At 36.0% G+C, this 72,089-nt stretch overlaps 2 protein-coding genes across 10 annotated transcripts; both read right to left on the bottom strand.

The window, feature by feature from the left end:
• Window positions 1-31,567: 31,567 nt before the first annotated feature.
• On the bottom strand, window positions 31,568-63,769 carry LOC131077208 (uncharacterized). 9 transcript variants are annotated; one of them, XM_058014647.2, is made up of 5 exons: window positions 63,512-63,530; window positions 63,287-63,325; window positions 61,458-62,340; window positions 60,586-60,738; window positions 31,568-31,999 (listed from the first exon to the last, which is right to left on the bottom strand). In XM_058014647.2, exons 3-5 carry the CDS (start codon window positions 61,988-61,990, stop codon window positions 31,765-31,767), a joined length of 921 nt encoding a protein of 306 aa, XP_057870630.1. In that variant the 5' UTR covers window positions 61,991-62,340; window positions 63,287-63,325; window positions 63,512-63,530; the 3' UTR covers window positions 31,568-31,764. The 9 variants fall into 9 exon arrangements, with proteins under 9 accessions (XP_057870630.1, XP_057870628.1, XP_057870629.1 ...); XM_058014652.2 differs by lacking the exons at window positions 63,287-63,325; window positions 63,512-63,530 and adding exons at window positions 59,097-59,178; window positions 63,619-63,769 and having other exon boundaries at window positions 31,865-31,999; XM_058014645.2 differs by lacking the exons at window positions 63,287-63,325; window positions 63,512-63,530 and adding an exon at window positions 63,619-63,769.
• Window positions 37,280-41,047, bottom strand: LOC131077207 (uncharacterized). Its single transcript, XM_058014643.2, has 3 exons — window positions 38,276-41,047; window positions 37,948-38,163; window positions 37,280-37,845 (listed from the first exon to the last, which is right to left on the bottom strand). The coding sequence occupies exons 1-3, from the start codon at window positions 39,987-39,989 to the stop codon at window positions 37,601-37,603; spliced, it is 2,175 nt and encodes a 724-aa protein (XP_057870626.1). The 5' UTR covers window positions 39,990-41,047; the 3' UTR covers window positions 37,280-37,600.
• Window positions 63,770-72,089: the final 8,320 nt, after the last annotated feature.

The raw sequence follows: 72,089 nt of genomic DNA, 5'->3' as shown, positions 1-72,089 counted from the left end.
AGTTCTTCAACACGAGATTTAGTGAAGAATCTCACATCCTCAACCAATAACACTATCCGGGATGAGTGAAAATGTGGTTTTGTCATCCGGATCAAATGCAACTTTGGGAGTCAAAGAGTATTTTAGTGAGGGTTTTTCAACATTCTTGACAACAATGGGATCTTGGATCTTAGGTTCCATTTGTAGATTTCAAATAAAAACTAACAAAAGATCCTTAGGGTTTCAAGATTTTCAAACGGCAAACTCTTCACACTTAGCAGATAATAGCAACTTGATAAGATCGGTAAACCAGCTTAACAATGCGTTGAGATTGATGTAAATACCTTGAATTTTCTTTGTAGGAGGTTTGATCACCTTGGATTCTCTTTTCTCTGCTCTCTCAAAAACTTGGTAAGTAAAAATGACCGCGAAAATGCTTTAAGTACTCAAAATACCTTATCGGGCTTCATGTGGGTTAGGTCAAAAACATTAAATGCACTTGGTTCTATTAAACTTTCTTTCCTTTTTTTTCGCTTTAACCAAGTAACCAAACTTCCTTCATTTACCAACTTGACAAGTTTCCTGTATTAACCGACTTGACAGGTTTCCTGTAAAGTGCTCCAAAAGACTTTGATAGAATTTCAAACTTACTAATACATCTTTAACTATGCAGATTTTGAATTAAGTACATAATAAAGTAGGAACTGTTAAGATTTAACCTTGAGAGAATGCAATCCCTTCATACCTTTACCGATTAATTTGGAATAGGTGCACCTAACTCGGTAGGTAAGGTGCTTTCTTCATTTGACACAATTTCCTTCTTTTTCCAAATCATCTGTAATTTTTCTTTTATTTCCTCAGTGTCTTTTCTAGGTTGATCTCTACAATCTCCAACCAAGTGTCCAACTTTGTGACAATGAAAACATGTCATACTAGGATTTCTCCATGATCTTCGGTTGTTCATCCCAAACCTTATAAAGCAGTTGGAACTTATATGTCCATATCTTCCACAACATTCACACCATATCCTTGTATTGTAATCCCATGGTACTGTAGAATACTGTCGGTAAGGATCTGTGTGAGTTTGGTAACCTCTAGCATTTGCTCAGTGTGCAGACCACATATAGTTCTTTTGCTTAAACCAAAACTTCTCAGTATTATGTCCATATCTATTGTAGTTTTTACAAAACCCTTTGAATTTTGCCTTCTGATAATTGTTAACAGACTTTGTCCTACATTGATTAGATGGGTGACCATATCTATTGCAGTTGTAACAATAATCATTGTACTTAGTGACATTCGGTTGCTTTCCTTTTCTGATTTGGTTCATGTTGGCAGTGTGACCTTGATTTCTACAGTAGTTGCAAATCAGCTTCTTTCTTTTGATGTTCTTCTTGATTCTAGCTTTGTTTGATGATTCTCCTCTCTCGGTAGTATGGATTCCCTTCTCGGTAGAGTCTTTTCCTTTGTAACTGATTCCTGCATCTTTGTTGGGTCGTCTTGTGTTTAGTTGCTCATCCAACATCTTTGATGCTTCATAACTCTTCTTCAGTGTTTCTTTGGATTTCTTCTCTATTTCAAGTTCATTGGTCAACCTTGATACTTCAAGTTTTAATGCTTGATTCTCATCATCTTTCAGATTTGCTTCATGATGTGCATAACCTAGTTGATCTGACAAGTTTTGTTGAATTCCAATCATCCTTGTGATTTCATCATTCTTATCAGATACTAAGACTTCAAGTTGTTGTTTCTCTCTTTCTAGATCTCTTACTTTATCCTCGGCTGTTCTCAATGCATCGATATTTTCAGTCATCTGTGTGTTGAAATGTTCATGTTCTCTTTTCATTGCTTTTAGTTGATCAGCCAGTGCTTTGTTCTTTTCTTTCAATACTCCAATCAATTCTTTAGTCTCTTCAGATATACTGTTCTCAGATGATGTCTCAATTTGTTCCACTAACTCTTGAGTCTCCTGCAAATCATCAGATAGTCTTCTTCTGACTTTCAGAGATTTTTGCATTTGCCTTTGCATGTCTACAATCACTTGATTAGCATGATCTAGCTCTTCTTGCAGATACACAATCCTCCGAGATTGTTTATATCCTTCCATTGATAAGATCTTTCTCTTTAGGCAGTTAAACCCTTTTCCAAGATTGAAGCTCTGATACCAATTGTTAGGCCCAATATGGAAAGCTAATGTACTGAGAGGGGAGGGGTGAATCAGTAATTCAAAACTTTTCTTCAACAATAACTTTACTGTTATATATAAACCGAATAGTGCAGTAACATAATATAAAGCTAAGACAAATAGATAACAATCATACATGATTCAATCCATAACACATATTTTTTGGTTACGCAGAAACTCTTGGTTAGAGAGAAAAATTGTGGTGGGGATGGCACCCACAACTTCACTACTGCAATAATAAAGGTTGCTCTATTAGAGCTATATGTTTAGCTATTTCTGATAGCTTACCCTGTTAGGAGTATCAAGATCTGTTAGATCTACCTTGCTAAAGGATTTTACAACACTTAAACTAAATGTTGCACCTGGTTAGAGTCTTTACAATTTATAGACTTGATTAGAGTCTTTTACCCTGTTAAAGGTTTCTCTTACAACTTCAAAATATTACAATAAAATCATTACAAATATCTGCAACTTTACATCTGAAATGTTATAGCAGATTCTATGTGCTCAGAATAAGATTACCTTGCTTATAGCATACCTTGGTAACCCATATAGTAACTCGGTAAACCCTTTTGTTTACTCTGTTCTTTGACTGTTCTCTGAAATCCTTCTCGGTGACCTTTGTGTCTCTGTAATAGTCATAACACTTAGTGCTTTCACATGTCTTGCTTCATGTATTTCTATATCTTCCTTTCTATCATGCTACATGTATATTTCTGATCTTAACCCATGTTGTATAAATAGATCTCTTATATCGTTGATCCATTCATTGCTTCGATCTTACAAACATGTTTTATCGGATGAATAACCATGCAAAATATTTCATTGGTTAGATGACCTCAAAATCATACACAATCTTTAAGTGCAATTTCCAATGTGATAACGGTTAGATGTTCCTCGATCTTGTAACATGTTTTCATATGTATGTCTAGGTTTAATGAATCTGGTACCACATTTCACTCGATGTATATCAACTCTGTGTGTCATCTTTGTTGCTCGGTAGACATGAAATGATACTCGGTAGACAGCTCGGTGTATACTACGCTCTAAGACTACTTTCTTCTATAACCAACTAGACTATGCATACCGACTGAATATCTCGGTAGAGGTAACCGACTAGAGTATATAGAATAACTTTGAACATAAAACTAATGGCAACTTGATAAGTAGTAACAAGAGTTGCATCCTTTGGCAGGATCATGGCTATTTTCTCAATGGGGTCTAGACTTGGTAGGAAAGATTCGCTTGTTATAAGTTAGGGTTGTTGTTGCACCAAAAGATCGACCTATCAATGCCCAATATAACCACTAGACTTATAAAATCTACAAGAGGTTGTTAAACCATGTTGTGAATCCTCGTGAGGGATACTAGCCCATTGCCAACAATCCCCCTCCTAGCGTCACTCATCACGGCCTGTGTGATTCGAACCTATGACCAAGATCTGATACCACTTGTTACATGCTAGCATTGTCGTTGCACAAAAATATCGACCTATCGATGCCCAATACAACCACTAGTCGTACAGAATCCATGAGAGGTTGTTAAACCATGTTGTGAATCCTCGTGAGGGATGCTGGCCCACTACCAACATCACCCTTCATCTTCAAATGCACACAATTTTATTTTGACTACTACATAGTACTTTACTAAATGGATTGAGTTTGTTCCTCTAACAATAGTGACAGGAAAGCAAATAGCTTCTTTTATATCAAATATATCATCTATCACTACGACATTCCCATCTCCATTATCACTGATAATGGAAGACCTTTTAAGAATCAACATGTGCAAGAACTATGTGAGCGATTCTAAATCCAACATAGATTCTCAACACCCTACTATCCTCAAGGGAATGGTCAAGTTGGGGCATCCAACAAGACAATCCTGAAAATTTTGAAGAACACAATCAATGAAGCTGGTAGGGACTGGCACATTCAGTTGAATCTCGCTCTGTGGGCTTATCACACTAGCATCCATACACCCACTGGGGCACCTCCATATTGCCTTGTATATGGGTCAGAAGCAATCATGCCAATTGAAGTAGAGATACCTTCTCTACGGGTGTCATTAAAGGGACTGAATCCATATGAGGAGCAGAGAGTATCCAAGTTACAAGAACTAGAGTTGCTACAAGAGCATCGCCAAAATTCTTCTGATCACTTAAAAGCATATCAGCAAAGGATGGTGAGAAGTTGAAATCACCAGGTCAAGCAAAGAGTATTTCAATTGGGAGATCTTGTCTTAAGAGAAAATCCACGCAACCAGCAAGATAGAGACAAAAAGCGAAAGTTTGAACTAAACTGGTTAGGTCCTTTTGTTGTGGTTGTTGCATATGGATTTGAAGCCTACAAATTGTCAATGCTAGAAGGCGAGTGGTTTGATGAACCCATTAACACTATGCATCTAAAAAAAAATTATGTCTGAAAAGAGAAAAAATAAAAAATAAAACTGAAAAAGAGAAAAAAATCCAAAAAAAATCCAAAAAAAATTGAAAATGAGAAAAAATCCAAAAAAAAGTGAAAAAGCAAAAAATACAAAAACAATGAAAAATCAAATATGGGAAATAGTGTAATAAAAAAAAACAAATGGCGAAAACTTGCCAATAGGCGCTATCTATCAGTTGGCTCTTCCATCTAGGAGTTCATTTTTTCTTCTACATTCATCCATCACATTTGTATATATCCATCATAAAGCCTTTTTGTACATAATCAAGCACTATCATCTTATCATGGCTTGGATCATCATATATATCCATAACAAACTATGTTTCTAGACTGGGGCAAAATCTTGAACCTAGCTAGTGGCAAAATACACATTTGAGCTTAAACAAAATAGGCAACAAAAACAATATTAAGACAACACTTGCATAGTGAAAAATGAGACACGTCCAACATTGAACACAAGATCATAAACTAACAACATCAACCATCAAACCCAACATTCAAACACATATCAATGGATGATATCTTCTGAATAATTGTTTAAATACTTTAGCATGATTGTTCAACTGAGGTATTTTTTATTTTCACTATCATGTTTTCGGAGTGACTCAAGGATGTTTTGGACTAGAGGCACGAGGAAGGAACATGATATTTTATTTGTCTGTTGTTTGTGAATTAATCATTAATACTGTGTAAACTTGTCTCGGGACATGATTCACAAAGTATCATCGAGGACATTTCGGATTTGCAAATGAAAATGGTTAATTCTTGTCTATTTTACACAAGCAACACGCAATTCATCTTGGTTCAATTATACCTTGATGCTTGTGCTAACTTGCAATATCAAAACCTAGGGAACTAGTGCTCAGGTCATCATGGTTCAATTATACCATCAATGTTTGCACTCTCTTGCCACATTTTAAAGGCTCAATGATGATAAAAAGCAATGACCAAAGTGACAAATCCGATCACATGATTACATTACATTAGCATTTGCATATTTAGAATAGCTTGCATTTCATATTGCATTATGCATAAACATGCTAGACATCCACTTTTCCAAGGCTGAAGACTTCTAAATGGTGTTATCTCTCTTATAACGCGATTGTGTGCATGTGTACATCAACATAATCAAAGCCTATAATTCTATGCAGCACTATCCCCAGAGGTTGTAGGCCTCACTGAACCTTTCGCTACTCCTCCTAGATTAATCAATAAATCTTGCAACATGGTATCAATAAATCTTGCAACATGGTATCAACAAAATGGAAATTCTATATCCAATCAATTGCTTTGATCAATCAATCTTCTATCCTATTCGCTCACATGAGATTTCCATCACTCTCTTTGTGTATCCATCGGTGATGCTCATTCATCATGAGGACATCCATCTAGTCTATCCCATCTTGAGTTTACATCATTGACGCTCATCAATCATGAAGTCAATCAGATCATCAAAGCTTCAAGTTTATATCATTGACCCTCATCGATCATGAAGTCAATCAAACTCTATCAATCATAAATTCAAGTAAATTAAATAATTTTATTCGGAAATCAATTTAGCAAAAATCCAAACAATCCAATCGTCAATTCTCTCAATTGATCTCCTGAGGGGGCATCCTCATATCAGCATTCATCAATCAACGTCTAGGGCATCATATCGAAATAAAATCTGCATCAAATCAAAAAAAATCTTTGAATCAATGCATTGTCACACATCGCTTCAAAGAGGGGCAAAATGTATACACCAAAAAATGGTCTGGAGATAATTGATTAAATGCGCAGTTATTTAATTGATAACCCTTCCCTAGTTGATTAAATATGCAAGTGATTTAATTAATTCCCCTTTTCGTCTACTTGTAAATAAATCTAAATGATTTATTTATATAGTTCATTTCATATCCCCCTTGATTAATTAATCTAAATAATTAATTTCCCCCATCAAATTTGATTCTTCTAAGATCCCATAATTAATAAAACAAATTAAATCAATTTGTTGAAGTCAATTATCATATTCCATTTTATTTGAATTTATAAATTCAAATTGGGCACATGTGTCCTAACTTCTAACCACCTAGCCTAACCACCTTCTAACCTAACCCATTCGTTGTAATCCTAGGTCTAACTAACCCTATCCCTTCTTGCACATCCTAACCTCCTGTGAGTTGGATATTCCCTCTTGGAGACACGTGGCACCTTTGACACAGGTCTTCTCCCCTTGGACACTTTCCCTCTCATGAGCAAGATTCCTTGACACTTGTCACCACAGAGATGACATGTGTCCCTTCCTCCAACCTCTTCTCCAACTTCCCCAATCTCAACCCTTGATATCTCGAGATCAAATCTTGACCATCGATGCCACCTCAGCCTGGGCCTAGGAATTCCTATAAATATCCCTCATTTTGTAGCAATAACATCCCTTGCATTATATTTTTTTGCATAGTTATTAAAAGCAATTACATATCTTGAGCATTGTTAGCATAGTTGATAAATAAAGAAATTCTAGCATGTTTAGCATATTTCATAATCATGATAATCGAGCATTTCTTTCAAGCATTTAGCATACTCATCTTAGTTTAATCTTGTATCAAATCATCCTAGTCTTGAGAATTTGCATAATCATGATCACATAGTTAGTCCACATTTGATTTGACACTTTGGAGGTCTTTGCTTGCTGAGAGCCACCCACATACGACCTTCAAGGTCCTCAAAAATAGAGGAGGATGGGACATCTTAAAGGAAGCCTTGGTTTGCATTTATTTAGTTTTCCATTTTCTTCCTAATTTCATTTGTTGTCTCATTTATGTGTTTGTTTTATTGACACTATTTTAGATGCAAAATATGAAAACTGTTAATTTTTACTTAGGGACCATTACATTAAAAGAGGTGTGAATCCAATAGATTTAGCCACAAACAAACAAGGATAAGGGATAAGAATTATATTGGATTTATTGGATTTGATTTGATTGCCCTCTTTTAAATTTAATTGTGAAAATGTTGAGATTAGGGTAAATGTGTTGGAATTGATGTAAAAACGCATGAATAGAAAGCTACAGTTATTGGATCAACCCACAAACCTAGATCTAAAGAATGTAAATGTATTTGGGTCTGATCCTAGGAGCTCCTGATTTGTTGAGATCGAGATGGTGGTCACTCTAGTCCTCTGCACTTTTCACTCTCCAATGGGTGATCGATTCATCAATGTAAGTAAAGCTAATTTTGAATATCACAGCTCTATACCTATTCCTACGTACAGTAGAGAAGGAAAATAGGTTGGGAATAGGGGTTCACCTGAGGTCAAACTCCGGTTTTGATATTAACCATGAAATATGATTGAATTGCAGTAATAGAAATGTTCTCCTTTTGAGGGAGATGATGAATAATGATTGAAACACTAATAAAGTAACTTGGTATGGAGTTTTATTTGTCTACACATGAAATTAGGGTTTCATTGAGTCTTCAAAAACATACAACATGAATGTCAACTCCAATGCTTGAAAGAAGACCGATTGCAAGCAAGATATCGTTGAAAAGCTAGTTTTACCAGCAATCTAGATCTACAAGTGGTTTTGTTAGATTTCTCTCCATTTTTTTATACTAGGCCTCCAAATTTAGTCTTTAGTTTTATTATTTCAAGGTCGTATATCACACATCTAGAATCCATTTTTCAAAAACCAGATATAGTCAAAAAGTTATCAGAATCCTTTATTTAGATATCAGATCTATTTTTCTAGATTTTTTCCTAGGTATATTTTATTCAGAGTTTTAGGATTTCACCATCTCGTTAATTACTTGGATGTTTTGGCACTTGAGATGGATCTATTTTTTAGCGAGGGTTGTATTTCATGTGCTCAACATGTTTTGATATTTTTGGGATCTAATTATTTCTTTGAAGGAGGGATCAAGGGTTTTTTTTGTTCTCCCTTCAATTGTCCACCTAGCAAAGGGAAATTATGAGTCTTGGCATCCTAACATCTTGACACATCTCAGATGGCTAGATATGTTGTCTTACTTTTAAGGACTCATACCTAAACCAATGACTCCGAGAGGTAAATCAGCTTGGAGTAGTATCATAGACCATGTTGTAGGTGTGTTTTGTTCTAATGTTGATTATGACACTATCTACGCTATATTGAATCTTGAGTGTTCTTGCACACTTAAGACTCAACTTTGGAAGATGCATGGAGACCCTCATATTTCTCCATTCCTAGAGGATCTTGTAGTAGATTGTCTTCTTCCCCTTGCACATATAGATTTTATAATCTTTCATAATGATACTTTAGAGGAGCTTGAGTAGATCGTATGTCTTGCATGTTTAGATGGAACAAAGATCTATCTTCATGTTCTTACTCCTCTCATTGAGATCTTATCTCAATCATCTTCATCTTATGTTGTTCCCAATTATATTTGCATTGGCTTATGCATAGGCCCCATTGATTCAATGTGACAAAGCATTGTTCTTCCAAACATAACTACTTGGGATTCATATTTTACAAAAATATTATGAGATTTTGCCAAGATCAAGGGCACAATGAAAAGTATAAAAGAGAGACAAAAGAATGACAAGAACAAACTGTATTCTCATCAATATGCAAATGATCAACTGGATTAACCAATACAATGAATATAGGTCTGCTTTTATAGGCAAGGCCATATGGATGTACGAGCACACAATCGTGACATGTGGCTCAATGAGAAACAAGGGTAGGTAAGAAATACTAGGGGTAGGAAGGAGAAATAATATAATATTCCACAAGAGGTGGATGACCCACCGAATGTGGAGTGTAATAGCAAAATAAGACCACAAAAGGTGGAATTTCTCCTACAAGCTATATCCCTATGTGTACTCTACCCTAAGTGTCTCAAATCCAAACTACGAAGAGATGCATTATCCCAAATTAACTTAAGTAAAGTGTAATAATATCCATAATGAATATTTATTTACACCAACACCCCCCCTTAAGTGCAACTTAGGGGAATGAAGACTCAAGTCAACAATGCAAGATGGGTCCCAACTACTAGGCCATGATAGGTACCCATGTACAAAATACAAATGCAAGAAAAACTATGCAATGCAATCTCTCACAAATGGAGAAAGGGAGAAAACCCAGTGGATGAATGTACAAAAGACTCTCAAAGAAGAAGGAAAAAACCTCAAAGAGGAAAAAGTCCCCCCCATAAGAGAGGAAGGAGAAGTCATCTGACCCCCCCAATGAGACATCCCACACCCCCAAGAGAGCTTGCAACTGCTGGAACTTACTCTCGGTGAAAGGTTTGGCTTAGACTTAGAGTGCTTCTTCTTCTTGTTGGAATCTTTGCCTTGACTTCCTTGATTTGCTACCAAAGCCTTGGACTTTGAAGACTTGAGAAACCCCATGTTCAACAACTTAGTTTGTTCCAATATCGACATTTCTATGAAAGCATCAAATGAAGGCATAACATAAGAACTCCCCACTGTCAAACGATGAGTTTGGAAGCTAGACACAAATGCTGCATATTCTGGTGCAAGCTTATCCAACAAGTTGAATATTAATTGAGCATCCTTTTTGTCAATTCCACAATCCTTAAGCTTTGCTCGTAGCTCATTTTTTTTGGTGACATAATCTTGGATTGTATCAAAACTCTTGGGATCTAAGTTGGTGAGCTCATTGTCAATCTTGTAACCTCTTATTTCATCAACTTGACCATACAATTTCTGAAACATATCCCAAGCCTCTTTGATTTTAGTTTACTTCTCACTATGAAAAATGAGGTCATCTGATACATACTTACACAAAGTTCCAAGAGCCATGCAATTCTTAGTGAGTCATTCTAACTGAGCATTAGGATCAACTTTAGGATCAAGTGGTGTTGCTATTGTTCCAGCTATGTAATGTGTGAGACCTTTTTCCATTAATTTGCTCCATACTTTAATTTTCCATGATGCATAATTATATGGAGTTAAAGGTTGAAATTATGAGGATTCATTGCAACAAAAATTAAGGAGCACAAATAAAGAGAGGCACAATCACACAAGACACCCCCCCAAATTCACTCAATCAAAGAATCCCCCCAAAAGTGATGATTTGGCACTTTATACTTAGTGTGTGTACAATGGGCCACTTGCAAAAAATGGCAAAGTGGAATTCTGATTTCAACTTTACAACTACCTCAATAAGGCCAAAGGAGACTCAAACTAATAATTCAAGAGATCTAAACTAAGATCCAAGAAAATTACAAGTACCAATTAGGCCAAATAAGACCAATATTTGAAAGTACAATGTCCACTCAAAATCTCTGAAAATTGATCATAGATTATGAAAGTAGACGAAAAAACATGCACTTTCAAAAAAACAGCACCTGAAAAGGAGGTCGTATGAGCTCAAACAAAGCCTTTGAAGTTGCAAAATTGAGAATTGGACAAGTACAGCTGAGAGAATCCGAAAATTTCAAAAAAAAACTATGTACCAAAATCAGAAAATAACCACACCACTGCGAAGAGCACGAAAAAGTATCCCAAATCAAAAAAAATTGCACCCAAAAAGGAGCAAAATTGAGCAAGTTATGGGCCTCCAAAGTTGACCCAAAAGTACAAACTGCTCAACGAAGAGGGGTCTAAAAAAAATTTCCAAAAAATGTTGACTGGGTGCTGACTATGCAAAAAAAAGGTCAGGTGGCGCTGACTGGGTTGATCTGCTGACTAGGTTGATCTGTTGACTGGGCAGGCATCTAGGCTGCCTATGTGGCACGCGGAGGTGGGCCTGGTGCTGACTGGGTGGGCGGGTTCGGTTGTTGGGTGACATGGCCTGTCGATGGCGAGCCGAGCTGGCGGGTCAGACGAAGGGCTAAGCCGGCGTGCAGGGCGGCAGTGCTGGGTCAGGCGGCAGTGCTGGGCCAAGCGGCAGTGCTGGGTCGAGCGGCGGTGCAAGGTCGGCGAGTCAGGTGGCGGTTGGGGCAATAGCAGGGGTTGCGGTGGCTAGCAGGACCACTACAAACCAAAAGGCAGGCAGAGCACGGAGGGGTTGCGCCAGCAACAGAGGCACCTGGGCAGCAGATGATGGGGAGGTGCATGGGCGAGGAGCTGTGGAGGTCGTCGGAAGGCAATGTAGGGGCCCGCCAAGAAGCTATCGGAGTGGCGGGACCGAGGTCAGAGTGGCGGGGCTGACTGCTAGGTGACGCCAGAGGACTATCGTGGACTACAGTGCAGGTACGGCGCCTGCACACGACAGACAAAGCAATACGACAGGACAGAGGGGGGTCTACTGACCCCCAAAAATATCTTCTTTTTTTTTAAATAAAACCCCTTTCTCAAAAAAAAAATTATTTCTAAATTTTATTTTTTTCAAAGTTGGAAAAGGAAAAAAAAATCAGAAATTTTTTTTTTTTTAGATCTGAAATTTCCGTACCATACCCCTCGAATTGGGCAAAAAATTCCTCCAACACCTAAAATTTGATTTTCACCAAAATAGGTTGAGTTTATACCCGATTTTTATGGAAATGGCCTCCCGGATGCAATGGTGAGGTCGAAAATGCTCTAAGATGCCTCCAAAAAGCATTTTTCCTCAAATTCGAAAATAGAATCCTTCCAAAATGTCTCCCAAAAACCAATCAATGAAGCCCCAATGGCTCTGATACCATGTGAGATTTTGTCAGGATCAAGGGCACAATGAAAAGTATAAAAGAGAGACAAAAGAATGACAAGAACAAATTGTATTCTCATCAATATGCAAATGATCAACTGGATTAACCAATACAATGAATATAGGTCTGCTTATATAGGCAAGGCCATATGGATGTACGAGCACACAAGCATGACATGTGGCTCAATGAGAAACAAGGGTAGGTAGAAGAAATAATATAATATTCTACAAGAGGTGGATGACCCACCGAATGTGGAGTGTAACACCAAAATAAGACCACAAAAGGTGGAATTTCTCCTACAAGCTATATCCCTATGTGCACACTTCCCTAAGTGTCTCAAATCCAAATTACGAAAAGATGCATTATCCTAAGTTAACTTAAGTAAAGTGTAATAATATCCATAATGAATATTTATTTACACCAACAAATATCGTCCTTGTTTGTCTAGAGTCTCATATTGCAAATTTGGAGTATTATTTTGAGTATATGCATCTCCTCCTTACTAATAGCCACATCAGTATTTTCAATGCATCTTCATCACAAATGGAGCTTTTTCTTCATCATTTTTTGTAGAGTCCTAATTTGTCACCTCCTACATTGATTAGGAATGTACCTAATGGATTTGTGGCCTCATCATCTATCATGGACACAACAACATTTGAGCAATTTCCAAAGGCACACGTACAATTTGGATTTGGATTCTTAGATCTTCTTATTTATGAGAGTGGCTTTTCATATCTTCACTAGATTTTTTTCATATCTCCACTAGAGGAGCTACTTCTTCATTGGGGGGATTCCTATCCTCATTGTATCTCTCTTATGGGGGTATATTCATTGTACTATTGTGACAAAAATAGTACTTGGGGTTTCACACTGAGTCCTCCTTTCCTTCTTTCTCTAGTACAACTATTGTATTTTCTCTATTTTAGAGAGGGTTTTTTTCTCACATTTTTTTTCCTTTTCTTCGTATATGAGAGTTGCATTGGCTAGTAAATGAGTACCTAATTAAGCCTACTTGTCGAGACTCATTCATGTATGCATTTTGCATTCATATTAGCTTTTTAGTTTATCCTTAAGTTAATCTTAAAGGGGGCTGATGGAATAATTAGGACATTTATCTAATTATTTATTTATTAGGTCCATTAATTACTTTTTTCAAGCCAACTTAGGTTCTTCTTGTTATCTAAAATTGCTTTTTAAGCTTTAGTTCAAGTTGTAGTTGAGTTTAATTTAGCTCCTCATTTCTTTCTTTAGTTCTCCTAAGTTTAGGATTAGGGCATCTCTTGCTTTCCATAAAAGCAAGTCATTCATTCATTGTAATTGTATTTCCAATTAATTGTGTGTAATAATACAAAAACCTCTGGTTGTTATTGAGCATATTATCTTTGTTGATCTTTTTTGTGTGGTAGGTATTTTACTTACAGATTATTCTTATCTCATGTGGTTATATCATCTATTTGTGAGTGAAAATTAACATGACGATTAGATCAAGAAGCAACCATAAAACTTGAAATCTAACTAACAAATTCAATCGTAATTCAATAGAGGAATACAAATGAAAGATCATTCAACACTAAACATCAATGAAATATGCAAACTCGTGGTTGATCTCCAATGCACTTGGCCTCTATTGATCTTCTTCTTATTGTGGGAAAATGGCTCTCAGCATTGCACTCCTAAAATACTTGCAAGATGTAAGCACGAGAATTACGAAGATAGTTGTTATTGAAAAGGGAGGATTGATGGTCAATTTATAGATTTCAAAAGATTTGATTTGATGGGTAAGATTGATTTGAAGGCAAAAATGATCAATGGTTGAGATTCAATGAGGCGGGTTGGTGAGAGACAATTAGTCATTCTAATTGAGAGAATGACAAACTTGACTAACTACTAAGAGACATGATTGAGAGTGGAGTTGAATTGACTGAGTAGTTAAAAAGTTGGTTTAAAAAAAGAGAGAAATAACTGACTAGTTAGAAAAAGTGGTTATTGAATCACTAGTTTGAATTGGGTGTCAATCTTAGTTAGAAATTTCCACATATGATATAAGAAATTTAGGATGAAATGTCATTTAGATTGCATTGGGTTTTTTAAAATGTTATTTGAAATTAGTAGGAAATGAATTCAATTTGAATTAAATTTGGAGGGGTTGAAATGAATTAAATGACATTAAATAAATTTAAGAATTTATTTAATAAGAAGACATTACAAAATTATCAAATAATTTAAAGAAATTGTAATTATGAAAATATAAAAAATTTAATTTAATTAAATAATAAACATCATTTAATTAGATACAATTATATAATAACAAGTTCATTTAATTAATTTAAAGGAAGAAAGGTCAATTGATATCAACATTATTATAAATAATCATAATTAACAATTATGTAAATTAATATATACAAAATTTGGACAAACATATTAAGATTGCTCAAAAGTATGAAATAGAATGAGAGTCTCGTTCTCTCCCCATCCACTACCACACGCCAAATATTTGAATGCATCAGCCATTTTACTAAACGTTTTTCAAATGATATTAGGGAATTTACTATAATATTGAGTGATTTGTCATCTTATTGCAGTCTCATGACAAACAAATTATGACGGAAACTCAGACGATTCAAACACAAAATAAATGAAATTCATTGGAAATATGTGTAAAACCTTTGCTAGATGAAAAAATTTGTGAGCAGAAGTAAAAAATCGTTAGAAGCAATGACTCAACCTTCAAATACACATAATTTTACTGTATTTTTTTACAGTAAAGGCAGAGTCGAGATAAGATTTTATATTAATTATAGATAATTACAATATTACCACGGCTGTTTAGTTAAGGATCAAAAACTTATTGAATGCTTCTGACCATTCTCAGCACTTAGAAAAAAGGTTTCAGGACAAACAGAAAACCATTTATGTGATTGGAGATATTAAAAACTATAGAAAGTTTGTATAGCAGATTTTCAACTGTCAATTAACAGAGATTTTAATCATGAATATGTAGTCAAAAAATTAACTATTTTCAGTGTCTAATAGGAAGCAACCAAAAATTTTGAAAATAGAATCAAATTATAAAACCTAAAATTTTGAAAACAGAACCAAATTATAAAACCTAGCTTTCAATTTCATCCAAGGACTCAAATGGAGAAGAAGAATTTCTGACTCTCCCACGACCTCTGCCCCGAAAGCGGCCACGTCCAGACCCCGTCGGCCCCTTCTGGCACCGCCCCGACACACAATTCTACTGTTATTATTGTGATTTTTTCATGATTATTTGGGAAAAGTTTGGTTAAAGAATGTTGAGTGATTTATTCAAAAAAATTACGAAACTCGGATCAAGATTTTTCACAATTTTCCTTCAAAACCTCTATAATCTAATAAATCGTTGACAAATCACATATCCGTAAAATACATCTGTATTTTTGTAAAACTAAATCACCCTGTTTCCCTCTGAGTTTCCCACCTCTCAAACCGTCCATTATTATTCAAGTCAATCAAGATAGCCAAACGTATCATACTAAAATAGATAAATCACTAAAGAACTCAAAAAATTACCTTGCGCCATTTAATATAATAAGCTACTATCTTAAATTAATTTACTAAATTAAATAACATGTCATGCATTCATGAAATCAAATAATGTAATGAGGCATACACCTACAACTATAACTGCAGCTTCTACAATGGCAATTATTGCATGCAGTTGATTTAGGTCTTTTACAAATTGTGTCCCAAGAGAAGCCCTTAATTCTGCATTTCTCACAAAGAATCCCTTACCAAATGTGCCCATTATTACCAAATGGGTTCAGTACAAGAACACCATTTCAAATCGTCGATGGACACGAAATAAGAAATATTTTAGGGTTTATGAAATCAACACAAAATAAATGAAATTCATTGGAAATATGTGTAAAACCTTTGCATATTAAAAGATTTTGAATATCAACCATATTCAATATTTCAAATTTACATAATTGTTATGAGGGATTGTTGAAGAAGTTGATAAAAAAGTATATTAATTGTTAGATATTTTATAAATTTAATTTGAAGACAATAGAAGAAATTTTGAATAAATGGCAAGGAGATAATAAGGAATAAAGATTATGAAAAATCTAGTGAAATGGAAAGGTAAATGGAAAGGTAAATTGATTGTAATGCTACATGAATGTCAGTAGCTAAGGAGATGGATGATTATGATTTTCCTTCAGCTAAAAGAGAGACTAAGTTTACAATTACCTGAGGTGACAAAGGACATATCTTATATCAATTAAAAATATATATTTAGTGTGTTATCTTTCTTAATATTATGTTATGTAAGATCTAAATTGTTAGAGTATTTGGGTATTTACTTGATTAATATTTGTTTAATTATTTAAGTTCCCTTTATCTCTTTTACACTTAAGCTAACTTTAGGTGCATATAATTAATTATTTTAATTAATTATTATGTGCAAACCTAGGTTTTCTCTTTTAGGGTTTCTTGATCTATTAAAGGTTAAGTTCTTTCTTTTCATTGTATGAAGAAGGATTATTATTGACAATACATTTTGGAGATTATTGAGCTCTCATCTTTTGGAGCATATTTTTCCTGTGTATTATTTCCTTCTGTGATTTGCTTCATTGCTTCTCCTTGTAACAGGTTTTTCAGCTTGCAAAGATTATTTGGGCTCCTGTGGTGTTGTATTTCTCAACTGCTATATGGGTTGGTGGGTACCGCAGGGTACCGGACTGACAGGCCTGTCAGACCTGTCAGTCCAGCCTCTGTGGCCCCCGTCGGCAGCCACTTGCCCCCGGCCCCCTTGCCAGCGTCATTTTCCGACCTCCTTCCAGCGCGGCCACCTCCGACGACCCTGCTACGGCCCCTCGCTCCCCGGCTGCCACCTCCCGGCCCCCTGCGGCCCCCCACTCCACGGTTGCCACCTCCCGGTCCCCGCCGGCCCCATGGCCGCCACTTGCGACCCCCGCCACCCGGCCCTCCCCAGCCTCCTCCACCGTCCGACCGCCCAACCGACTCCACCGCCCACTGGAAACTGCCACCAAGCCCGGGCGCCGCCCGGACTCATCCGCCCAGCCACCAGGGAGCCACCAAGCCGCCACCGGAGTGCCACTCCCTAGCCACCGGACCACCCACTAGCCACCAGACTCCCTTTTTTGGCTTTTTCAAGGGGGGTTTGGTGTTTTGGCCCTATCTTGGGCATACGGAGTCATTTTTTTGAAAACAAATAGGCGTCGAAAAGCTGGTTCTGAGGCCGACCTCATGGTATTGGTATTTTTTTCCAATTTTTCTATTTGACTGTTTTTTTTTTACAGTCAAAGTGAGGTCTAGTTTTTGCACTCCAGGAGATGTAGAATGAGCATCCGAACTCCGTTTTTCAAAAACTTTATATTTTCGGAAATATTGTGCTATGTACTTTCCAGAAATATGAGTTTTATTTCCAGATTCTGCTCCACGCATATTTTATTCAATTTTTTTCTTTTCAGCACTCTGGTGGATGTCGTGGTTGTTTCAGGTCCTGGGATCTCTTTTCTGAGTAGGGTGTCTCTGTTTTGATTCTCGTTTATTTTTCCAGTCTTCTTATCATTGTAGCTTGTATTCATGCAAACACACTTAGATAAAGTGCCATCATGCATTGTTTACTTGGAATCTTGCATATCTTGTGTCTTGTTGTACATGCACTATTGATTAAGTGCCATGTGGGGGTTGATGTTTGCCTTTTGTTTGCCATCTTCCTTTGTCCAGTGAATGTTCCTTCCACGACATTTGCCTCATGATGATGTGTCTCAGCACCTTTGATGTTCTTGGTTCTTCGTCATGCAGTTATTTTTGGCTGTCCTTTTCAGTGTTCCTATCCCTCTCCCACTTTCGCATTATGGGGAGGTTTATCCTGTTGGTTCTACTACTTCCGTGGTTTGATTGATCAGCTCTTCAGGCTTTGGTTTCTCATGCCATCTGTATCTTCGATTTCAGTTGTTTTTGCCTTGTTTGCCTCCTGATTTGAGTAGTGTCATTTGAGGGCACTCATGCAGATTATAGTCTTCCCTACCTGGTCATGTTCTAGTTCAGTGGAGGTTCTTCAGATCAACAGTTATTTTTCGACAGAGTTTGCAGGTTCTTCATGCTTCAGTGATATTCTTTTTCATCTCTTCTTGGAGTAGAGTTTTGTTCCCATGTGGTTTCTTCTATTTCTCCAGTTCATAGAGATTTCATTGTATTTGGGTATCCGATCAAGCCTTGTTGTCGGGACCCATCTTTCATGCTTTCAGTAGTTGTTCTAGGTTTTAGCTTCTCCCTAAGTCTAGCTTAAGGGGGGGTGTTAGAGTATTCGGGTATTTACTTGATTAATTAAACATTATTTGTTCAATTATTTAAGTTCCCTTTATCTCTTTTACACTTAAGGTAACTTTAGGTGCATATAATTAATTATTTTAATTAATTATTATGTGAAAACTTAGGTTTTCCCTTTTAGGGTTTCTTGACCTATTAAAGGTTAAGTTCTTTCTTTTCATTGTATGAAGAAGGATTATTATTGACAATACATTTTGGAGATTATTGAGCTCTCATCTTTTGGAGCATATTTTTCCTGTGTATTCTTTCCTTCTGTGATTTGCTTCATTGCTTCTCCTTGTAACAGATTGTTCAGCTTGCAGAGATTATTTGGGCTCCTATGGTGTTGTATTTCTCAACTCCTATATAAACTTCCCATTAAATATAAGATCACCTATTTTATTATTGATATTTAAATCTCATGTCTCACCATACATCAGAAGGTGGTCACTTACATATTTCAAGGTGATACCTAGGATAGAATTAAAGCAAAAATCATTTAGTAATAGACACAATATACTTACCACATGTGCCTGACATAAATTACTATATTTACTTTAATATTGTCTCACTACGTCAACCTTTTCTTAAAAAGGTGGCTATATCTTGTACATTTTCATTCAAATCATTTTTTGTTTTCACTTTGTTTGTTGTGCTATCACTACACCATGGATAGATATTTTTTCATTAAACTTTTTCTTCACAACTATGTCAAGTATTCAAGCTTGAGACAAGCATTGAGTGATGGTTCTAATAGCTCTATTGTTGTTAAAGTTAACATTCATTATTTCTAGTAAAAAAGGTTATACCTTGTAGAGTGTTGTTAACACTTTGATGAACTTAATTAGTACTAACATTTTTTCTTAGAATAGTAAATCTATGGATATAGCTTAATAATCAATCTATCTATGCAAGCATGCAAAGTGTATGCCAAAAATGCAGTATCGGCCTGCAAGAGAGGAAAACATCTCAAACACACCAATGAAACATTATGTTAAAGGATTCAAATGAGAAAAACATATTAATCAACAAAAAACTCTAAAAGTGTCTCATTGTTCTCTATCTCCAAGGATCCTTCAAATCAAGGTGGCTCTCAGCTTGGAAGAGCACTTGATCTCTAGGGTGACTACCTAAAGAACAAGAGATATGTGTGATTCTAAGATCTAAATGGAATGCAACTAAGATCTTAATGATATTCTAAATGGATATGAAACCAGATATGTTACCAAAATGAGAAGATTAGTATGAGATTAAGCTAGCATGAGAATGTTATGAAGATGAGATTGATCTAGCATGGAAAAGAAACTGGCATGATATACTAAAACATGATGAAATTTATGTTATAATGCAACTAAGATGATATAAAAATGCTAAGAGAAGACAACGGAGCTCCTTAGTAACCTACACAAAACAATTTAGCTATAGATTGGATGCAAATGAAGATGGATGATTGATGGAAGAAATGGGCTCTATTTATAGACAAAATAGAGAAATGGGTGCCCAATATTAAGTAATCTTAACAAGGGCTAGGATTGAAAGTTATCAATCCATGGGAGGAATTCGATCCAATCTCAAGTTGACAAATGTCACCTTGAGATGGCTTGAGAGGATGCTAAGCAAGCATTAGATGCTAAGTGAGCATTAGGGATAACCTCAAAGGGGTGACATCTTTGGATAATACCATTATCCAAGGAAGCATGCTATTGTCCAAGAGTTAAACTCTTGTGCAAAGTTGAGGGATGACCAAAGGGACAACCACAATGGGCTAGGAAGGTGTCTTGTAAGAGGCATTAAATGCGCTTTGGAGGTCAACTTGTTGAAAGTTAGATAACCTTATAGTTTGGAAGAGTCAACAAGTTAACTTGTTGAAGAAGGTAGAGTCTTCAATGCATTTAGAAGACTTTCTTCCAAAGTTGGAGAAGTGACTCCCCCAAATTTAAGGATGTGACATGATTAGAAGACTTAGGCTTATTAATGAGGGGTTAGAGAGGTTCTAGATTAATATTAGGATGCAAGTGGGAGATGTAGGAGAATGCAAGTGGGTGAGGGAAAATTAGATTTTTAGTTAAATTAAAATGATTTAATTTAGCCAAAAGGGATGCAACTTGCATTTGTAGGATTTTGCAAGTGGGGGGATTTACAAATAAATTTGATTTATTTAAATACAAAAGGGAATTAAAATGGGAAAGGGGATAAATGGAGATTTTTAATTAAATGTGAATTTAATTAAATGGCTTAGATAGAAGAAGGGGGATATTAATCAAATCATTAATTTGATTAATGGTTAAAATAGAAGAAAAGAGTATATTAATTAAATGTAGATTTAATTAATAGGCGAATTAGTTCATTTAATCTATTGTGCAAGTTTTAGGTGTCCACACAAAGTATTGAAAATGGGGGGAATTGTTGGATATGTTTTATGTTTTGCATGTACTACAGTGTATTCTTCCTAGTGTGCCTTTGCTGACAAATACAAGTGATTGTGTGGTATTTCAGGCACTTTGTATGAAAATATGAAAAGCTATTATAGGTGAATTTTGGCCCGTAGTTTGTACCCATAATATTGTAATACCCCTTAACAATCATCTATAGCAATATGCCTATAAATATACACACATAGATTAGGCTTAACAATAAGTGATGAATGGATAAACACTCTTGTTTCTAAATTATTAACAAATGCTAGTGCCCTAGTGTACTAGTATTCCTTTCCAACACTATCTTGGAAAAAAATGGCTCTCCCGCTTCTCCCCAACAGCTCTCCCACCTCTCTCAATTTGAACGGTACTATTAGTACCTCTGGTTCAACGATGGTTTCTGCTCCTACGACTTTTTTTACTACGGATGTCTGTGGCATTCCCTCGTCTTCGAACTTCCCCCCTCTTCCTCCTCACCTGATTCACAGTTTGTTTGATGTTGTCATTGTTGTTTGGTCCAATGCTCCTCGAGTGGTTGTTGTTGTGGCTGCCCATGCTCCCCATGAAGATTTTCTTGGTGCAACACCCATGCCCCCGAGTTCTCCAGTTGGGGGTCTTGTTGTTGTCAGCCCTATGGATTCTAGGTATTTGATTTTTGGAATTGTATATTTAGGGTATTTGGTTTTTGAAATTGTCAAGATTTAAATTTTTGAGATATAATTTTATTATTTTATGCATTTGTAAGGGTTCTTAGGGATATGTTATTGCATCTAAATCTATTTCAAGATCCATTTTATTACATTTTATTATTATGGTATAGGTTGCATGGTGTCAAATTTTGTCAGTCTAAAGTAATGGATTTATGAGGTGAAAAGTTAAAAATGGTGATGAGATCAATGAAAGAGTTTTTGGTGGTGGTGATGAGGTTGATGAAGGTATTGGTGGCAACGAGTTTCTAAGAGTAATGATGAGAGGGACTATTTTTTATAATAGAAGTAACCCTAGCACTCATGGGAGTCACATTCTTACTCTACTTATTAAGAAATATGTATCTAATTATAAGAAATCTTTTATTTACATATACATCCATGGGTTCAAGGAAACCTTGTTCATGAAAGATTAATGCTTTAACATGATTGTTCATGATTTTCTAGATTTTAATGTGTGATGGGATAGTTGTTACCTTAGAAGCAAGACATGAATCAATCATTATATTTGGGAGTTGTTGAGATTTTCAATCTATTTGATTGTGATAAGACCATATCAAGCAAAGGTATTTTGGTCCAATGGATAAGATATCGGTTCTTGTATGGTGTTAATGAGGATTGATAGTATTTTTTATGCATGGTTAGGATCAATGGGTTTGATGCAATTTCTTTGACCTTGACTTTGTTGTGGACAAGTTTCATCATGTGTAATATAGGTATTTGATGTTTATTTTTCAATGAGGTTGCATTTCTCTTAAACTTGATGTGGCCTCGATCTGTTAGCTATTGAATGTAGTTATTCAACTTCAAGCATTGTTTTAGCTATTCTTAACTTGATAGAGATTATTTATTGCAAGAAAATGGTGGATTCCCTTCATTTATCATATTGTATGGGTTGATTTGTGGGAATGGCAATGTTAGCCTGAGAATTTGGATGAAATCAATAGACTCATGCTTGCTATGGGTGTGATACAATTCCTTAGATTTATGCTTTTGGTTTTGACTCTTTGCTAGTATCCATTTGATAACATCTTTTCTAGCTAGGTTAGGTTGATTAGTTTCAGTGGATTGATTTAATTGACTCAAATTTTACTTAAGGTTTGAAAGTTTATGTGTTGAAGGATATAAGAAATAAGATATAGTTTCCAATTTCTCATTTAAGATATGCATTTGGTCAAGAAAACCTTGGTTTTGGCATTGGTTTAGGCATAAGGGGATGTCTTGTGTTAAAATAATTTCTCTTTGATGAGGGTTAGCATATGGACCATTAGGAATATGAGGTTTATGAGTGGGTGGCTTAGGACCATGGAAATTGATGGAGTGGAATTAGGATTAATGTGTATAGATGGAGGATTATATTGTTAATAAAGAAAAGCATTGATGCATGGGTAAATGGACTAGGATAAGAGAATATGGATAAATAGATTAAGATTAGTATGTTTGGATAATTTCTTATATGGTTTACGGAGCTTAATGGATGGTAACATGTTGGGTTTGATGGATTAAGATCTATACAAGTTCAAGAATTAGGACTAGGATTAGTATGGATGGATGGAAGATTTATGGTTCTGAACTAGGATTGGTGTGGTATGGATGGATTAAGCTTATCCATATATAAATATCGGTTCGAAAGGTTTATTTTGCTTAGGTGTTCAAGTTTATAGTTTAGGGGAATGTTGGATCATGTGCCTATCTTAGGTGTACATCCTACTTGATGTTGGGTTTATCCTACTTAGGTGTACATCCGAAAACACTTAAATAATTACATTAATTATCTTAATATTAGCAAGTGTGGATATCTTGAAATTTTGGATGCGTCTATTCTGGCTCCAAAACAGCAGTGCAAATTGACTAACACGTGTGTTAGTCGCCCATTTTACACCGTTGATTTTGTAATAAACGACTGCGATTGACTAACACGTCACTATCACATTGTACAAAAGGTCTATTTTGGAGCCAGAATAGCTTCGGTCCGAAATTTTGTCAATGACATCTCATCTTATAGAGCTTGAAGAGTTGAGCATTAGTGCATGCCTAATGCTCGAGGAGCCAAATCTCGGCCATTTGAGTTGCCTAAAAAAGGTAAGAATCGCAGATTGCAACATGAAAAGTGTGTCGGTAACTACTCAATAAAAAGAATAAATAAAAACTAATGTAATAATTTTAGGATGTACACCATGATTGTGATGGTCTACTATCCACTTCGTCCTTTGCACAGCACCTCCAACTCTTCAAAAAGCTAAATGTATGGTCGAAGCGCCTCAACATTTCGCATTCTCATGCTTTTCACCATTAAATGTCACTTCTTACCATCGCCGACTTCCGCTTCTCTCATTCATGCACTTATCATCACTGACTTTATCTTCACCGACTTCCTCTTCTCTCTTTCATGCATCTATCATCACTCACTTTCTTGTCTCCTCCTCATTTTGACTAGTACAAAAGTGAAGTGTGTTGAAGGTTAGAGGTAGTAGACGACGAATATAAGAAGTGACCAGACGATGGGAATGGAACTTCACGGAAGAAACCCATCTTGTATAGGAGAGCATGTGGACCTATTCATACAAGGAAAGAATGAAACTTTGTGAAAGAATCTTGTCTATTTGTACAGATGATCAGTGACATTAAATGCGAAAGAAAGAGGAGAGAAGAAAGTCGGTGATGATAAGAAGTGACATTTAGGGGAAGGGTATCAGTAGTAGACATAGTTTCAATAGTTGAGACTTTTTTGTCAACCCAAACTCCCCTTACTAGATTGTAAAGGAGCCCAAAAAATTGATAATGAAAAGTTCATTAATGAATATCACATGTACCAATAGTGGATAATTTTTTAGCTTTTTTGCCCTTATTAGCTCAATAGTGACTACCTAAAGAACAAGAGATATGTGTGATTCTAAGATCTAAATGGAATGCAACTAAGATCTTAATGATATTCTAAATGGATATGAAACTAGATATGTTACCAAAATGAGAAGATTAGTATGAGATTAAGCTAGCATGAGAATGTTATGAAGATGAGATTGATCTAGCATGGAAAAGAAACTGGCATGATATACTAAAACATGATGAAATCTATGCTATAACGCAACTAAGATGATCTAAAAATGCTAAGAGAAGACAATGGAGCTCCTTAGTAACCTGCACAAAACAATTTAGCTATAGATTGGATGCAAATGAAGATGGATGATTGATTGAAGAAATGGGCTCTATTTATAGGCAAAATAGAGAAATGGATGGCCAATATTGAGTAATCTTAACAAGGGCTACAATTGAAAGTTATCAATCCATGGGAGGAATTCAATCCAATCATCTATAGTGATATGCCTATAAATATTCACACATAGATTAGGCTTAACAATAAGTGATGAACGGATAAACACTCTTGTTTCTAAATTAATAACAAATGCTAGTGCCCTAGTGTAGTAGTATTCCTTTCCAACATTATCTTGGAAAAAAATGGCTCTCCGCTTCTCCCCAACGGCTCTCTCACCTCTCACAATTTGAGCTCTGCTATCGGTGCCTCTAGTTCGACAATGGTTTTTGCTCCTATGATGTTTTTTACTGCGGATGTCTGTGGCATTCCCTCGTCTTCGAACTTCTCCCCTCTTCCTCCTCACGTGGGGATTTTTGCTCCTGTGATTCACGGTTTGTTTGATGTTGTCATTGTTGTTTGGTCCAATGCTCCTCAGGTGGTTGTTGCGGCTACCCATGCTCCCCATGAAGATTTGCCTCGTGCAACACCCACACCCCCTTGTTCTCCAGTTGGGGGTCTTGTTATTATCGGCCCTATGGATTTTGGGATTGTGGCTTTGTCGACTGTTGTTATTGTTGTTGGTTCTTTGCCCAAACCTGCTAGCAAGCGTAACTTTGCTCGAGTTGTCAGATCTTCCGCCTAACCGTCGAAGGGGGTTCATCCTCTTTCCTATACTAAATCCTCCCCTATGGTGGTTTGTGGACAGGATGTTGTGGACAACATTGGGTTCTACCAACGTTGTGCTCTTGTGTGCAAATTCTATGAGCTTCGGCCTTCTCTACTAGACCTTCATCGTTGGGTAAGTGACTCTTGGCAGCCTTTGGTTGCTTTCAATATTGATCTTTTCCTCTGTGCTAAAGGTTTTTTTGTCGCTTCCTTCAAATCTTCTATTGAGCGAAATTTGATCTTGGGCAAGTTGTGGGCTTGGGAAGTGCACTCCCTCTCTGTTAAGCCTCGAACAGCATCTTTTAACCCTCTCACTGAATCACCTAATGTGCGTCTCATTTGGGTCTGGCTCATCAATCTCCCTCTTCATTTCTAGGAGCACTCTTGTTATGAGTCTATCGGTAACTCTATTGGCCATTTCCTGAAGGTCAATGATGCTACATCCTCTATGGACCACACTACCTTTGCCTGCATTCTTGTGGACATTGACATCTCCTCTCCTCTCCTGGGAGATGTAATGCTTATGGTGGAGGATAGGCATTGGTCACAACTACTGGATTTGCTACAGGAGATGCTTCTCTATGGGTCATCTTGCTTCAAACTTCTCTATTTCACGCCACAAAGGTGTTTCTATATGGTGGAAGAATGCTATTGTTGATCACTTAACAGTCAATGCCCTTGACTCTACGTCTGATGGCTCCTCTCATGAGGATGATGTCGATGTCGTGCCCCTCACGACTACTAATGCTCATGTTCCTCCTTTTGTGGCCTCATCTCCTGAGGTCCCCACTTCTGCTTCTCCTAAACTACAGCTACGATTGCCTACTACTGGGTATGTTTTTGTTGTTGTTTCGTCACAGCCTGTTGCTGCTCTACAACAACCTCTTGTTGTTCTATTGCAGCACCCTGTTGACACCACTGTTTGTAACCCTGTGGGGTCTCTTCTGATTGATCTCTCTTTTGATGGCCTAATGATGCATCGCCTGGACTGTGGTTGCTCGTTGGTGGAAAGGGAAGTCTTCTCCCCTGCCCCAAACCCCCCCTCGTTAGGGTTTGAGTGGCTTTCCCCCCCCCCCCCCCACCTCCCTGAGGGGGCTCTTTTCGATTCTCCGGTTAGATATGATTCCTTGCCTGTCTGACTGTGTTTGTTTCTAACTGTCTTTGGGTTGTTGTTCTTTTTGCCAACATCATCTCTCTTGATATTGCTTATTGCTTGTTGTTGGATTTTTACTATGTTAAGGGTCAGCGCTCTTGTTAACGCTACTTTACTAATCAAAAACAGTAAGTGATGAACAAAAAGATATCAAAAAAAAAAATAGTTGATTGCATTGTGAATGGTTGACTAATATATTGTTGTAATTGCTTTGCTTTTTCGCTACATAAATTTTAAAGGACAAATGACCATGTCATATTGAGTATGTCATCATTTTCTTTTTATTGGAATCCCCTATGTAAATTTATCACTAGCTTTTCTCCTCATGTAAAAGCATTGGATGAAATAAGTCAATGAGAGAATCTAAAAAGAATCCTAAGTATCCATGTATGTAAACAAGGCATCTCACTAGAATCAAAATGCTTAAAAGAAATTCTGAATAAAATATGAAGTAGTTGATGACAAAAACAATCGATTATAAATTTCATTAGCAGTCACCAAATATGCTAAGAGAAAACCAAAATAGTTACAGAATATAAAATTAAGTTCGTCCCTAGTTAACATTTTGACATGCCACTAATAGTTTCGGAAATGATCGAAGGGAAACATGAATACCTCGTAGTGATAGAATTGAAAACAAATTATCAGCACAAAAAACAAAATGGTTTACCCTTATGGTTAGTCTAATGTATTCAAACTTTCATAGAAGAGATTTCCAAGTATTTGGCGTCTTTATGTAAGAACCCAAGTAAGATCTCAGGAGGACAAAAGCAATCGCCGAGAAGAATACTTTGGAATCAAACTAGGGATTTAAAGAAGATGAGACTAGTGGCATGGAAAAAAGCACGCAATCCAAAATCTAGTGGAGACCTAGGGAAAATAAAAGATAATTTTATGGATGTAAAAATTTGAGATTAAAAATGATATGGAGTAAATACAAAAACGAAAAGTTTGAAATCATACTATACAGTGTAAATATTGACTCCTAGTAAGCCCTCAAACTATTACTCAGCTTCCTCTTCCAAGAAGTATGGCTATTTTGAACATCTACAAAGCATGCAAAAATCTGATCCTACTTGCACTAAGATGGAAAACGAATAGGAAACTTAACAAACTTGTAGAATATTACTTGGCTGGGAAAAGACATTGTGCAGTATGACAGTATCAAGGACATGGAGTCTCAATCGGTCACTTTCGACCAAAGGAGAGTGATTGCATCAATGAGAATAAAGCATTTCAACCACAGAGGAGTCTGGAATGACCCAAAATATAAGAGGAAAGTAGTTCAAAACTCAATGAAAGCTAATACTTATCATTCTCCTCCTAATGGTCAGGAGGATACTTTGATCTGGAAAGTAGGTAACTCAGGTTATGTAGCAACAGGACCTGCCTATAGTTGGGCTCAATCAACTGAACATCCCTAACCACCAAGATTTTCAGCTAGCAAGATATTGATCAAGGTGTTTTGAAAGATGATTTTATTAGAAACATTAAGTTTTTTTGGTTCATCACAGTTGTGTTTGGCATTTTTTTTAAACTGTTGAAATACTTTTTAGTTTTTAGCATCGACAAAATCCCACTCGATGATACTATCATCAGGATAATAAAAGAAAAATACCTACTATTAAAAAAGTGATAAACTATGACTATGTTAATGAAAAGGTTATTCTAGGGGCCATCAACCTACCATTCTGCTAAAAAAATGAGGAAGCTATTCAGCGTAATTTCATTGCTACTATGCATCGAAAGTATAGAAAATGTTGTTTTGATGAAATCAATTTAAGGTGGACTAAACAAAACTAGTGGCAACAAATTTGATTTAGTGGAGAGCATACTTTAAGAGCAAAGCAATTTTAAAATCGATTACCATCAATAATCTAATAAAAACTATGGCTCGAGGGAAATGGAAGAATTTTTAGATACAAGAATCAAGAATTTGCAAATTATGAAAACTCATTCCATGGCCCGCAAGCCAGCCCTCCCTGCTCCTTCCAAAGTTCAAAAACAGGTTGCGTGGAAAAGATAAGGCAAACACTTTTTGGATCCCTTCACCCCAAGAGTGCATTAAACTAAAATTTCCAGTGTTTCCAAGGGAGACCCATGTCCTGGTGATGGTGGTGGGGTATTTTAAAACAGATGGTCAAGCTTGCCGACACTCTTTAGATATTGAGAAAGCAACTAATGATTAAGCTAAGGCCAAGGCACTCGAAAGATCTGTAGATTGATGAATTGAAAAGATGGAAGAAGTGATGATTGACGAAGACACAATCAATCAATGGCTTGAAAGGAGGAAAGTATCTTGTGATTGATTGAATGACATTGTTGAGGAAGCTAGTTGCCTGATTAACCAATTTGATGAGGGTGATATAAAGCATGTAATCAATGTGTTGAAAAAAGGAAGAAGTCGTGTACTTGACTGTTAAGAATGTTAATGTTTACTTTTATCTGGTGGCGGGAGGTGGGAATTCTACAAGGTCCTTGAAAAAAAATGATGTAAGCAGGACTCCTTACCTCCCATGCTGCCAAATTGTACTGTCAACATTTACTTTGTTCTTACAATCATACTGAAGTTGTATATGCAAAGGACACAACTAAAATGCTTTGGAGATCATTTTGCTAGAATAATTACAAGAAATTCTTCAAGTAACAGGTCTATTAGCTATATAATTATTCCACGCACTTGTTTAGATTAATGAGGCCTTGAACCACAAGAGCAGAAGCACTAAGTTTAATCTATAGTAGATTTATTGTATGCCCTTGAATTTAATCTAGAGTGAGATTTAATGCATACACCTTACACAGGAGTAGGGGAAGTAAGAAAAGTTTTATTAGAGACAAAAGAGCACAATATAGACATCGTTTTAAATGAGGCATAACAATTCACACTAGTAGAGCACTCCAAGAAAAAAATTGAATTGAAATAGGATCACTATTTCAAAAGAATGAGGTAGAGATTCATGTGCATCCTAACAATTTAAATTGATATAGGCCAGAGCTAGACATTCATGGAGTCCCATAAAACCTCTCAACAGAACACTAGGTCGAAATTTCCTAATGAGGTAAAAAAAATCTTGAATAAGATCTAGTGGTCTAACTGCCAGCAGCCAGTCTTTATATGACTAACTCGTATTAAGCATTTTTTAAATGAATTTTTGTTAGTGTTCCAGTTGCTTCCTCCCTGCATCTTGTGTTTATGGATTCTATCTATAAAAGAGGAGATCCCAATCTGCAATCAAATTTACATCTATCCTGATGATGGATCCATGATCTGAAACATGGATGAAAAATCAACACAATTCTTTTCACAAACTGATTTCTAATATCATGTACTCTACAAGCTTAATAACTCTAATTTTCTCACGGCTGTTCTTCATGTTCTGCTAAACTCTAGTTATGAGGTTGCTTACTTAAATAGTACAACAAAGAAGGAAAAAGTTAAAACTGCCTATAAGAGTGTTCAACATTCTTGCATAGAAGTGCCATCAAGATTGATTTTATCTGCATCAACTTGCTTAAGAACAAGCCTATGTTTGAATCTCACCCTTGCTAATGAGAATCGCCCAGGTTTAAATCTTACACCCAAGCATCCTCAATTTCAACACATTACGATAAAATATAATAAAAAAATCAAACATGCCATGAACAGTATGCCAGCCAGATGGCTAATTATCTACTGATTCTTAATATTTTTCTTCTTCAGTCATCCTTATATTGGGAGGACAATGATATGCTCTAGACCTTGATGGAAGCCTACCCACCACACACCAAGATAAAGTAGCAAAATTTACAACTATTATTCAATTTTCATTATTAATTTTCTTTTGCTAGCTTTTGTTCAGTCAAAATCCCGCCATACTTTCTGTGAGCCAGATTTCCTTCATCAAAACAACCTGAAAATTGACAATTTGAAAGGGCAAACTGAACTTACATAGCAAAAGGATATCATTTAGCCGATCAACAGTCTCCAAAACCTTAATAAAAATATATGATTAGGAGTTCAGGTACCCAAAACAAAATTGGCATTATTGTCCCTGGCTAATATATTTAAAACCAATCAAGTAAAATGCAAGAGGATATCAGTATATAGGTGTCTATCGAAGGTGAATCCTCTTTGAATCCCTTCAACAAGATCACTTATCCTATAATCCATTCACAAGAAAAGATGAAACCAGAATGTCTCATGTATATAAAAGTAAGGTCTAATACACTTGTGTTGAGTAATTGATGGCTTTCACAAGCATTTTTAGTTAGTATTTAATTTTTTGTATGATTCAACCCATGAGTCTTGAATCACATAAAAATGACCTGAACAATTAATCATTACAATGACATGTTTGCTTAATTTGTCTAAGATAAGGCAAGGAAACCTACTCAATACACAAGCACCTTTAAGCATTTGTTAGTGGAGGTAGGAATGGTGAATGTAATCCACCACCATGGGCTTTTTACCTTCTATAGACTCTTCCCATTGACAAAGCTTTCTAGACACATATTGCAATTTACTTGCCCTATAGGGGGTAGTGGGTACTCTTCTCCTACTTGTATCCCTATCTTTAGACTTGCAACATAAAACAATGTATAATATGTTGCAGACATGTCATCTTGATCTTACTAAAAGGACCTAGGATGCTAGAAATTTTAATGTCACCTCAATATTTTCATCACCTGCAACAAATTAGTATTACCATGTTCTAGGAAGCAATCTTAACTTTACTATCAATGCAAGTGTGAGCTCACTTTTCACGTCCTTAATCAAACAAGAGCATATTAGAATAGTTGTCTACTCATAACAAGGAAGAAAGATCTGATTGCATATATCCAATTTTCAGTAAATCATGTGTAACTTTCTTCTTGCTTTATTATGAGATTTCAATGAAAAGCACATTTCTAGATCATCAGTAAAATGATGTTAACTCCAGAAAATGCCATCATTCCTCGTCACCATTGTAATACTTAAATCTGTTGTAGCAATGTCTGACAGCCTTTAGCATGGTTAATAACCACTGCTCACAAGAAATTTCATTGGAATCCTATGTGGGCTTTCAACCTCCGTACTTTAGCATCAAACTGCCCATGTGCTGGCAAACCATATGCCATTAGAAGAGAATCAACTTGGTCATTTGGCAACTTAAACAGCTCTGCCAGACTAGATGGAAAATTTTCTGGATATGTTCCATCAGCAGTTGGAACCACCATCAAGGGATCATTCAAAGCACAGCTTGCATTGATACGCCTAGCATCTTGACAACGGATCCTGTGCACATTAAAACAATTATTCAGATTTTTTTTCCTCCAAGAGTACATCTAAGCTAACATGACATTCAAATATAAACAACTCATGTATGGCTTGACAACAATTATATGCTTGAATTTTCTTGCTGTTAGAAGAGGTCATCAAAGAATCTATAATGCAACTAAAATAATGTCCAAAATTCGGCTAAACATATTCCCTTACTGTGAAAGAAACTAAGCTCAGGGAATATGGTGAATAATATTTTTTAAACATTTGCACTGCAATGGTCAGCCTAAATAAAACTAAATTTGTTTGCTAGTTATAAGAGGTCAACAAAGGAGATCTATAAAGCAATTAAAATAATGTCCAGACTCCAGCTAAACATGCTCTCTTATTGTGGAAGCAAAATAAGCTCAGGAATATGGTGGCTAAAATTTAATATATTTGTGATCCAGTGATCAGCCTAAATGAAACTTATTTCACATTATAAACCCAAATAGAACATCCAACCAGATACTGGATCTATTCTAAATAAAAGTTTTGGGACACAAACATCTTACATGGTGGATACATATTCATGCATGATAAAGAAACAGCTGCATGGCTAGTGACCAGTGGTAAAAACCAAACTTTGAAAACTCGGACTCGGACTCCACTCAGCAGCCCAAAATTTTGACTCGGACTGGGGACTCGGCAAAAAACTCAGCATACACTCAAACAAAGAAAAAAAAACCTTATAATTACACAAAAAAGAAAGAATCAACGCATTTAGAGAACATAAAAGTCTAATTTGGCTATCAATTTGTCATAATTCAATTACTACACCTATCATTTGACCCTCGAACTGTCAAAACTTCAAAATTCAGTCACTATGTCTATTATATTCAGGTGCCAGAAGAGTCTAGGCTCAGGACTTGGGAGTCTGAGCCTAAGACTCGGGAGTCTCGGAGCAGGACTTGGCCAAGTACTCGACTCAAGTGTCCTAGTCAACTTGCCTCAGCCGCCCTGAGAACTTGTGAATTGGGAGAGTCTTGTCAAGTACTCAGCAAATACTCAAACTATGGTAAAAACTGTATTTGAGTGGAGCAATGTACATTTTTGGTTTCCTTTTATAAGCATCTAATACTAGTATTTAGTTGCCAGGCATTAGGATTGGTTATGTGATCAGTTAAATAGTAGCTATAGTTATGATGAAGAAAGACCAAAATAAAATCTAGCTTCCAGTAGCTAAAAGAGCGCTAAGTCAGGGCAAGGCTTGGTTAATTTGAAAGCAATGTTATCCTTACAATTATAGCTAGTGCTTTACCACATCCACATAGCCCTCATTCTCTATTCTAGTCCAATGTCAATTACACTTTTGTGCTCTATACCAGGTACCCTACTCAGTTATTAGCCAAACTTGGAGAATACCAAAAATGATGAACAGTTTGTGAAAACGCTAAGAATGTTGTAAGTGCATTCTGGTTCAATTGATTTTGCCTTAAAAGTTTCTAAATCCCAATGCCATTTAGGCCATGATCATTGTTGTATTAGTACATGTGTGACGCGAATTTAAAAGGCCCTCCTTATTATAGCCCTAAAGAAGCCTACTATATACCCTAAGGCAAAGCATCACAATATGATTCTAAAATCATGAGAGAGGCTGAGTACAGAAGATAAAGGCAAACCCAAAGTCAAAAAATTAAATTCATCCAGATTTCTAATCTCTGTAATTTTCCTTTGTTTTTGAAGTTTTTGACTATGAATCGCTGAAACTCAGAAACATATTCCCTGGTGTAGATCAAACATTTCAGAGACACATATATACTCTGTTACCTGGTTCTTTGAAACCAGGTGCTGATTTGCAAAAATGTGATTCAGGTAAGGGTTTGGGTACCAATTTGGCCAGGGTTTGCCCCAGATTCGGCCTGGGCATCCTGGGTACCCTTTGGGCCTTGAACCTGCATCAAAATCAGAAAAATAAGAACCCTAAGTGCTGCCTTCATTTGAAATTTTGGATTTTTTGAAAAAAGAAACCCTCTTGATGTCAGGTGTCTCTTGGAATCAAATATATACCAGTTCGGCCAGGGTTTGCCCCGGATTTGGTCTGGGCATCCAGGGGCACCATTTGGGCCTTGAACCTGCATCAAAATCAGAAAAATAAGAGCCCTGAGTGCTGCATTCATTTGAAATTTTGGATTTTTTGAAAATAGAAACCCTCTTGATGTCAGGTATCTCTTGGAATCAGCTCAGTAGAATGCAATCTGTTGAAATCTGACAGAAATCATTGCTGATAAAAGGTACTTTTGATAGAGATTTGATAAAGAATGAGTTGTTGCTGGAAGCTGCTGCACTGTTGAATGTTAGTGCAAGCCTGCTCTGCTGACCTGATGAAGACTACACCTGCTATAAAGAGGTCTAATGCTACAAAAAACTAACCGTTGCTGGTCATTGATGAAAACACAACTGTAGACGCATGAAAATCAATTTCACTGCCCTGCTGTTCTAAAATGAATGGAGTCTGAAGGTTAATTTATGCATAAAACAATGCTATTACCCATCTTATATATATGCTCTTTTTTAGCTTTCAATTACTATTTGGAACTCAATACTCTACGGTGGTCCCCTGATTTGACTAATATGATGAAGTTTATATTAATGAAGTAAATATGAACAGATTGTTATATATTTACAATAATATATTTAATTTAGTTTTTAGTTTTACACAGGGGTGTCACCAACTCAACATACTGCAACCCTATTTCTTAGTCAGTCAGCTGAAACTAATTCTCTGGGCCGCACCTCAAGAGTCCCCACACCCAGGCGCAGCTTTTAAATCAGGTTTCTATATTAATGAAATAGTATGTTTATACAGATGGAAGATTATTTTATAATATTATGTTTAAATATGTTACTAGATGGATGGTTATAACATTTATTTTTTGGTCGGCAAGCTTCAGGATTTTGAGTCTGGCCTGAGTCCAAGAGAGATCACAAGGGGGACATCGTCCCCAATCAACATATTTAACTAAGAAGACACTTATTTAACTCAGAATCCACTTACTTAACTCATATCAACTTAGAAGCCACAATGGAAGTTCAAGAGCCACCACTTGGAATTCCAACATTAGATGTCACTTTGGGGACTCAAACATGGATCTCTTCTTGAGAACCTTATGGCCTTGTCATTAGAGCACAAGCCCATTGACATGGTTATAACTTATAATAATATGATATCTTTATATAAATGTATATTAAATATCATAGTATTAAATATAAATGTAATATTATAAAATTATACACACACGTGCACACAACCAATATGCAAACCTGGGGGGAAAAATCTACCATATTGGAATACCCAAACTTCAAACCCATAACTGAAGCCAAACCCACACGAGACATCTCCACATTACAAAAGAAAATGTCATGGAACGGTAGGAATAAAAATACCAAAGAAAAGGAAATTAAGTAAAAACAAATGCCCTAAGACCTCATAAGACCTAACCTAAGCCCTTTCTCACCAATTATAACAAAGAAGTTAGCAGAAAAACAAGCAAAACATATGAGTAGGAATTTGGAATAAAAATTGATGAAACAAGATATTTTTAAAACATTTGCAGATTTTCTTTTGCAAGGAAAATAATCAGATTTTGAATAGTACACATTCAGTTGCATTTACTCAGAAAGTTTATCTGTGAAAATCTTAAAATATTTAATTATCAAACAGCAAAGCAGAACTGTAAGGAACAAACAAAATATAATTTATGATTTAGAAATTATGACAATTCATTTTGTTTTTGTTTTTGTTTTTTCCTAAATTCAATGGTGTCTCAAATATACCCTGTACCCTCATTCTGAAAATGGCATCTTCATCTGCATCTACTTCCCCGGGCATTTTCCCATAATTGTGTGCACATTCACATTCACTTTCCCATCCCTATTATCATACTTGCATCTCCTAGTGACTACGTCATGGATTAACTTTTCAAATGCCAACAATAACCACATGTACATACACCTGAGTTTTGGCATTTGGATAGCATCACTCATTCATCTCTCATATACATATACCACTGATGAATAACTTCTTGAAGATTAGCATGTTTCTGTTGTGTGAACCATAGTTCAAAAACTCATACTTGGCAAAAACTTGGTAGCCCAAAATTTTGACTCACTTTGAGGACGCAGCAAACAAAATATTATATAAATACACAAAATAAACTTAAATAACGCATGAGACATAAAGAATGAATTTAGCCAGCACATCTATTTTGACCATGACAGCAATACTCAATATCAGGACCGACTTGGCAAAGAAAAAGTATGAATGGAACTCAATAACTCGGGATTTAATCAGACTAAGAACCACTAAAAATTTCATAGTATAGGGAGGGAGTACTGTTTTCTCTTATTTCAACCCAAATAAAGGGGTGAAGTTTGATTTTACACACCATGCACCCAAAACCAGAGTGGAGGTCTAGAGGTGGCAGCACCCAGCGGGGTGAAGGGGCAGCACCACTCGTGGGATCTTGTAGCAATGCCCCAAGCATGTTGCCTGTCACAATATAGGGCAGAGATGAAAGGCAGAGCCCCTGTCACCAGACCCAGATTTATGACATTGAGGCCACAAGAATGTTCATGGTGTCTTTGCCATTTTTCATAATTTTATTGCTTTTAACAAACTGCCAATAAAGCTTTTCAATCACTCGACAATCAATTCACACTATTGCGAACCTAATCGATGAAGATGGAAATGACAAAAAAGTAAAAATAAAGTAAGGCACGTATTTGCAGATCCATGGCATGCTTTTTCTTAATAAAGTGAATTTCTAAAAGTCACTGAATCTATGCTATAAAGTCACAAGTCCAGTAAGAACTTGCCATGCTTAAAAACTATGGTGCAAACAATCAGTGTATGTATGACTCATCTCTACTAGATCGATTGATGTTGCTCTCATCATTAAATGTTTGTTGTTACTCCAATTAAATTCCAATAAAGATACTTTTGGGACAGATTTTCATGCCTGGTCCATAATATTCAGACAAAACATTATAACATTTGATTGATGTTGCTTAGACAAGAGTTTTTATGCCTGATATGTGATTCTACTTCAAGAGTTGTAATGCCTAGCACATAATCATTTATTGTCAAATCATTTGATTATCTCTCCATTTATCTGAGCATAGCCACACGACTGGAATCCAAATTAGTGATCTAAATCAAGGAAACAATAATCGTTTGGGGAATTAATCGGCAAAACAAAAGTATAAGATTTTTTCAAAAAATTGGGAAAAAATCGGGAAAAAATCGGGAAAAAATCGGATATACAAAAAAACGTAAAAAATTGCAGAAAAACAATCAAAAACTACTTTTTTTATATATTTTAGGGTATTTCCATAGCATAGAGATATTGTAGGCAAATAAAATAGACACTTGAAAACATGAATTGCAGGAAATAGATTTTTGTTGTTTATATTCATATCACTGATTACGTTCCACAAAATATACTACACCATAAATAATATCTAGATGGTGATAGATGTCAAAATGTCAATTACAATATAGTTTGTGACTTTGAACAAAGTCAACCTGTAAACTAAGTACAAAATTCCAAAATCTCAAATGTAGGCAATGACATGCTAGAGAGCAGGAGGCCCTGATGATGAAGCTCCTGGGTAAGAGCCTGTCCTAATTCCTTCAACCCATTCAAGACGAAAGTTGGCTTGCCTCATGATATCAAAATCTTCAGACACAAGCGGACGATCAGCAACAACATAATCATCATCAACATCATCATCATCATCATCAGCATCATCAGCAGCAATCAACTCGCACTCTGGATATATCTCATCGAGGTCAATTGGCAAGCATTCCTCAATAGTTCCTGATTTTGCCCATGTAGAAATTAGTGTTTCCCTTACAAATGAAAAACCAATGAATAGTGAATACAAGTCAAAAAACTGCAACTATATATTAATATTCTCACCTTGAGCTTTCCTTATCTTCAAGCGGAGGTTGTGATGAACAAATACCAAGTCATTTAGTCGTTGTTGTGATAGGCAGTTGCGTTTCTTAGAATGTATGTGTTCAAACACACTCCAATTACGCTCACAAGCTGATGAGCTACATGGTTGGCTCAAAATACGCACCGCCATCCACCTTAAATTTGGTATTTCATCTCCAAAAGAAGCCCACCATGCAGCTGAAAAACACATTATATGGAGATGATATTGTAAGACTAAGAGTATGTTATAATCTTAACAAACTTAATGGTTGGCAAAATAAAGAGATTGTCAAAAGTTTATAGAGTCTACCTGGTTGAATTGTCTTTCTGCTTTGAATAGCAGCCCTAGAAGAGAGAAAGCCCTTAGCATGCTTGTACATTTCCAGCTCTATCGTAGCCGCATCAAATTTTTCCAAGTCAGGAAACATTTTTTCCATGCACTTGAAGAAGCCTTGTTTGATCTCAGCATCAATTTCCAGGAAGTCAGTCTTATAGAATAACAGAGGATTGAGAAAATATCCTGCAGCATGGAGAGGAGTGTGCATTTGTCCATCCCATCTCCTATCAATTATGTCCCACAACGGCATATACTTATCTCTGTTATTTTCCATCTTACTCCTTATCACCTCCTTGGCCCTATCCATAGCCTCATACACATATCCCATGGGGGGTTTATCTCCATCCACTAGTCTCAAGACTTTTACTAAAGGCTCTGAAAATTCTACAATTTGTTCAATAGATTCCCAAAATGTGGTAGAATACATATACTCTGCCACTGCTATGCCATTTGCTTGACTTGTGAAACCAGACTCCATCCACTCAGCTGAAACAAGCATTCGCCTCAAATTACCTTTTTGTTCACATAATGTTTGTAATGCAAGGAAATATGTTGCAAATCTTGTCACTCCTGGTCGAACTAGCTCCTTGCCTCCTGTGAAAGAGCGCATTATAGTCAAAACCCTTGTGTGATTATAAACAAATTTGGTAACCTTGTGAGTTTTCTGAAATGCAACCTTAACCCATTCAATTTTGCCAATGTCCTCTAGGGTTAGATCAAGGCAATGTGCTGCACATGGTGTAAAAAACATGGAAGGATATTTATCTGTCAGAAGTCTCCCTGCAGCAACACAAGCAGCAGCATTGTCTGTGATAAATTGAACCACATTTTGTGGCCCTACATCCGTAACTACCACGTCATACATCTCAAACAATGCATTTGTGGATTTCATCATATTAGATGCATCCACAGATTTCAAAAAAACAGTGCCAATCTCACAAGAGACAAGGAAGTTAATGAGAGTTCGGTTCCTTCTATCTGTCCAACCATCTGACATGATGCTGCAACCGGTTCTAGCCCACTGCAATCGATGTTGTTTAACAACATCTTGAACATCCTCTACTGCATCTTTCAGCATACCAACCCTCAATGATTCACAAGATGGGGCTTGAAACCCAGGACCTACAGCTGCAATAGCATCTACCATGGGTTGCCAATATGGATTTCTGGAAGCATGGAATGCTATGTGAGAGGAGTACCAATAATTAGCAATTGCCTTCTTTGCTTGTTCAGTGACAGTTTTCCTCCATCCTGTACTCTCCAAAGTGGTTTGTGATCCTGGTGTGGTACGAGGTTGGAAGAAAGCATTAGTGTTTCCTCCACCTGTGTTTGGTCCACGTGCTATAGAATTATGTGTCGACCCAGATTCCCTGAAACTCCCATCTTCACCATCCTCACCCAAATCATGCATCCTAGGATTTGTAGAAGAAGAACCTAGTTCAACCCCAATTCTTGCCTTTTTGGCCTTATTCTCAGCAATCCCTTCAAGAGATTGCTTTGCCTGATACGAGACATCTGCAGGGCATTTTTTGCATATCTCGGTGTTATTTCCTCGTTCTTTTGACAAATGCCATTTGAAACGATAAATTCCACCACCGATCTCATCTTGACACCAATTGCACTTGACCTTCGTGCTACCAAGAATTGCTGTGCAATGTGTCCATGCAAAGTCTTTTTGGCGTGGCATGGTGATCAAGAATTAGTTCTGCAAAAGCATTACACTCAGTTTTTAAATTTTTTGAAGCAGTATGCAAAAGACATTTTAATTCCAAGACCAGTGATACAAATAGGATCTAGTGAAGTTAAAGTGCCCTTTCCTCCTGCAGGTACCTCAAGTGCTTCTACTTAGTTTCTATTTTATTGTGTTTAAGTTGAGATGAAATATTCACATAAATGCTGATGAAAGGCCAAAGCACGGGGGGTTAAAGTTGGACACCCTGTTATCACTACCACCAAGTAGAAACTATGAAGAGGAATAAAGTAAGAACAAAATATATAAGATAGACTCCAGTTCAATGATTAAGTCAATAAGTAAATACTAAATATGCTCAAGAGTCCCTTGAAGAAAACCCAAAGGCAATTTAAAATTTGAACTTACAACAGAAAAGTTTACAGTCTCAGCCTAAGAAAAGACAAATGCAAAATGGTGTTAGTTTCCCAGAGTATTCCATAGAGCAAAAACAGAGTCAACACTTGTTGTTTTCTTCCTTAATTGATCTAAAGAAGAACACTGATAAAGCTACTAAGATTAAAGCCCAGTTGTACACAAGTGTACAAACTGCTTTAGGATTGTAGAGGAAGGTAAAATTCATTTCTCAAGCCATCTATACCTTCTCGGATTTTATTATTGCCTAAATCAGAAATTGAGTTAGTAACGTTACCAACCAAGGGACCTAGGAGACAAACAATATTTTGAATAAATGATTTAGGCAATGGATATAATACTACAAGCATTTAACAAATATCAAGTGACCTAGGAGACAAACAATCTCAGAGGCTCAGAGCAGGACAATCGGAGTTTACTATCAAAGATATAGCAGGAAATACAGTCAAGAACACTTGTCATAAGAGTACTATCATATCAACTCAAAATCACAAGGCAACTGATCAAAAAGATTCAGTCGCTGATCTAAAAGGTGTACTGTACAGAGAAGCTTTATGGGTTTGACAGTGATTGAAATTACAAAAGGGGTTGTTTTACATAAGCTACAGACTATTGCAAATTACTAGATAGTTTAACAGTAATTTCTGAAATTACTAAGTTTTAAATAGTTTAATTATGTAATGATAATCTAATAATTAAACAATTAAACAGTAATTTAACAGGAATACATAATATTTAATAATTACAGTAATATTAACTTAAAACTATGAAATACATTATAAATGCAAAAAGTTAATAGTGTGAAAATTTATACATTTATAATGTATTTCACAGTATTAATTTTTTGCATCTATAATGTATTTCACAGTATGTAAACTGTGAATGTTAGTTTCAAATCAAAATACGTTTTTCTTACTGTATTTCTAGTATTTAACAAGTAAACAGTAATTTAACAGTAATATTGAAACCTTGTTGAGCATAAATACTAGGAAGTTGGTAAATAACTTTTGATAAATACGTTTTTTTTTGCATCTATAATGTATTTCACAGTATGACAAATATTGCACAGACTGGAGAATGGTCATTTATCACAGAATGTATGTTGAGCGTAAATACCTGGAAGTGTTGCACTCGCAGCCCAGTTGATTGTCCAATGATAGTTGCCGGTGAAGAATGGCGGTGGGGAGAGGTAGCCCAGTTCGGTGAAGGAGCCGGAAAGAACTGGAGCGAACTAGCGTAGCAACACCAGCGAGGAGAGCAAACTAAATGTTATCGCACTCTCAGCATGCAAACCGTAAACCGCACTCTCAGCCTGCAAGTTATCGGGCGAGATATGGAAAACCCGAAGCGCGAAACAGTTATAAAGAAAAAAAGCGGACGATTTTCGCGCGGTTTAGGGTTATTTTTTACGTGGCATTTTATTGGCGATTTTCGTCGATTTTCGGCGCGATTTTCCGCGATTTAATCGGTAAAAAATCGTTAAAAAATCGTTGAAAAAAGTCAACGATTTTTATGCGCGATTTTGGGGTATTCATCGGCATTCCATCCGATCCGCGATTAATCGGGAAAAAACGCGTTTTTTTCCCGACTGTGGTTTCTATGATCTAAATTATTGCAAGGGGAGAACTAGTATGAACATCAAAAGACATGCCTACAAAAGGGTTTGTTGGTCGCTCGTGCCCTGTACTAATTAATGTTTATTGGTTTTCCATCAAACAAATTTTTAATTGTGCCCTAGTATTTTATCATAGGGTGCAAGTACTAGGAATGAAGTAAACTTCTAACTCTTCTTACAAGACTTAGGGTTAACATATCAGTTACTATTCTCCAGGATTTCAACAAAATTAAGATATTAGTAACTCTTTTTTACAGAATTCCTGAGGTAACCTTGATTTTATGCAGAGATGAAGTAAAAACCAAGGTGGCACATGAGCCTTTGGCTATCAAATTGTTCCAGCAAGTTTACTATAAATTAACGAGTGTAACCTAGAAAAAATAATCAATGCCTTTGCAGTACAAAGAAGAAGCATCCCACAACTGTAATATTTTTACTTTACTTGAGTTATACACATCAAAAGTGTGATAAAGGCAAGAACAACTCTGGTTTTGTATGCTAAAACTGTAATTGTTACTATGATGCAACTACATATAAATAAGCACTGAAGCTCATTCATAGTGATACCAATAATTTTAAGGGTGTAGCTAGCCATTTTGTTTACTAATTTCCTTGTTTTATTTAATATTAGTCCTTGGTACGTTGAACTGATGAAGTTTCTTTTAACTTTAGATGGGTTTTTACATAAATGCCCTTCCTGTTCTTTGTTCAATATTTCAGTGTGAGCTTTATTATTCCCACCACAAGAATTTAAATCCCACTGTTCAAAATTAACTACAACCGGGAGAGGACACCGAAACATTGCAATTTTGTGTTTTTACTTAACTACTTTTATAGGCAAAATAACAATTGATAGAATAAAGATACAGTCACATAAAGAAATATAATTTAATCTGCATTCTCTCTCAAGTATGCAATACTGTGTTTTATTTGAATTTAAACTGTGATGACAGAATCACAGTGTGTTAATGCAAAATATCAATGTAATTTATTTGTATTCCAGTGTAATGTGCAATTGTGTGCAAAATTTGTACACTATTGATATTATCTATTTTCCTGAATATGGTGTAATCATGTGCACAATCATATATCAACTTGGGTAATGTGCAGTGGGTATTGAGTTTCCTTCTTGGTATAGTTTCATTCAAAGATATTTAGCAGTGTTCCACGGAAATGTGTTTCCCCCTCCCCAGGCCCAAGTCCCCCCATCTCTGAAACCCGTCTCCACAACTTCTTCCCTTTGTCCCCCGTCCCCAAAGCCCATCCCCGCGTCCCCCCGTCTCCCCGTCCCTAACGGCAGTGGAATGCTGATATTTAGCTGATTTTCCACAAATTCTCCTTTGACAAGAAGCAGCTGAACTTCCCTGGAACTGTTTGGCTTTTTCACCTTAACACAGTGTCCTTTTGTGAGCTTCTTGATTTATAGAATGCTTAGGAGATGTTGGTTCACAAATTTACCACCTAACTCTGTTTCCTCACACCCAAACAATTGACAATTGAAACCACCAGTTGCGTCAGGTGTGCAGATATTTTACACCTGCTCTCTGTTTGTTTTACAAGGCATGGCTACCTTTAGATAATGTGCAATGAATTGAAACCACATATGCTTTTAACTAGAAAGCAAGTAAGGTGTATCTTTTAACCAGAAAGCTTTCAAAGGCACTAATTAAAGCTAAATCTGTGGCGGATCATACGCAAAGATTCAAACCACAAAGAGAAAATCTTGTCATCTAGATTTAAACATCACTACACTGCTTATTCCAAGTCCAGTGAGACATAGCAATGCACAAAGGGGAATATTTCTAATTCTTTGATGAATACCACAAAACTATCCAAATACAGTAAGTTCGACATAAGAGTAACAAAACATTCAGCAATTTATCATAACACAAAGTTTACAATACCAGAGGAATTTATTTTCAGGTAGTTTCAGCTGGTATCTATCATAAAAATCTTCTTTCCCCTCCTCCCTTCTTTCTCAACCATTCAAAATATTTATATTACGAAAGTATGTAACCATTTTTAGAAATAACAGCCTCTTGATGAAGACCGTTTCACAAGAAACTGAAAGCTTAAAAATGAAAACAATTAAATAACTTTCCAGAGCCTTAAATTTTACTGGCTCATAAAAACACCCTAAGATTCGGCGTTGATTTCCCTCCATGATGAGTATCGAATTTCTAAATTAAGAAACAATGGAGGAGAAATGGAAAGGAAATGTAGATCCAACCTGTTCTCAAATATCTCTGTTAACTCTCCTTTCACAATCACTGCTCCAAGCAAAGCTCCTGTTATCTTCAAGAACGCAAATGAGAATTTCGAAGTATGAATGTCTACTTTGAGAGAGTGGCATTTAATTTCACTAAATTTCGGCAGCCCGAATGTCGTCATTCTTTTTCAAAAATCGAACCAATGTCTTCTCACGCTTTGTGTTATTTCATGGCCATTAATGAATCGTGTTTCTTGTCATTTCGAAACAGCTATGCCTTGAGAAGCGCAAACTTGCACCAAGCCAGGATGTCGATGGTTTTCCGCACCTCTGAACTTTTGAAAGTAAAGGGATGCGGCTTCAAGAATGGCCCAACTAGCCAACTACAATGACTTGGGTCTAGACAAGATAACTAATGGGTTTTTGACATATACTCGAAGTCAAACGATTGGCTGGTTGGGGGAACTTGAGAACTTGTGAACCTTTCAGTGAGGTTCAAAACCTGTTTAAAGGCCAACCAGCAACTAGGACTTCATCAAAACCTTGAAGAAAAGGGACTTTAGCATGTATTAAAATATGAACAACCTTTGGAGACTTGAAGTAAAGAGAAGTTTCAGAATTTTGGGGTAATAGGAGACAAACAATGCTTATCAATTTTTAGTGTCAACCATGGTAGAAGTCTTGTGGTCACACATGCCCTAGTTAACAATGAGGGTCCCTTTTTCTTTTAACAAAAAGACAAGTAATGAATTTGTTGCCTCCCTGCTGATGTAAAACTTTTATTTTTTCTTAATTTGCATTGAGCTGTGAACATTGGGCAAGATGTTTTGTCATTTTCTTTGAGTTTTGTTCTTGTCTTTCATCCTTTGTTAAAAAAAAAATTGCAGTGATAAAAAACGATCTTTTTTGTCACTTTGGCTGACATTGTCCCACTGCCTCATGCCTTACATTTTGTGATATTCACATTTGGTTTTTTTTTGCACACAGGTGGGTAAGTTTGTTAATGTCATCCCACTTCCCCACATCGTTTGTCTTTGAACCAAAGCCCAGGTATTGTTCAGTCCAACAATAAAGTTAAAATTGCTGACATCAACCTAAACCACATGTGACCGCACATTGATATGAATTAATGTTATGTTTTCTGAGGTGTGGGTGTATGCCTAATCAAGCATTAAAAAATGTATTGAATTTGCCATGTGTCCATTGATTCAAATTCAATGGCACTCATTAACTTTCAGTTATTGAAAAATGTATGAAAAGGCTTTTTGTTGTTCTATTGTTTTCTATTGTAGCTACATGAGTAAGATGACTGACTTTCTTCTTTGCAAATTATCCCCATGATAAAGATCTTGAGCTATATCTTCAGCACAGGAAGCGCATTCAAAGAGAAAGATGGCCAGCAAAGCTGATAGTAAAAGAAAACAAAGGAGCCCTAACTACTTTTACGAAAAGGATTCGCCTGTGAGCAAAGTTGCATGGACACGGATATGGTATCTGATACGGATACGGCCATTTTTTAAGATCCCCAATATGGATACGGCTGAATATGTCATTCATAAAAAACACATACACATATATTTAACACAATTTTCTAAGTTATTTGAGGAGATTTTCATTACTTCAAAAGCAACATAGTATCTAGCATGGTTGGAAATCAAGGTTTTTTGGGCACGTGTGGGTATAGTATTCGACGTGTCATTTTGGAAAAAGGAACAGATACAGGGATACACGTGCCCAAGGAGGGAAAAAGGAGTTTCCAGCTATACTGCCTGTAAGCCCTGCTACAATGATTCACTGTGTTACGAGGTTTACCAGCTGCCAGGCCGGATCCAGATTCAGTTCACACCAGACCGGGTACTGGTCAGGTTTGCCTACAGGCCCTGGCAGGGTTCTGCAATTCAGCCAAAAAATGATTTTTACATACTGGCAGGGGTCTAAGTTAAAGTCAGAGTTGAATATTATTAATAATTGAAGGTTTTTGTTCTACCTTGCTACAATATCAGTTATAAACTTATATCATTTGGAAATGTAATGATTTCATAATTCATTGTTGTTATATATCTACTAGTTGCATCTGTTGTCACCTTATAGTATATACCAACATCATTTGTTGTTGGATTTGCTGCAACATCCATGACGAACCCAAACACAGAAAAACAATTTAGCCAAACCCACGAACCAAATCCAAAACCTGAACCAGGATGATGAGTACCAGAATTGGCAACTTGGATGATTTGTATTGTTATTTTGAAGATTATGATGCTGGCTATGACACAGAGGATGAAAACCTAGTGATTGAAGAGAAAAAGTGGGCCAAACATATCCATCAGTTAGAATTGCATAAAGCTGGAGGGAAGGTAAATGTCTTTCCCCATCCAGATTTATTCCAAGATATTCTGAAGAATCTGAACTAGTGCAGTATTGACAATGAAGGATCTAGAGGTAAGATGATGACTGCATCTTCAACAGTTTTCCAATGATTCTGACTTTGAGAAATTAAGTTCCAGTATGATGCAGCTACCACTCAGAAATGGTTTGATCAAATCTTTTGTATTTTCCAGAATTATGTTACATAGTTCCAATTTTCTAATTGAAATCAAAACCAAAGTTAATTCTGGAAAATGAGCAATCAACTCAGAAATGGTTTGATCAAATCTTTTGTATTTTCCAGAATTATGTTACATAGTTCCAATTTTCTAATTGAAATCAAAACCAAAGTGAATTCTAGAAAATGAGCAATCAACTTACCCATCAGGAATAAGGACAAAGTAAGGAACATTGAAGTGTCATGGTCAGGTTAGAATTTCCACTCCATCAGATGATGATCAAATCAACACAAAAATTTCAAGGACAATGAGTCCCGATGAGGATTGGATTTCCACTTGAGGGCGGAATTACAAAGGAAGGGATGAATCAATTCAACGGAAGATCAATAACAAAGTTCTCTAGATAGGCATCAAATTTCCACCAAGTGAAGGAATGGACAGGGATAATGCAGATGTTTTGAGAACTGATATGTCCGTATGAGGATGGATTTTCCACCAAGGTTGAAATCAAGCTTATCCTCATGGGTGTTTAATTCAATGTTTGTCTGTTCTGCAGGTTTGCTACAAGGAAGGAAAGCATGATGTTCAAGGCTTGAAGAAGATGCATATTGCAAGGACAACATCACAAATGCAGATAAGGAAGATCAACATTTCAAGGATTGAAAGAGGATTTCAAGACAAGGATTTCCAAAGGCAAAGATGTGTACTAGATCAAACATGAAGAGGACTTCACCTTGATTGCAAACAAGTGAGGGAAAGACAAATCCAAGACATGAGCACAAGGGAATCCACATTATGAAATTAGGAACTACATCAAGGGATCTCAAATTCAAAGAACAAATAGTTCATGGGGAATTCCCTAACATAAGGATGAAATGCAAAGTATCACAAGGAATTCCAAATGTCATGAAGAATGTTCAAGGCAAATTGATTAAGTCTACAACGCAGACTAAGGTAGCATTCCAGTCACCATTCGTCCAATCAAACGGGTACCAAGTCAACATTCATTCAAGGAGGGAATAAGTGACACATGGCGCTACATCAAATAGTATTTACCTTACTTACCCTCATCTCTCATTGGTCAGTGTAATGGTGGTTGTAACAAACCCTAATTAGGGTTTTTATCTTTCAATCTTGGCCATTGATTGTGAATCAATCCAAGCCATTCATTGTAATGAGCTATCTATATAAGGCTTAATGCTCTCATTTGTAAAGGTTAATAATAGAAGAATAGTTAGCAATAGAGTAGAAGAGTAGTTGCTAAGGCAATTAGGAATTAGAAGTTAGAGTAGGAGTAGAGTAGCAGAAAAAGAGATTGCTGCAAAGACTTGTAAATGAATATACTCTTTTCATTGAAGATATGGTGAAATGTGTTGTTTCAACAAGTTGCATGGTTTCCAACTCTCATTTGCTTTTATGTTGATTAGATGAATGGAAGATTTTATGGATGACTAGTGGTGAAATTCGTTTAATCCATACCACTAGCTTCTTGTTGATTGTAAGATTGCCTTGTGTGGTCAACTGGAATATGAGTCGAGCTTAACTTCAATTATTGCCCATCCATTCATATGCATTGCCTTGATGGTATTGATGTTGATGGTAGTAATTTGAACATCTATAACTTTACCTTAGAAGATTGCACTAGCTTTGTGGATTTGTTCATTGATGTCAAAGCAAAGTCTAGTAGAGTCTCACCAAGTCATTCACTACATCCTACATTCCTAGGGTTAGATTAGACACTCTAAACCCTTTCCTTTTAATCTTTCTTTGTTAGATGAGTTAGTCCCGAGTTCCAGCAATGTCCAAGTATTCAAGCATTCATGTACAACGTAAGTCCCCTTGTGATTCTAGCATTATCATATCAAACCATTGAGCTTATTCCACAAGTCAAGACCTCGCATTTCATAACCATGGAGTTGTCTCATTTGATCGCAAAGCATAGCATTTGAGAGACTTTGTTCAAGAGAGGATAAGATACCTTGGTATTTTATTTTGTGTTCGTATGTGCATAAAAAACACATCAACACGACCCTCGGACTTGTGTGAGTCTTAGTGAAAAAAGCGAGCGTTTTTGGGGAGAGCTCATCTAGATGTGGCTCACGAGAGTCCATGGTGGGTCGACTCAACAAACCAACGGACTCAAGAGTCTTGCCATCGAGTCCCAACCGAATTTTCCATCTTTGATTCAAATCATAAGGAGAGCCAATTGGCTAACTACATGTATACTATATGAGTTCCATTTCATTTTCCCCTTCTTTATGCAAAGTTCCCTAACTGCTTTGGTATAGATGCCCACACCTTTTATTGCATGGAAAACTGGGATTTTCACACATTTTTAAGTTCATCCAAAAAGTCAAATTTTGGCTTGAATTCCTTTTTTTGTACGTGAAGCCTCTCTAGATATGGAGGTTTAGACGATTGAACAAGGTTGGGTTTGATGGAGGCTCTTTAGATTGATCTAATTGTTCATCAAATTCAATAATAATGGGAGAAGATAACCCCCAAATAGTCTTTACAAACTGAAGTTGTAACTCGTTAATATCAACCATATCAACTAGATATGGTGAATACCATGTAACTTGTATACTAGACGAGCCAGCTTATTGTTGGCATTTGTTTTTGGCTAGGCAAGTTTAGATGTAGCTCAAAGAGGCTCTCTAGATGTTGAAGGTTGATTATTAGCTTGAGATGATGGAAATGGCAAAAGCTTGCAATGTCCCAAATGTAATTTAATAATAAATAATAATGATAAAATTAAAATACAAAAGAATAAAATTAAAAATAAAATACAAAAAATTAAAAATTAAATTAAAATAAAATAAAAATATCATTAAAATTTGATTAAGTTAATGAATGGTCAAAAGACGTGAAATGAAAAGTTATGACTCCCTCAAACATGAGATATAAAAGGGAGAAGAGAACCTCATTTGACAGGGGGAAGAGAGAGAAAGGAAGTAGGAAGGGAGCATTTAAATCAAGGAAAGATTAATGGAAGAAGAAAAGGAATGGGAAGTAGATAAGGAAGTGGCTGCACTCTTTCAAAAGGGTGCTAATAGTGAAAGGTTGTGATTATTGCAAAGGACAGACATGGTGAAGAGGTGGGACTCTTCCTCACATTGGGAGATATATAAAGGAGAAGATTTCTATTATCACAAAAGCTTGCACCCTTGCTGAGCTATCAACTCAGCAACCTTGTGAAACATGGAAACAACCCCAAAGTGTAGGACTTTGCACAAGGGGGGGTTGAATCTCCGGAGAAGGCCAGCTTCCTTCTCACTCCAGGTGCAGGTGTTGAACCAACTCAACACTTCAAAACTAACTCCTAGGCCTATCCTAACAACTTGCAGAGGTAAAGAGAAGAGAGAATCGCTTGAAATGAAAGGAGGTGATGCACCAAGAAGAGATTGTTTTTCTCCCCACTAAGATGACACAAAGAATTAACTGAAAATACCCAAGAGATGCACAGACTTCAGTTGCATGAGTGATTCCAATGCATGTATGGAGGTTAGGATTCACTAATATGGAGGTTAGGATTCACTAAGTGTCAAGAGGGGAAAAGGATTCCCACTAGTCACACTCAAAAAAACAAGTTAACACAGCATATATGAAGACAGAAGCCACAAGACATACATCTATGATGAAGGTAAGAAAACATACACAGCATACGGAGGTTGAAAGAAGGCAAGAATGGTGATTTTCAATTAATTATAAGGCCAAAGGCCAAACTTACAGTTGCATAAATGCAAGATAAATACAAGATAAGTGTGAGAGCATGGAATAGCTCAAGCTAGTAGGGAGAGAACCCTTTACAATGAGGCTTAACAGCTTTTATATAGAAAAATGGGTTACAAGGGTGATCATGACCCCTGCATGTCAGTCTAAAAGTGCAGGGAAGTGCATGCACTTGGCTTGTACATGCAAGCAACCTAGCCATACCACCAAAGGCAATCCTGAGAAGGTGGATTGACTGACCTTCCAAAGTCAAAGTATGCAGTCAGGACACAAGTCACCAAGCATGGCCCCATACCTCCCTTGATGGAAATCCTGCCAAAACATTTAATGCACCCTTGTGGCTCCACAAAAGAAAGTGCACAAGTCAACCAAACTGTCAGAGCATTTAAAGCTTTGAGTGTTGATCACACCATCCGGAACTGTCGCCAGTCGGAAGGAAATCTGGGGACTTCGGAAGTGGGAAAACAAGGAAAGAACTTCGGAACCTCGAGGTTCCAGAGTTCCGCGATAGAGAGAGGAAGAGAAGAAAAGGAACCTCGGAACCTCGAGGTTCCGGTGTTCCATAGCAGCTAGAGAGAGGAGGCAAAAGGGGAAGGAACTTCAGAACCTCGGGGTTCCGGAGAGAAGGAGAGAAGGAGGGGAAGCGAGGAAGAGGACTTCAAAACCTCGGGGTTCTAGAGTTCCGAAGAAAAGAAGGAAGAAGACTAGGAGGGAACTTCGGAACCTCGGGGTTCTGGAGTTCCGGGGAAGGCAAGGGAAGAGAACTTCGGAACCTCGGGGTTCCAAGTTCCGAAGAACTGCGAACAAGAACTTTGGAACTTGGGGGTTCCGGAGTTTCGGAGAAGGGAAAGGAAGGAACCTCAGATATTCGAGGTTCTGAAGATCCGGGGAAGAAGAAAAGAAAGGGAGAGAAAGAGAGGAACTTCGGAACCTCAAGGTTTCGGAGTTTCGGGGAAAGAAGGAGAGGCAGCGAAGGGAAGGAACTTCAGAACCTCGAGGTTCCGGAGTTCTGAAGAAGGGAAGGGGAAAGGAGAAGAACTTCAGAACCTTAGGGTTCCGGAGTTCTGGAGAACTGGAGAAAAGCTAAGGTAAGTAAGGGAACTTCGGAACCTCGGGGCTCCTGAGCAGGAAAGAAAAGCGGCTAAAGCAAAGAGCTTCAAAACCTTGGGGTTTCGGAGTCCCGGAGAGAAGAGAAAAAGAGGGCCAAGGAACTTCCGACAAGGCAACACTTCAAACCATGATTCCACTGCTTTTATCCTTGATCAACTGGGGCAGCGCTGGTCCATGGAACATATTTCTGATCGGTTCTCACTGATGGACCAATGGTGTCATAAAATGACAACAGTTTCATTTGAGGACATCCAAGGGAGATCAATTTGGAGAATAATTTATTATTCTCAAAGGCAAGAATGAAAAGTGTTGACTCTAATCTTATGGTTATGACCCTTTCACCTATAAATTATAAAAGGGAGATCACTCCAAGCAAAGCTCAATACATCATCACTCATCAAGAAATCAAGCAATTATGAAATAGCAAAGGTCGAATCAAACAATCTATCAATTTAGCAAAGATCAATTCAACAAAGTGGATAAACAAGCAATCAAAACCAGAGAAACGTGAACCGCCCAAAATCGCCTAAACTCGGCGATTCCTGAGTCGAGTTAGGCTCAGTGAGTCCAGGGGGCTTGGACTTGGACTCGACTGAGTCTGGGGCCCAAAATTGGTTGGACTCGGACTCGGCAATTTTAGCTGATTTTGGCGAGTCTCGACTCCCAAACTCGGTCGACAACATGACATTTTAAGTTAAAAAAAACATAACTTGCAATATGTTTTTAATTGATTTTTTTTTGTTTATATTATGCTTTGAGCCTAAAAGTGAACTTCATTTCATTTATTTGGCAAAATAGGAGGAGAAAGGTGAGTTATGAGGAGAAACAAGGGTTCATTGAAGGAAAAACAGCGAGGAAGCTCAAGATTTCGTCCATAAATCACATTGGGGCTGCATTATACTTTCAGTTTGTGCATCAAGAGTTGGAAAGGAAGAGTTTGCATCTCATTTCAAACTTGTTGTAAGAGGTAAGATTTATTTTTTGAGTTTTTTGTAAGCAAAAATTTCATTGTAATTTGTTTGATTAATTTTCTATTCATTTCATTTGGAAGTTTTACATTTTCTTCCTAAATCTAATGTAGGTAAGCCATAGGGTTTGTAAATTTCTTTAAAAAAAAAGTAGGGTTTGAAATTTTGAACAAACCATACATTTCTTTTTCAAAAAAATTACAAACCCTACCTTAGTACCTATATTAGTTTTATGAAAAAAATGTACAATTTTTTTTATATTAATTTATGACAATGCACAAATTCTCAAATATTAATTTTTTTTGTATTTGTAATAATGTCTTATTGCAGCAACCTTGATTTTTTTATTTGCCTCAATTTTCACATTATAATCATACAATGTCTACTTCTAAACTCCCAGTTAGAAAGGACCCCGCTTGGAAATATTATGAAGATTTTCTCGAGCAAAAAAGGACAAACAAAGTGTAAATATTGCAAACCAATATTTCATGGAGGAATATATAGATTAAAATACCATCTTGTCGACATACGTGGCCATGATGCTGAACCAAGCACATTAGCAACTGTTGAGGCTTCACGTGAGTGCTATGTGGCAGTTGAAGCACTTGAAGGAAAGAAGGAAATGTCGAAGAAGCAAAAGGAGGATTTGGCGGCCATTGGTTGTGTTGGAGGGCCTTCTTCGATGCCTCCATATTGTCCCAGTGCTTCTGCTTCTGCTTCTGCAAGTGCTCATGGTCCTGGCACTGCCAGTGGTAGTGGGAGTGTTAGCATTGGTCCTAGAATTCGAAAATCTAGGCTAGATTCCTACTTTGAGCCTGACACTACTCCTGGCTCCCAATTGTCTCTTGAGGGCATGGGTTGGAACAAGGAGGTCCATGACGTCGCTAGATTGGCAGTCAGCAAGTTTTGGGCCTAATACACTGTTCCATTCTTTGCAGCCAGGTGAATATTTTTTGTTTGATTGTTTTAATATTTATAGTTTGATTTTTTTGTTGTACATAGTACATACTTAACTTATCTCATTTAATTCATTTGTAACAGGTCTCCTTATTGGCAGGAAATGGTTGATGTCGTTACCATATGTGGGGCGAGGTTCAAAGCCCCTTCTGAATCGGATTTAAGGGGACCAATTTTGTCAGACTTAGTGTGTGATGTGAAGGGTGAATTACTGTAGGACAAGTGGCACCATCATGACCGATGGTTGGACAGATAGGAGAAATAAAACTCTCCTTAATTTTCTTGTTTCTTCTGCAGGTGATTGATTAATTTTTATTTTATTTTGTCATTAATTTTTTTTGAATTTTTATTTAATGATTTATTGAATGATCACTGATCTTGCTTTATTTTTAATTTCAAGGGGCACTGTTTTCATAAAGTTCATTGATGCCTCTACACACTATAAAAGCACCACATTCCTATGTGAGAAAATAGAGATGATACATGACGTGGATGAGGAGATGTGGTGCAAGTAGTCACCGATAATGTAGCAAATTATGTTGCTGCTGGGGACTTTTGATGGAGAGGCACCCATCTATATTTTGGACTCCATGTGCCGCCCATTGCATTGACCTCATGTTGGAGGATATTGGGAAACTCCCATGGATTAAAAGATGTGTAGAAAGGGCAAGAAATGTTTGCAAATTTGTATATAATCATTCATGGGTGTTAGCTCTTATGAGGCAATACACAAAGTAGAGGGAGTTAGCTCGTCCTAGAATCACCAAATTTGCCACTAACTTTATTACATTACAGTCCATGCTTCGGTGTAAGGCGGCTTTGAGACATATGCTTGTTGGTGAGGAGTGGGCTTCCTCATCCTATGCTCCTACCACTACAGGGATAGATTTGTCAGATTGCATTTTTGATGAGGGAGGCTTTTGGACCCCTTGTGCTGAGATTGTGAAGATAATTTTTTTATAAATTCTACAATTTAAGTTTCCGTTTTATAATTTATTCATCATTTTCTCTAATTTGCTCATTTTTACAAATTACACAATATTTGCAATTTTGCAGTTTGTTAAGCCCTTGGTGACTCTCTTGCGAGTTGTGGATGGGGTAAAGCCTGCAATGGGCTACATATATGAGGGCAAGGATAGGGCCAAGGAGGCCATCAGATCCGTGTATGGAAGAGATGAGAGTAGGTATCGTCCCATTTGGGATATCATTAATAAGAGATGGCATAACCAACTTCACAGGCCCATCCATGCAGCAGCATATTATCTTAATCCAACATTCCATTTTAGCCCTACTTTCAAAGCGGATGAGAAGGTTCTTAGTGGGCTATACTCAATCCCAGAGCGGATGGCACCTACTGGTTGTACTCCTACTGAACTTATGCGAGAGATACAATTGTTTTCTAGTGCTCAAGTGGAGAACTTCTCTCATCCTATCTGCAAAGAAAGTAGGACAACTATGATGCCAGGTAAAAATACATTCTAAGGCATAATTTTAATTTTATTATATATTGTTAAATGAGTCGAGAGTGAAACTGATTTTGTTTATTTTTCTCAGAGTTCCCAAACTCGCCGCGAGTCAGGCGAGTTCGCCGAGTTGGCGAGTCGAGCCAAGCTCAGCGAGTTTTGCTGACTCGGGACTCGGACTCGGCGAGTTTTGACCAAAACTCGCCTGACTCGCGAGTCAGGCGAGTTATGGCAAAACTCGCCGATTCCAAGCTCCAAAACTCGGCCACCACAGGGCAATGTTTTGACTTGTTTGACAAGTTAGTATCTTCGTCAGGATTCATATATGGAATATAACATTTAAGTATAAGTGACATTTCCTTATGTCTTTTCTCTTTCTTATACTTTAAGTTATATTCCATATATATTGTCAGGATGTTTGAGAGTGGTTTCGAACCTCCATGAGTTATAATGCAAAATCTAGTTTTTGGAGGATCCTTCAAATTTCCAGACTTAATCAAATTTCAGGCCATTTCAGGATCAAGATGACATTCCAAACTTTTAAGGCGAGTTCACTCTGACCTTGATGTAAGGGATGGGACCTAGGAGGACACTATGCATTCAACCAAGGTTTGATTTAGCAACTTGAAGCGTGACCAGATAGTACACAAAAACCCTAGGAATGATCTAAATAACCCCTAATCGCTCAACTGACCTAACCTCCTTCACTCCACCTTGAGGAGATCCACCTGATTTGATGACCTTTGAGAAATTCAATCCCTTCAATGCAAAGGCTAAGACACTAAAACGACCAACAACAAAACTAAAAGAGCTAACCCTAGAAAGCAAAAAGTGGGGGTCTTCATTTGCAATGGGGCGATGTGTGAGTACCTCACAACAGGGATGTTTCTTAAAATTTTGAAAAAAGGGGGTGAGTTGGGGATATTTCCTACCTATCCCCACATCCCAAAAAATCCCCCCATGGGGCACAAGGTTATTTTTGGCAAGGGACATGTCTCTGAGGAGCATATTTCAAACCCTTCTAGCCTCACAATTCCCCCTTCCATCCAACATATATATAGCCTAAAAACTAAGAGGTCCAAGAAAGACCAAGGTCAACTATAGTCCCAAGGTAAAACCTAAGTTCAAAAAGCACACTATTTAATGCTACCATACACAAGCATTCCTTACAGTTTCCAAGTGAAGATGTTCATGATGTCTCATGTTGGTGCTCCCAAAATTTCAATTTGGCCAAAGAAAATACTAAACAGAAGCCCCAAACAAGTAGATACTCTACCAGCATGCCTTTCATGGCATAACAAGCTAGCACACATTATAATTGGGCTTTATTCAATAATGGGTGCATGAAACAAGTTTTAAATTGTTAAAAATCTCTTAATTTCAAGGTTTTTTTAATTTTGCCGAGTCATTGCCGAGTCGTTGCCGAGTCATAGCCGAGTCACGAGTCGAGTCGGCCTTGCCGAGTCTGAGCCGAGTCCGAGTCTGGGAACTTTGATTTTTCTCATTTCAAATTCAGATAATTGGTGGAACTTTTTTGGCCCAAAAACACCAAATATTCAAAATTTGGCCATTCACATTTTGAGCCAACCATGCAATGCATCTGGTTGAGAGCACAATTGGAGTATGTTTGAGCACATACACTCCAAGAGACGCAATAGATTATCTGTGGAGAAGTTGAACGATCTTGTCTTTGTTCACTACAACCACCACCTTAGATAGAAAAGGAGTGCACAGAATGACATCTCCCCTATCATTCTAAAGGAGATTGATCTTGAATTCGAGTGGACCACTGAGGCTACAGAACCTATCTTTAGTGACGATGACATTGATTGGGTCGACTAGGCAGATACAGAGGCTGATGTTGTAGCCATGGCAGAGGAGGAGTGGAGAGCATGAACGGAGACAGCAGAGCCAGAGGCAGACAATGACATAGATATTCATATACCTAATGTTGGTGACGGTGGCATGGTGTCACAGGGAGAGGCTATGGCTGCTGAGTCATCCAGGACCTACCTTAGACGCCTTCGTAGGAAGGATGCAAGGTCCTCTAAGCCATAGGCTTGTAGTTGTGTTTACTTTTGATATTTGTATGGAACATTTGATCATATGATGATATGGATTTTTTATTCCATGAGTTTTGTAAAATTGTATACATTTGACAATATTTATATATCTATGTTTGTTATTTCCTTCAACTAAAATTTTCGTTTATGCTTATGTGATTGACGTATACTTGTGTATATAATCAAATTAGCTTCTATTTCATGATGTTATCGTGTCTTTAAGGTGTATTTAATAAAAAGTGCATGAAACAAGTTTTAAATTTTTAAAAATCTCTAAATTTCTTGACTTGAGTTTTCACTTTGCCGAGTCCAGCCGAGTTTTTCTTGCCGAGTCCGAGTCCCGAGTCGAATCAACCTCGTCAAGTCCGAGCCGAGTCTGAGTCCTGTTTCTTTGATCAAAACATCATAAATCAACAATTCACATCTTGAAATCAGAAATCAATCATCAAATGTGTTTTAAGGAATCAATCAATCTATCAAATTAATCAATTCATCATTCAAGCATCACTCTATCAAATCAACCTTCTTTGAATCAAACACTCATTTGAATATCAATCATCCAACAACAATCCACCAATCAAGGAAAGCAATTGAATTACTATCAATCAGCAGCAGAAATAACAATACATGCAGCAAACCAAATTCTATAATAACTTCTTCAATTATTGCAATATGAGGAAATAATTATATTACTCATGCATATGTCTATTATGTGTATGTATATATTTATACCAGATTGTATGCAGATATAAATGCCTAAATCTAACATTAATATTTATGTATTTAATCATGTGAATTTCCATTTGCAATAATCAATCATGTTAGGGAGAAAAGGAAGGGAATGCAAGAAAGGGGGTAATGGCACGAGATACCTCACTAGGCACACCACCTCATGAGAATGGTCAAAGACCGCATGAGGCAAGGGGGATAAGGTCCACCCTTGAGCCTAGGGTCGAGGATCAGTTTAGGGGCAGCCTATTGCATGTCTTCTCTACTAACCCCATATCGATCAATTGTTGACAGAGCTAGAAGGGATCCTTAATCATAACAGAAGAGAAGGATGACACAATAGAGGGAAACAGCGTACAAACCCCACTACATACACCACCTCATGAGGACAGTTAAGGACCACATGAGGCCAAGGTGGATAAGGTCCACCCTTGGGCCTAGGGAAGGGGATATATGGGGCACCTTGTCATATCACCCAATTCTACCCTTGTTATGGTTGAACCCCCATATAATCATTTAGAATTGTTATGTGCTATAAATATGTATTATATGAGCCCCCATATAATCATTTATAATTGTTATGTGCTATAAATATGTATTTCCTTTAGCCTTAGAAATGGAAGTATTCTATGAATTATATCTACATCATATTCTAACTTGGTTGCAGGTTTCCAAGGCAGACTTATCTCATCCTATTCTTGAATGAAGATTTATCTCTAACTATGTTTTGCCCTTGATTCATTTTGGATTTGTGAATTTAGGCAAACTATAAGGTGATCCCAAAAGGCGACATTACAAAGTTTCTGAGGTTGTTGTGGGCACCAAATTACAATAGATGGTAGTGGATCCGATGGATATGGTGGATATGATGGTCCACCACGCCATGACTGTTAACATGTTGGTATTGCGTCAATGAGTACTGATTGAGTCATTGCTGACCATATGACGGATGTCGCCACCCCCCATACCAATTTAGTTGAGGACCATCCTGATTCGGCTGTCCCATTAAATTAAAACATGAATTATATGATTGCCATACTAAGTAGTGCTTGGCGAGGCTTCTACAGTCGTTTTTGGGCCATAATGCATACATGTTCTTTATTATGTTCTAAATGAGAATGTAATTGCTTCAATGAGGTAGTTCTGCTAGCCTCTTCAAGTGTATGGATCTTGGTCCAATTTAACAAACATGGCCAAAGCTTTATCAACATCTACTTGTTTCTTTCTTGCGTACAAAGTATCCAACTGTTTGCCCATATGATTCAAAAGATTAGTTTTAAGGTCATCCAAGAGATTACCTAATTCACACTTGATGACTCCTGCAGCAGAACACAAAGCTTAGCCTCCAAGTCTATGATGGTTTGAGATTGGAAATAGTTCCTGCAATTCTCATTGATATCATCAAAAGTCAGCTTTAAAACATCACTCCATCAATTAAGATTAAGAGCATCCATGCAGTCCTATCAAACCCCTTAAGGAAGAGCATCCTTATTGTTTAGGATTAAGTAGAGTTTGCCTACAGTGTTGAAGACTAAATAAGAATAGTTCCATAAAGTCTTCCAATGCTTCTTCATTTTTTTTGACATCCAAAAGATTTCATCTCTCACATATTTGGCTTTGCAGTAGTACACATATTTCTTTAAAGACGTGTCCTTGATTTCTTCCCAGATATTGATGACAGTTATGCCATGTCCTATGAACCAACGCAAAGCAAAATCTTTGAGATCGGTTGGTAATAACTTCAGTTTCTGAGCATCATTCCAATAACCATAAATACAACATAACATGTCAAATTCAAACAAGGAAATGTATGGATGTTCAATTGTGAGTCCATGGGAAAGAGGAAGAGTAGAGTGTGGAATATTCTTCATGTGTGATCTTCAAGGAAATTAATTGGATACTCAAAGGTGATTAGAGCACTGTTAGTCAGAGATCTGTTGTTGTTATTTGCTTCACCATTGTGTTCAATTCTATTTTCTGAACAACAGGTCCAGTCTATGTTTAGGATTGTAAAAAGACAAAATTTGTGACACATATCTAGGTGAATCAAATTTGTCAAATGACCACTTCAGATCAAGCTTTAATGATTATTTTGCCCGCTTTGAAGAGTTTACATGGACATACTCACGTCATTACATCCCACACCTTGTTCCCACTGCAGGTTACACCTATCAGCATATAGAGATTAAAATTGTAATTACTCAGTAAGGTTAGAATGTTTAACTGCTTGAAGAGACAATCACTTTAGTGCCCCTATAGTCCATTTTAGCAGGGCTGAAGGAATGTGACACTCGTATCAATGATTGTAACCACTTATGAGTTGAGGAACTTGTGATAGTCGCACTTCATTTATTTACATTGCCTTTTGTCATAGCAAGACAAGATCGATCACTATAGCTAGATATAAGCACCAGGTTGACATATTAAGAAGACCTACAAGTGTACAATCTATAAGACCTAGACCTACTATTGAAGTGACTTATCTCTCCGACAAAAAAATTCAAACAAGTATAACCTTTAAGAAACAAAAAGACTTATACTTAAGTGTTCTTTAAATTAAAATCAATACTTTAGCCTTCACCTTGCAATCTATAACTTGAATTTTGAAAAAAAAATCAGTCATGTCTGATATCTTCTAACCTTCTGAAAATAGCCTTCAGCAAAATCTACCTAAATAGAACAGAATATAATTGCCTAAGAGATGTATATGTCTTAGAAAATAGTCCCAACTTGAAGTGAAGTTATACTACTAAAATCAAAATTGGAAAAATTATGTCAGCTTCTTACATAAGTCTTAACTCAGCTTTTAGACTCTCCAAATCTTCACGTGTCACCAAGGAGGATAACTTGTTTGCAATGTCTGTCAAATGATTTGATACAATTCCATATTCAGGCACAGGAGACGCCTTCCCACGGGTTTTCCCATTCACACCCATTTTCCTGCATAAAGAGATTTACAGCAAATAGTAAGTAGGAAGAAGAGCATTTGTCAATTGAAAAACTCAGTATCGGAGTTTTATAGCAAGTAGTAAGTACAGCATTTGTCATTTGAAAAACTCGGTATATCTACTCATCATTTCCCTCAAGCGAGGGCAAGAATTCGGTTTATACCATTGCCCTTATTTACAACTTTAAGACAACAACAACAAAACATTTATAAGAGAAGGTATTCCTTCACCATATCATGAAAATAATCAGATTCATGCATGGGCATATTGACAAATGAGTTCGATCTAAAGTTAACTTTTTTCCCAACAATAATAAGAAGTTCTACTCCCATGGACTTTTTTGATTGTACATTTAATGCAAGCACCATGCCAAATGCAGACCATTGAATCCTGAGGTATTCATTTAAGAAATGGAAAGGTGTGAACACTTCGTGACGTGATTGGACCCCTTGTTCTTTCATATTGGTCTTGCGTCAAGGAAAACGCATTCTGGACTAATTTTCAGTCAAAAATAGTGCATTTTGTAACATTTTGATTTAAATTTGAGGGAAATTTCAAGACATTATACAATTTTAGAAGTTTAAAAATGGAAGATAATCTTTTTCGATACTTCTTTCAGACTTTATGTGTTTTATAGCATATATTACCTATCATTATTATATCCCCTAATTGAACTTTCCCAAATTTTGAAAAGCTATGTTATCAACTTACCCTGCTTCAGCCCGAGCCTTCTGGGTCAAAAGTGCACTCCTGTGAGCAGAACTATTTGCATGAGTAGCAAGTGCACTCTGTTGAAAATTTGTGCTTCCCTCCTTTCTGAAAGCATTCCTAGTAGCCGTGTGACCATGTGCTTCACAAACAGTGCAGAACATCCTTTCTTCACCATTTAGGTTTCTGATGAAGGCCCATGGATATGATTTCTGCCATTTATCTCTCCACAGTCGAGGCCCCCGACGCCGCTTCCTCTTCGACTGATGAGCCTCAACACCATTGTGGGTGTCATCTATATAAAACCCCTCTTCAATGTGACTTACCATTAGCTGCTGTCCTTGCTCTTGCAGTTGCTGTTGCATATGGGTTTCATCCCCATTGTGTATATTGTGATCATCATCCTTTCCAATGCATTCATCCTCATCATCTCTGTACAAAACCACATTGCTGCTGCTGCCCACTTCAACAGAGGATCCATCGAGCGGGTTCCCCAGAAGAGATCCACCGGCTAGCACACCTACAAAGTGATCCATGGTTTGGAAAAGCTACCCAAATCAAACAAGAATTTACTCTCTAGTTACAGGAGTCGTTTTAGCACTCCTGATTGATTACTATTCCTCCATTGACCTAGCTTGGTCATTTGCGGACATTGCTATGATTTGGTTCTTTCATTACTGAATAAGTCCTTAAAACGGATTGTCATTTTGGCTACAACCAAATCCAATAGTAGTGCCTTGTCTGTAGTTTGCCTGTGGACTGTGTGTTCAGTCATTGTAAACGATGACATCAAACAAAATGAAACTGAACTTTACTTTTAACTGCTCAAAATCCAACTCCAAACAGGAAGCCCTTCACATTAGGGTTCTGAGTGATTGCTAAGATCCTGCAATCAAAATATAAACCTGATTAAAAGGGGACTAATGATTAAAAAACAACAGAGATGAATAAATCAAAACACCTATTATCAAACAATAAAGACAAAAAGCTTATACAACGAGTGCAAAGTAGACCATTCAAGCTAATCAGATATCAATCATAGAAGGAATAAGCAGTCATCAGAAATAGTTCGTTATGCAGTTGATCAGGAACAAAAAACTAAAAATTAATAAGTTCAACCCACACATATTTATCGATACATAAATCTGGAAAAAAGAACCGAAAATAATAATTTCAACTCAGACACATTTGTCAATCCAGAAATCCGGAAAAAAGATCTTAAAATAATAATTGCAACCCAGACACACTTGTCAATACATAAGCAGACATAACACAAGGCAGTGAAGTAATGATTAAAAGGTCTATTCAAGCTTGACCATGTTTATAAATCTTATGAATGTTATTCAATTGTACCCCACGCTGTATTGAATACATAATTTTACCCAAAACTTCCCAAAAACAATTCAACCCGACAGGATAAAGTAAACTGTCACTCTAGAACAAGTAGGAGAAAATACAAAACCAATGCAAAAGGCTGCACGAAACAGTATCTTCTCAAACATACACTAGACAAAATCATATAAGATTAACGGTTGCATCATTAAGCGTTCCTCAAATACCCACAAACGAAAATCATCTCGTACCAACACTAAAACCATAGTATCGTTAAGCTCAACAGGCAATCATGCAAACAATTTAGAGTCAATAAAACAGAAGCAAAACACCCATACAAAATAAAATATGAGTTTTATAGTGTATCAGAATTCAGAGTGCTCTTCAAATCGATGGGCAGCCCAAATATAGACATCATTTCGATATGCATATTATTCTCAATCCAATAAAAACAAACCCACGAAGCAAAATTTAAAACTTCGAAGAAAAACAGAAATTACCTAATTAAAAGTCAAAATTGGATTTCATTTGACAAAATCCTGCAATTTTCATCGACGCGCAATTTAGATGACAAGATTTATGACTACACGGGCGTAACTGGGTTTAACTATTTGACACAGTTTTCACCTTCCGTACACTCGTGGAGAAAAAAACAATTATAATTTGAAAACCGTATTAAGTCTAAAGAATCTACCCATAGAAGTTATAAGTGCAGAACAGCTTACAAAAAACGTATGAGTCTAAAGAATCTATCCATAGAAGTTATATGTGCAGAACAGCTTACAAACATCATTTCTTACAAACATCATTTCTAATAATAAGTTTCTCGTACCTATAAAGCCCTTCATCTGCAACATCATTCTTCTCTCAATAAATTAGTCATGGTCTAGTCACTACCCCAGCAAAAGAGTTGAATAATTTTATTCTATTATTTTAAGAGAAGCTTACAACCCTGATATTTGTTGATGATGGAAAAGTAGCTACTCAAACTTTTCCTTTTAACATAGTTGGGTGAGATTTTGAATTGTTATTTTGGTTTATAATTTATGATAATTTGTTATTAGATAAGATATTTGTAATATTATCAAAAGTGTTATTAAATGGTTGATAGGTAGAAATATTTATAGTTTATTAATACAATTATTAGGTAGGGGTCTTATGGAGGGGCTTAAGCTTCTATTTTAAGGAAGAGGTGGTTTCATGAAGAAATTTTTTTTTCTCTCATTATGTGGAATTTTTTTTCTAAAAAGTTGAAGCCCTACTTTTAAAGCCAAATTTAAGCAAGTGTAAAAAGTCGGAGCCCTACTTTTAAAGCCTGGAAATTTAAGCAAGTGAAAATGGGGTGGGGTTATTTTTAAGGAAGCCCCGCTCCATGGGACCCAGCCTAAGTAGTTTTTTCCATTGGACATGTACATTTATAGGTGATTATAAAAAAAAATTAAAATACCTCTGTGATAATTTAAGTATTTTCAATTATTTTATAAAATGAAAATAACTTCATATTAACTTATTACTATTGATGATGATATTCAAGAATACTCAATAGTAACACATTAAGAAGGACTAATCTATAAAAAACATTACAGTGTGTGTTTTTAATATTAACATAATAACAAAAGTGATAGATTTTGCTATGTTCATGGAGGTAATAGTTAAGTCTTTAATATTTTTTATGTTTTTATAGGAATCTCAAATTCAATTGTAATTAACATGCATACTATTTCTTTAATTCGTCATTTAAAAATGACACTATAGATTGTTTGAATTTTTTGTTTTTGCTTTTTCAAAAAAGTTTAATGTGAAAGAGTTGTGTTTAGTTGTGTTCATGAATGAATATCACAATATGTTCATGGACATTGTCTTATGTGAGCACCTTAACTACAAACATGGATTTTTTAGCCTAATTCAAAACTTTGTTGTCATAGATTTATACATGAAGGTTGGCGTAACTTTGATTTTTTCATGCATTTTAGCATTGTACCTTGGAAAAAATGAAGTTGATTCAATATCATGTCCTTGTTTATAATATGTCGTGTTAATGACCAAAATGCCAATTTCATATTTCTTATGTGCAATTTCATGTGTGTCTTTCTTCTTCTTTTTTATCCTTCTGTCAGTCTAAGGTCCCCAAAGTTTATAAGAAAAGAGGCATGTCCAACCTTCTATATACTTGTTTATCATTGGAGGTTTGGAGTTTTTTATCTACGCATACCTTCTCTTCTAACTCCATCATTTCTTTGGTCCCTCTTGGTCTTTCAAACTTTACCACCCTAGAATCCTTTTCCACTCAAATATATTTTCCCTTACACTTATAAGATTTCATCTTCTAGGCATACCTCATATCCATTCCCCACTCATTTCACTTGTCTTGTCGAAGTTCTAGACTTGACCCTAGTAGTTTGCCTTTGCCCAATCTTTGACCCCTAAACTCTATAATTTGTATACTTTTGTATTGTACATCTCATTTACTTTCTTGACATGTCTCAAATCACCATCAATGTTCAAATTTGATAGAAAACTTTCAAAAAGGGTTTTTTGTTGCCCATAAAACATCATTTAATAGTAGGGCACAAATCCATGTGTACCTCCAATAATACAAATTTAAAGAAGGCGATCAGGGATACAATTAATAAGATAGTTAGGGTTTCAAACCTATGCAACATTTCACCATTGTTAGACAACATTGTAGGTCATAAGAAACTCTTCCCCACGCCTCCTAGTAAATTCAAGCACATGTGGCATAATTCCAAAGGTGATTTAAGGGAAAATGGTGTTCATTGGGTATAAACACTGTATCACATACCAATCATAAGATATTGTCATTTAATGCATGTTTTAACATTATTTTTATGGGTATTAAGGATTCAAATTCAAAATAGAACATTATTATGCAATATTCTACATAGAATTCCTAACCAAAAAATATTTTTCTACTTGAACTTGTGTCTAAATTTGCCTAAATGTGAGGATGCAAACATATCGATTATTAATAATTACATGACAAACATATGGATCTATTAATAATTACATGACAAAAACCTTTTTTGGTTATGTGCGGTAAAGGATGAAACCCATTTGACCAAAGGAAAAGTTGATCTAGAATTTGTATTTGAACTTCATGGTCATAAATCTCATGAACATTGAGTGTACATGTCACCACAATCATTGTGGATGTCAACATTTTTGTTCTAGTTTTCAATAGGTGTTCAATCAGCATAATGTAATGTTTATATTAATCCTCCTAATACAATAGATGGCTATAGTGTTTTATGAATTTTGTGAACCCAATTATAAGTTTGATATAATATTAGCTATGATTTATGCCATTGTATCTAGGATTGTCATAACTCTTTGTAAACTATTTATAAAGATGTGTAATAGGCAAAATCTTTGTGATGTATTTAACAATATTTTGAACTCGGTCTATAAATTGGTTGTTCTCTATTACTGCAAAAAATCATGTCTTATATTCTAGTTTGAAATTTTAATTCACACATATGAACAAAGATTCAATCTCTTTATCAAATACTATTAAAAATCCCTTAATATAGAGTTAATTAGTTCATGCACTTGAGTTTGGACTTGTTGATTCGGGCGACCGCTTGGATCTAGATAACACATTTGTCTTTCGTTTGTTGGAATGAGCTATTATATAATGGTCCAAGTGTATTGTATAAATACAAAGGGAAATTTCTAAGTTTTGATAAGAGATTGAAAAATTATTCAAACCAAAAATTAAATTACTCTTAGTTTCAATATAGATCACTTTAGTAGTATCAAAGCATGTTACTTAAAACATATAGTCGTAAAGAATTTAAGGAATGTTAGCATTATTATTTATTTGGGGCATTATAGTGTTACCAAAGCTAATTTTCCTACTAGCCTATGAATCGTGGGATTCCTAAAGTTTCTAATATTTGGTGAAATGAGATCCTCTATAGATAACAATAACAAAAATAGAGGGGATGATGACATGTAGAGATAAATGGTTGCATCTAATGAAAGACTTCCTAGATCTAATCTCCTTCACATAGAAGATGAAGAGATGTATCTCTCAATAAAGTTACAAGAAAAAAATAATTTTCCATATTTCATGTTATTGATGAAATCATTAGTAGAGGAAAAATATGAAACGGTTTACAAAATATTAGAATTTATTTAAATATTTGAAAGTAGTATTGTTATTTATAAAATATGTTGAATTTTCTTTCCCAAACTACTTAAAGTGGATAAAAATAAGAGGCACAAATAAACAAGTGAACCAACACAAAGAGATCAAGAATCTAGAGAAAAGTCTACAACCACAAAGTCAGAGTTGATTAAGAAGTTAAGTAAGTGTGACAAGGAAAAAAATGTTCTTGCAAGAAGATGAACAATTAAAACCAAAGCCTCAAAAATTCATAAGACATGCTACAAAATTAAAGTAGTTAGTGCATAGAAATAAATTATATTATAAGGCTAACCTTCTAGTCATGAGTAAAAAAATAGCTCTCATGTTACAAGGAATGAAGATGATACCAAAAATGAAATTAGAAGAAAGCAAATTTGCTTCTAATGCAAAGAATCTTGGAAACTAAGCCACACGTGTCAAAGTAAAGAAGAGGAGAAACCAAATAAGGAACTAGAGAAATATGATGAAGAACTTAGAAAATAGATGAAGGATCATAAGCTTATGGTGAATGTACTCAAGCATAATCTACTCGAGGAAGAAGATGAAGAAGAGAAAATGAAAATAGAGGATCAAAAAATTACATGGGAATAAAAGGAATCTACATTTTATGTTGTATGTAAATATTTTAGAATAAATATTTCAATATTCTCTAATGAGCTCCAACCTTGAAAAGGTGTGTGTTTCATTAAAAATTCAATAATTTAAAATATTCATATTTTATGGGAAGTGTCAAGAAATGGTAAAGGTTACCACCTTCAATAAGGTATAATGGATCTTATATGAGTGTACAATAACTCGTAATCAAGAAGTAGAAAGGATAAAAAACACAACAATTAATAAAAGTGTATAAATCCCTTACATGAATAAAAAAATATGGCAGTTGAGCATGAAGAAGAAGAACGACCAAAGGTACGAGAAAGTGAAAGGAAACAAACTTTGGATGAATTTGTGTTGCAAGGGGAAGGTATGAAGTTTAAGGATGGAAATATTATCATGTGGACCTTAGATTTTACATATCCACAAGATAAATTTGTATTATTAAAATCAAGGAGATATCATCAATTGTTAAATGCACAAGTGAGAAAAGTCGTTCCTTTTCAATCCAAGGTCATCAATCCTCCAATGATCAATGAATTGCAAAACATTTGTGAAAGTGAAAGAGAAAAAAATTTGGAGTCATCATAATGAAGTTGTTGAGTTGACAGAATATCCATCTATCTTCAAAAAATTGAATCAGAAATAAATAAGACTAATACATTGAATAATTATGTTAATGAGGGTGCACGTGAAAGGAGTGCTTTATCTAATTTTAATATTATAATTTTGAACCATAAGGATTTTTGTGGCAATGCAAAGATTTATACTTTAGTAAAGGATGGTAAGAACTCTAATATTATTTAAGTGACCATATATTTTTGCTTCATGAGCTATAACATGGCTAAATTATTATCATCATGAGAAGCATCATAATAAAGATGAAATATTCCAAAAGCATTCAAAAGATTGAATCAGAAATAAATAAGACTGATGCTTGAATAATTGTGTTAATGAGGGTGCACATGAAGGGAGTACATAATCTAATTTTAATATTATAATTTTGAACCATAAGTATTTTTGTGGCAATGCAAAGATTTATACTTTAGTAAAGGATGGTAAGAACTCTAATTTTATTTAAGTGACCATATATTTTTTACTTCATGCTATAACATGGCTAAATTATTATCATCATGAGAAGCATCATAATAAAGATGAAATATTCCAAAAGCATCCTCTTATAAGAGTATGGAAATTGGCTAGCAAGTTGAGATACACAAACAACAATGTAAAAGAATCAACTGGTGTTTCAACCCTGCTATATTAGATGGAAGATATTAAAAAATACATGAGTTATGATATTTTTGATGCATTTAATATCCTTATTGTTGATAAATTCACCATACTGCTCAAATTTTCCTTATCAACACAAAAATTCTAACTTTTAATAGCCAGATTTTTAATCTTCCTCGGCAATGGCGCCAAAAATGATGGGCAAGGTCATTGATGTCATAGCTTGCATCATTGCAATTCTTATGTCATCGACTTGGGGTGTGTCTAAAAGATGTCTACGATAAGGATAGTACCACTTTTTGGGGGGTTGTGCACTATTGAATAGTGACTAAGGTCGGATCATGCTCCATTAGTAGTTGGTCAGAAGCTATCAAGAGCTCTCGCTTTTGACTGTCAATCTAAAATCTAAATGTCTAACAATTTATTTCGAAAAAGATTTCTAGTTTGACAACAGAAATGTAACAAAATCGAATTAAGATGGAGTCATGGAATTTCCTAGAAAGCTTGAAATTACTTTTAAACATAGGAATTTGAATCTAGATTAAGTACTTGAAAGTAAAGCTAATTACGCTTGCAGAATAGTAAATCTAATTATGCTTACAGAATAGTAAATCAAATTATGCTTGCAGAAATCAAACATAACGCCTAAATCCATGATCTAACTTAACAACAATTTTTCTTCCATTTTTCACCATCAAACTAACCATCTTATTAACCATGCTATTACCAATCTAATCTACAACAATTGTATTATTCAAACAACAATGTAAAACTAAGGATTACTTCTATTAATATTCAACTTCACATCTAATGTTGAGTACTGGAAAGAAATTACCAACAGTTAAAACTTAACATCTCAACGGAAAGAAACTTCAACAATTTAATCTTAATCTCATGCTTTTTAAAAGAAAACTAAAATCACAACAAAGATCACCTCCCTTTGATTGAGCAGGCCCTACTCTTCCTCAGGTGGGAACTTGAAACACAAATGTTGAGATCAACTTTCTACTTTGATTGATATATACTTCCAGGAGGAAATAAAACAAGTTCTGAATATTACAAAGAAGACTCAGCTCCACTGAAACTAAATACTGACTAAATCTTGACTTCTAATTTCCCTTTTAATGTGAGAACAATGGGATATATATATATATATATATATATATATATATCTGTATTCAAATTTCAAACTAAGGTTACTCACCTAAAGCGATAGTAACAATCAAGGAAAAAGAAACTGAAGTAAAATAAATCAACTCTGAGATGAAGTTGAGTTCTGAAAGACGTTGATGAGGAAGGAGTAGAAAGAGAGATCAAGGAAGATCTTTCATTTTGAAATAACTGAAGGTTATCATCTTCTATGTGACAGCTACCATGAACCATGTTGAATTCTTCTTATTTACTCAAATGTATTTAAAAACACATAAATGAAGATAAAACAAAACTGGAAGATATAATTTTGATTACCATCATAGTCTCATCATTTAAACAAGCAAAGAGACAAACATTGCATCATAAACATTATTTCTAATATTACTTATAATTAGCAGAGTATCATAGTAAAAAAGTAAATAAACATGTATGCAATTAAGGTATTTTGCCAAGCATATTAGTCCGAAGATTAATAAAAGCATAAAATATAACTATAATAAAAGTGTAATATTTCTTCCTCATTATTTCCTCTTTCCCTACCTTCTTTCAACCATGTCCTCATGGCTGGTCTAGAACATTCCTGTTTTGCCATTCCACCCAAACTGCTAAGTCAAGTTTGTTGAAATTGTATTCATGATATCTTTGGGAAGGAACATATCCATTAAATAATTCCACTCTTTCTCTCCATTCTTCTTTATAATCCCTATCAATTTGCTCATGTGCATTCAGTAGAGGTACTGGCATAAGAATCAGAGGAGGAAGTAAAACAAGTTCTGACTACTACAAATAAGATTCAATTCCACTAAATCTAAATCCTGACTAAATCTTTACTTCTAACTTCCTTTTTAATCTAAGAACAATGGAATATATATATATTTCAAACTAAGGTTGCCTGCCTAAAGTGATAGTAATAGTCGGGGAAAAAGAGACTGAAGGAAAATAAATCAACTCTAGGATGAAGTTGAGTTCTGAAAGAGCTGATAAGGAAGGAGAAGAAAGAGAGATCAAGGAAGATCTTTCATTTTGAAATAACTAAAGGTTATCATCTTCTATGTGGCAATTATCATGAACCTTGTCAAATTTTGCTTGTTTACTAAAAAAAATATTTTAAAACACATAAATGAAGATAAAACATAACTGGAAGATATAATTTTGATTACCATCATTTAAACGAGAAAAAATATAAACATTGCATCATAAGCATTACTTATAATTAGCAGAGTGTCACAGTATAAAGTAAATAAACATGTATACAATTAAGGCATGCCGCCAAGCATATTAGTCTAAAGATTAATAAAAGTATAAAATATAACTATAATAAAAGCGTAATGTTTCTTCCTCATCATCGATTGGGCTTTTTATTCATTAAAAACCTACTCGGGTTATGTTATTTTATATTCATATATGTTAACATACATGTATACATATATTCATATATAGTTTATGTTGCAAAGTGTGCGCCCTTGCCCTTGGTCTCCTTGTGTTGTGCAGCGTAGTGCTCGGGTTTGTGACATGGCTTAACTGCCTCTTGTGGATTCCTTAAGTCTAGTGATTGTATCGGACATTAACAAGTTGATCTTTTGGTGTAACGACAATCATACTTCTAACAAGTGGTATTAGAACCTGGGTCACAGGTTAAAAACCCTTCGCTTGTGCTGGGGGGAATTTTTGCAAGGTGTCTGCCCTTAGTCTCCTTGTGTTGTGTGGTGCAGTGCTTGGGTTTGTGACATGGCTTAATCGCCTGTTGTGGATTCTATAAGTGTAGTGGTTGTATCAGACATTAATAGGTCAATATTTTGGTGCAACAACAACTGTACTTTTAATAATTTCATATATTTAGACATACATATATTCATATATATAGACATATATATTCATATATCTAGACATACGTATATTCATATATGTAGACATACATGTATTTATATATGTAGACGTACATGTATTCATATATGTAGACAAATATATTCATATATCTATATCTATCTATCTATCTATCTATCTATCTATCTCTCCCTCCTCTCCCTTTCTTCTCTCTCTATCATGCTTTCTCCTCAACCCCTCTCTCTCAAGTTATCTCTTTCTATGCCTCTCCCTTTCTCAACCTTAATCTCTTTCTATCTATCCCTCCCTTCCCCTTCTTTATCTCTCTC

This window comes from Cryptomeria japonica, chromosome 3, assembly GCF_030272615.1.
Source record: "Cryptomeria japonica chromosome 3, Sugi_1.0, whole genome shotgun sequence".
NCBI lineage: Eukaryota > Viridiplantae > Streptophyta > Pinopsida > Cupressales > Cupressaceae > Cryptomeria > Cryptomeria japonica.
This window is presented reverse-complemented; position numbering and strand designations above follow the sequence as displayed.

Excerpts from the sequence above, each read along its gene's own strand:
- LOC131077208 (XM_058014645.2), bottom strand. The coding sequence starts at position 61,990 with ATGGATCACTTTGTAGGTGTGCTAGCCGGTGGATCTCTTCTGGGGAAC. Across the intron at positions 60,739-61,457 it reads AAGGCTCGGGCTGAAGCAGG|GAAAATGGGTGTGAATGGGA; the intron begins GTAAGTTGATAA and ends CTCTTTATGCAG. Across the intron at positions 32,000-60,585 it reads AAAGCTGAGTTAAGACTTAT|GATCCGTTGTCAAGATGCTA; the intron begins GTAAGAAGCTGA and ends TAATGTGCACAG.
- LOC131077207 (XM_058014643.2), bottom strand. The coding sequence starts at position 39,989 with ATGCCACGCCAAAAAGACTTTGCATGGACACATTGCACAGCAATTCTT. Across the intron at positions 38,164-38,275 it reads CAGAAAGACAATTCAACCAG|CTGCATGGTGGGCTTCTTTT; the intron begins GTAGACTCTATA and ends TGTGTTTTTCAG. Across the intron at positions 37,846-37,947 it reads GAAGATAAGGAAAGCTCAAG|GAACTATTGAGGAATGCTTG; the intron begins GTGAGAATATTA and ends GGGCAAAATCAG.